Source organism: Trifolium pratense, linkage group LG2 (genome assembly GCF_020283565.1).
Source record: "Trifolium pratense cultivar HEN17-A07 linkage group LG2, ARS_RC_1.1, whole genome shotgun sequence".
Lineage (NCBI taxonomy): Eukaryota > Viridiplantae > Streptophyta > Magnoliopsida > Fabales > Fabaceae > Trifolium > Trifolium pratense.
In genome coordinates this window covers 13,202,820-13,272,216 of record NC_060060.1, presented here as the reverse complement: position 1 = coordinate 13,272,216, position 69,397 = coordinate 13,202,820, and the positions used below count along the sequence as shown (strand labels likewise).

The 69,397-nt window shown below is 33.3% G+C and overlaps 10 protein-coding genes and 1 non-coding gene across 14 annotated transcripts in view; 5 read left to right on the top strand and 6 right to left on the bottom strand.

The window, feature by feature from the left end:
• LOC123908563 (vacuolar protein sorting-associated protein 35A-like) overlaps positions 1-8,874 on the top strand; it is a 9,761-nt gene extending 887 nt beyond the window's left edge. Inside the window, exons 4-21 of one of the 2 annotated variants that reach the window (XM_045959236.1) lie at positions 825-1,010; positions 1,397-1,484; positions 1,682-1,738; positions 1,849-1,938; positions 2,043-2,165; positions 3,359-3,493; positions 4,056-4,172; positions 4,488-4,727; positions 4,801-4,866; positions 5,059-5,148; positions 5,827-5,916; positions 6,627-6,722; positions 6,882-6,950; positions 7,031-7,111; positions 7,275-7,382; positions 7,475-7,578; positions 8,048-8,161; positions 8,250-8,874. In XM_045959236.1, coding sequence (XP_045815192.1) covers positions 825-1,010; positions 1,397-1,484; positions 1,682-1,738; positions 1,849-1,938; positions 2,043-2,165; positions 3,359-3,493; positions 4,056-4,172; positions 4,488-4,727; positions 4,801-4,866; positions 5,059-5,148; positions 5,827-5,916; positions 6,627-6,722; positions 6,882-6,950; positions 7,031-7,111; positions 7,275-7,382; positions 7,475-7,578; positions 8,048-8,161; positions 8,250-8,460 — 2,065 coding nt within the window. In that variant the 3' untranslated portion in view covers positions 8,461-8,874. Of the gene's footprint in view, positions 1-824; positions 1,011-1,396; positions 1,485-1,681; positions 1,739-1,848; positions 1,939-2,042; positions 2,166-3,358; positions 3,494-4,055; positions 4,173-4,487; positions 4,728-4,800; positions 4,867-5,058; positions 5,149-5,826; positions 5,917-6,626; positions 6,723-6,881; positions 6,951-7,030; positions 7,112-7,274; positions 7,383-7,474; positions 7,685-7,716; positions 7,963-8,047; positions 8,162-8,249 lie in introns of those variants that run through there. The other variant, XR_006809643.1, reaches the window with a different exon arrangement.
• A 7,023-nt stretch (positions 8,875-15,897) lies between these two features.
• LOC123905652 (rac-like GTP-binding protein RHO1) lies at positions 15,898-19,067 on the bottom strand. Of its 2 annotated transcripts, none has more exons than XM_045955336.1 (8): positions 18,911-19,067; positions 18,447-18,653; positions 17,490-17,577; positions 17,294-17,403; positions 17,073-17,136; positions 16,485-16,549; positions 16,331-16,396; positions 15,898-16,246 (listed from the first exon to the last, which is right to left on the bottom strand). In XM_045955336.1, exons 2-8 carry the CDS (start codon positions 18,543-18,545, stop codon positions 16,142-16,144), a joined length of 597 nt encoding a protein of 198 aa, XP_045811292.1. In that variant the 5' UTR covers positions 18,546-18,653; positions 18,911-19,067; the 3' UTR covers positions 15,898-16,141. The 2 variants fall into 2 exon arrangements, with proteins under 2 accessions (XP_045811292.1, XP_045811293.1); XM_045955337.1 differs by having other exon boundaries at positions 18,763-18,911.
• Positions 19,068-25,865: 6,798 nt separating this feature from the next.
• On the bottom strand, positions 25,866-26,633 carry LOC123904222 (protein IQ-DOMAIN 22-like). The gene is made up of 2 exons (XM_045953909.1): positions 26,396-26,633; positions 25,866-26,269 (listed from the first exon to the last, which is right to left on the bottom strand). The coding sequence occupies exons 1-2, from the start codon at positions 26,631-26,633 to the stop codon at positions 25,866-25,868; spliced, it is 642 nt and encodes a 213-aa protein (XP_045809865.1).
• Positions 26,634-28,197: 1,564 nt separating this feature from the next.
• Positions 28,198-32,094, bottom strand: LOC123905649 (3-dehydroquinate synthase, chloroplastic). Its single transcript, XM_045955333.1, has 8 exons — positions 31,640-32,094; positions 30,918-31,068; positions 30,656-30,823; positions 30,289-30,515; positions 29,557-29,680; positions 28,888-28,950; positions 28,656-28,799; positions 28,198-28,569 (listed from the first exon to the last, which is right to left on the bottom strand). The coding sequence occupies exons 1-8, from the start codon at positions 31,951-31,953 to the stop codon at positions 28,438-28,440; spliced, it is 1,323 nt and encodes a 440-aa protein (XP_045811289.1). The 5' UTR covers positions 31,954-32,094; the 3' UTR covers positions 28,198-28,437.
• A 1,136-nt stretch (positions 32,095-33,230) lies between these two features.
• Positions 33,231-36,223, top strand: LOC123905651 (L10-interacting MYB domain-containing protein-like). The gene is made up of 3 exons (XM_045955335.1): positions 33,231-33,308; positions 34,429-34,782; positions 35,412-36,223. Exons 2-3 carry the CDS (start codon positions 34,429-34,431, stop codon positions 35,946-35,948), a joined length of 891 nt encoding a protein of 296 aa, XP_045811291.1. The 5' UTR covers positions 33,231-33,308; the 3' UTR covers positions 35,949-36,223.
• A 348-nt stretch (positions 36,224-36,571) lies between these two features.
• LOC123905650 (senescence-specific cysteine protease SAG39-like) lies at positions 36,572-37,970 on the bottom strand. Its single transcript, XM_045955334.1, has 2 exons — positions 37,437-37,970; positions 36,572-37,341 (listed from the first exon to the last, which is right to left on the bottom strand). The coding sequence occupies exons 1-2, from the start codon at positions 37,876-37,878 to the stop codon at positions 36,749-36,751; spliced, it is 1,035 nt and encodes a 344-aa protein (XP_045811290.1). The 5' UTR covers positions 37,879-37,970; the 3' UTR covers positions 36,572-36,748.
• Positions 37,971-42,390: 4,420 nt separating this feature from the next.
• LOC123905648 (protein ALTERED PHOSPHATE STARVATION RESPONSE 1) lies at positions 42,391-47,124 on the bottom strand. The gene is made up of 4 exons (XM_045955332.1): positions 45,873-47,124; positions 45,497-45,699; positions 44,760-44,983; positions 42,391-43,333 (listed from the first exon to the last, which is right to left on the bottom strand). Exons 1-4 carry the CDS (start codon positions 46,603-46,605, stop codon positions 42,547-42,549), a joined length of 1,947 nt encoding a protein of 648 aa, XP_045811288.1. The 5' UTR covers positions 46,606-47,124; the 3' UTR covers positions 42,391-42,546.
• A 3,928-nt stretch (positions 47,125-51,052) lies between these two features.
• Positions 51,053-58,366, top strand: LOC123908210 (L-ascorbate peroxidase 3-like). The gene is made up of 9 exons (XM_045958773.1): positions 51,053-51,287; positions 51,380-51,504; positions 51,602-51,651; positions 57,186-57,251; positions 57,371-57,419; positions 57,502-57,584; positions 57,674-57,753; positions 57,862-57,964; positions 58,062-58,366. The coding sequence occupies exons 1-9, from the start codon at positions 51,172-51,174 to the stop codon at positions 58,236-58,238; spliced, it is 849 nt and encodes a 282-aa protein (XP_045814729.1). The 5' UTR covers positions 51,053-51,171; the 3' UTR covers positions 58,239-58,366.
• A 681-nt stretch (positions 58,367-59,047) lies between these two features.
• TRNAI-AAU lies at positions 59,048-59,121 on the top strand. Its single transcript has one exon. It is a non-coding gene; the product is annotated as a tRNA-Ile (tRNA).
• A 1,122-nt stretch (positions 59,122-60,243) lies between these two features.
• LOC123904221 lies at positions 60,244-61,509 on the top strand. The gene is made up of 2 exons (XM_045953908.1): positions 60,244-60,877; positions 61,088-61,509. The coding sequence occupies exons 1-2, from the start codon at positions 60,244-60,246 to the stop codon at positions 61,507-61,509; spliced, it is 1,056 nt and encodes a 351-aa protein (XP_045809864.1).
• Positions 61,510-61,674: 165 nt separating this feature from the next.
• Positions 61,675-68,634, bottom strand: LOC123908061 (histidine kinase 1). 2 transcript variants are annotated; one of them, XM_045958569.1, is made up of 13 exons: positions 68,145-68,634; positions 67,503-67,745; positions 65,880-66,680; positions 65,554-65,801; positions 65,216-65,375; positions 65,003-65,129; positions 64,821-64,910; positions 64,519-64,713; positions 64,332-64,401; positions 63,924-63,966; positions 63,690-63,830; positions 62,550-63,557; positions 61,675-62,288 (listed from the first exon to the last, which is right to left on the bottom strand). In XM_045958569.1, exons 1-13 carry the CDS (start codon positions 68,328-68,330, stop codon positions 62,073-62,075), a joined length of 3,528 nt encoding a protein of 1,175 aa, XP_045814525.1. In that variant the 5' UTR covers positions 68,331-68,634; the 3' UTR covers positions 61,675-62,072. The 2 variants fall into 2 exon arrangements, with proteins under 2 accessions (XP_045814525.1, XP_045814524.1); XM_045958568.1 differs by having other exon boundaries at positions 61,689-62,288; positions 63,690-63,966; positions 68,145-68,516.
• Between the last annotated feature and the right edge of the window lie 763 nt (positions 68,635-69,397).

Below are 69,397 nucleotides of genomic sequence, written 5' to 3'. Positions count from 1 at the left end.
CCGATAGGAAATTATTTCAGAATGTTATATTTAGAGATATATTTACGGTCACAACGGGGGGAAAATTAGTTTTGTAGTCGTGTTGAGTAGGCAAGTATTTATAAGCTTCTAATTGTAGATTAATTTTTGAACATGGAGCCATGCACAATCCCGTGGGTAGTTGATAGTTGATACTTAATCATTAATCTTTAGATTGATATCACTTTGAGATTAGTGCTATATCTTTGTGATCAAAGAAGTTAAAAGTGTGATTTTACGCAAAATCAGGAAGGGGAAGTAAATGTGTAAATCTTGGAACGTAACTAATTGTAAGATTATACAAAATTCATAAAACTCATATATAGCTCGCATGTTAAGATCATTAAAACCTTATATCACACTTCAATTACTTAAGTAAATTTTAATTCATTCATAAGCGTATAATTGTAGAAACGTTTAAAAGACGTAGATTATACGATTCAACGATTAATAGCGGCGACTTCCCCCGGTCCCACCAAAACAGGATTCTGTGTATACTCTTAAGTCTTAACCACTGAGTGCAAGCATAATTGCAAATTTGTGGGATTTTATGATTCATATCGGGATTTTAACTACAATGATTGAGATTGATATTTCGTCATTGTTCATGGTGAAAATGAGTATACTTGCTTGCTTAGAAAATGATCTTGGTGCAACCAATATTACTGATGTCCTGACATATGTCCTTTTGGTTTTGAAGCTCTAATGCTAGTTTTTTATGGATGGTTTTCCAGCCGTGCGTTTTTATTCTTTCCTATTTAGTATGTTTCTTGCTTATGATATGTTGATGTTATGATTATGATCAGGTATCTCCTCTGTACAGTAGGATCTGTATACATCAAATCAAAGGAAGCTCCTGCTAAGGATGTTCTTAAGGATCTTGTGGAGATGTGTCGTGGCATTCAGAACCCTGTTCGTGGACTCTTTCTCAGAAGTTACCTTTCTCAAGTTAGTAAGGATAAATTGCCTGATATTGGTTCCGAGTACGAAGGGTAAGCACTAATCAAGCATTATTTTTGCCCTCCGCTCCTATCATGAGAACTCTTCGTGCTCTCTTAATTGAATTGGATTTGAAGTTTCAATGAACAGACTCAGTCAGCTGCACCCTTTAGGATCACCACTTCTATTATTTCACTGCAACTTTGCAATGTTGACCAACGATTTAACCTATCAGAGTCATTATAATATCGGAGCCCCCCATTTTGTTTCCTTTTTTTCAAAGTTTTACTTTTTATTGTTGTCTTTTATTTTCTTCTGTCTCTGTACTTCACACAGTGATTTCTACACTTGTCTTGATGATTGGGAAGTGACATTGATTTTAAACTGCAGCAATTTAAGATTGAACCTGATATGTGAATGTCTTTTCTGAAATCTGTAGGGATGCGGATACTGTATCAGATGCTGTAGAATTTGTACTCCAAAATTTCACAGAAATGAACAAACTTTGGGTGCGGATGCAACATCAGGTTGGTTGAACATTTTTGCACATTGTTAATGCTCTCATGTTTGGACATGCATGTCGTCAGAATAGTTGCATGTCATGAGAGTAAAATATATCATGAGGGCATGATTTCTGGTCATGCAGGTGTAGTAATGCATGTGATAAATTCATACTCTTAGCTGACCTGAGTTGAGGCTTGCTGTCGGGCTTTCTGGTCTGCAGGGGCCGTCCCGGGAGAAGGAGAAACGGGAAAAGGAAAGGAGTGAGCTGCGAGATCTTGTAATACCCGAAGCCTGTAACTCGTTTGCTTCACTGCGATGGCATTGTATACATGATCAAATGCTTATAGAAGGCTTCTCTTGCTTTTTTTATCCTTGTTACATTATTAGGTTGGGAAGAATCTTCATGTTCTCAGTCAGATAGAGGGTGTTGACCTTGATATGTACAAAGATGTTGTGCTACCTAGAGTACTGGAGCAGGTATAATATATATTTTTTTTAAAATATTCTATTTCTAATTGTCAAAGACATGTGTCAATCGCTAATCGGAGAAATGGTTCCTTTTCCTCAATTATATTCGACAGGTCGTGAATTGCAAAGATGAGTTGGCTCAATTCTACTTGATGGATTGCATAATTCAAGTCTTCCCGGATGAGTATCACTTGCAAACTCTTGATGTGTTGTTGGGTGCTTACCCTCAACTTCAGGTAAGAGAATTTGCATTTTTTAAATACTACTTCTGGAGAATGCCTTGATATGTATATGCCTTTTCTTCTTCCAAAACAATGAGATTTCATTCACCGAATTGAGGGTTCCGAAGAAACACCAATAAAATATGAGCAACATATTTACTGAACAATCTCGAAAATTAGAGAAAGTAAAGGAAACAACTACGTATTAATTAGCAGTCAGCACATCATCCGAGTTTTCAAACTATATTTTCCTCCTAAATAGGCGTGTGTCTGCGTTTGTGTATGTATATTGGCATTAATATATTTGTATATATATTATACGTTCTGTAAAATGTCACATAATATTTGGTGGCGTAGTGGTAAACTGTTGCACATTCCTTTCCAACAAAAAATACGAGGTTTGTCAAACATAGAGATAGTTGAGCCCCGCATCGGAAGTTTGGCAAGCATGGAGTGGCAAACTGACTATAAATAAGTAAGTAGTGTAGATAAAGGTCTCAGTATGCAACAAAGTGCAATGCACTAGTGGGCCCAGTGATCAAACGCTTTTTAAAAGTGATGAGCACTTTCCAATGTAGTTATTAAATTTTGTTTTAGTTGATATTTTGCTCTATTTAACCGAAGATGGTTTTGCCTCTCTTGTACGCGGTTTCCTCCTGTAAATTATTTGCGAATTTTCATAAACTAATTCGTAAAAGTACCATGACTGTTACTCAAACCAATTTGCAGTTCCCTGGGGACTGTAGCGAATTATGTGACTATTGCCCATCCATATGCGATGAAGCCAGCCTAACCAACCATATTTTGTTGCCCTTATTTGCATATGATTTTACAGTTAATGTTGTAGTATTGAGATTTCTGCTTTTAAGGTCTATTGATGGCACATCAATAGTTTGTCTAAATAAATTAGTGTCTGCATTCTTTTACTGCTAGTTGACACCTGTTGCTTTGGAAATTAAAGTAACCTTGCCTCTCAGTCTCATGGATCAGTCTATGTATAGTGCCAGCATATGGTTTTAATAGCTAAGCATGCTATTTGTTTTCCACTATGGATTAATTGATAAACACATGATTCACAGTAGGCTGTTGAATACTTTGTTCAGAACTATGAAGAATTGCATCCAAAATATCTATTGCAGTTTTATTCTCAAATCCAATAGGTATTGTCACTCAGTTGCTTTCTTTCTTTTTGTCTCTGTATTTTTCAGCCATCTGTTGACATCAAGACAGTACTATCCCAGTTAATGGAAAGGCTTTCAAATTATGCTGCTTCAAGTGCTGAGGTGTTGCCTGAGTTTTTGCAGGTGGAAGCATTTTCCAAATTAAGCAATGCAATCGGCAAGGTATTTTCTTTGGTTCGACAGAACTTGAATATTATAGGCATGTACTAAAAGCATATAATAATTCTAGGGCGTTTGGATCGCAGGATCATGCGATCCCATGAGTATACGTCCGATCTTACGAACACTGGTCCTAATACTGACTAATTATGGAAATGAATTTTATGAAACATAATGAAGTATGAAAATCTTTCCTAAGAGATCATGTGAGCTAATGCAAGTATATTATATGATGGTATAATGATATGATGAAATTTGTTTCGGATACTATTTTTGTCTATTCATATGCGTAGGTGATATTCCATTTTATGGGTAGTAAAATAGTATAGTTGATCTTGATTTTTCTTCTTTCCTATTATGTTCTGTTTATCTAAAAATATGTATTTCATAAGTCATCACTTCAATGTTTAATTGGAAAGCATGATTTTTTACATTCTCATTTTGTGTTTAAATATAAAAATTGTTCTGTTTTCTACTTCTGATTTGCATTTGTTTTTCTATGTTTAATTATTATTGTTGTTTTGATTACAAATTGTGAAATCTGGGGTCCACAATTGCTATACAGGTGATAGAGGCACAGCCTGACATGGCCACTGCTGGAGTTGTAACTTTATATTCATCTCTTCTTACCTTCACTCTTCATGTCCACCCCGATCGACTAGATTATGCTGATCAAGTCTTGGTATGTTTCATTTTAAATTCTTTGTGCACATTCATGTTAACGTATTGATTCATACGATTAATCTGATCAGCATGCAGCCTTTGACATTATTTTATTTTCTTAACAAATGTCAATACTTCCTTTGCTGTCAAAGAATGACAGACTTTTTTTTTTGGAATACAATGACAGACTATATTGATAGCATTTATTTATTAGAAAAGTTGTTGCATTTAATTAATCTGCATAGTGTTATTGGTTATTTTCAATTAAGGAAGCAGACTTACTAATGCATTTTCCAAAAGTCATGCCTGATGCCTGACTGTATATACTTGTTAGGGAGCATGTGTGAAAAATCTCTCTGGCAAAGGTAAAATTGAGGACAAGAAGGCAACGAAGCAGATTGTTGCTTTATTAAGTGCTCCACTAGAGAAATACAATGACATTATGACTGCCTTGAAGCTTTCAAACTATCCTCGTGTAATGGAATTCCTTGACATTCCAACTAATAAGGTCATGGCAACTGTTATTATTCAAAGCATTATGAAAAATGCAACACGCATTTCTACTTCAGACAAGGTATGTGTTAGTTTACTTTTTGGTCTGCTGTTTGTTGTGAGCTCTTATTTAACAAAATTTGGTTTATTTGTAGGTTGAAGCGTTGTTTGAACTGATAAAAGGGCTTATCAAGGATTCTGATGTGACTCCTAATGATGAGGTCATTTCAGTACCACGACTAATCATGTTTGGCTATTTATATTATGCCCATTATTTTGACTTCTCCCATAGTCCCTTTACACGACACCTCTTGCATAATCAAATTTGTACATTTCAATAAAAGTGACATTATTATATTTTCTTTATTTTTGTGATTCTTTCTCATTTTCTTATTTTTCCCCTGTCCTTTTAGCTGGACGAGGATGATTTCAAAGAGGAGCAGAATTCTGTTGCACGTCTGATCCAGATGCTTTATAATGAGGATCCAGAAGAGATGTTTAAGGTGAAATGCTGATTCGTGTGTTATGACAATAATGAAAATAAATCGGTGTTATTTTTTCTTGCTGGAATTTTCCTCTTTTGAGCCAAAGTTGATAGTTTCAGCTTACTCCATTTTTTACCACTTGTGCTTCTGTACTGATGCCGCTGGCTATGAGGAGCATACACATAGTGCACCCATGCTGTCATGGGCAGCACTTGATCACCATCACTTTAGTAGTTCTCTAACCTTTGCGCTAGTTAGGTTCTGTTAGGTTAGTTATTACCTTACAAATTTAGTGATTATTTGTAGAAGTGTTTACTATAAATACTTGTAACTACCGGGTACTAACTATATTTTTCATAATGTCATAATTAAGTTTTGTAGAAACTACTACTTCTCTTTTCTCTTTTAGCCTTATCAAATATTGAAAATAAATCTTTTACAAGCACTAAAATGGATTTGGTGTTAACTTAGGTTTAACCTCTTTTGATATTTTTACATAAATCATATCTGGTCACATTCTCCTATGAGTATGAATGCTTGTTTGTGTTTTTAATGTTCCTAATTTCAGTGGAATGATGTTTGATATGTTCCTCATGACTGTATATTTCATAGTTTACTCACTATTCAGGGAGGGGGTTTATGTTGTAGTTTATGAGTTCAATTTTTACTTAAAATTTGAATGGAAATGCATTGCAGATCATTGAAACTGTGAGGAAGCACATACTGACTGGAGGACCAAAGCGTCTGCCTTTCACCGTTCCACCTCTTATGTTTTCTTCTTTGAAGGTTTGGCTGACCATTTTGATTAAAATTCTGCTTCTATTATACACCGTTTTACCTTGCTGTTTTCATAATGATGAATTGATAATGCTGGCCGCAATAGCATAGGCAGGATACTGGACCAATTTTGCATTTTGGCCTAGTTTTTATGTTGAGGTTGAGTGTAACATTTCATTGACATTACAAGATAATAATTGATTTGGATTATAGTTTCAGTAACATGCTTCCAAAGCTTTGATTTCAAGCTGAAAGTTATAGATACTACTAGATAGTTACTAATTTACTAAATGAGGCAACTGGATTAGTAAGTTGCAAATTTTCATCATTAGATAGAGTTTATCTTTCTATTTCCAGATGAAAGGAGTCATATTGAGAGTTCCACTTCTCATTCAAATGAACTGGTACAATTCATTATATCTGAATGATGCCAAAATGCTACGACTATCTGTGGTTCCGTGTATCTTTTTTTTGTTTTTTTTATAGAAAATGTACATGACTGTCTACAATTCCGTTGCTTGTATTTTTTCTAGTAAAATAATTTATTATGTATGAGTTGTTTATTTGAAAATCGAATACAGACACCATATGTAACATCATATATGTTTTTCTCTATCTCTCAGATTATTTTCTTTTACAAGCGTATTTGACATCAAAATTTTGATGCTAAAATATAATTTCTCATTATTTATATACTGTATGTACTTTACTGTCTACAGTTGGTCAGACAGTTGCAAGGTCAAGGTCAAGAAGAAAATCCTTTTGGGGATGATTCGGCAACATCACCAAAGAAAATCTTTCAGCTTTTAAATCAGGTAAATATGCTTTGGTAAAATAAAAATACAGATAGTCTCTTCTTTGTTCCTCATTTGTGATAAATCAGGGTAGTTAGAAGATTATGTGTAGTTGGTCATTTGTGATAAATTTGTGATTGGTTAACTTGTTTGATAATATTTGTATCATTTCTATCTCAGACCATCGAGACTCTGTCAGGTGTTCTGGCACCAGAGTTAGCATTGCAGTTGTGCTTGCAATGTGCTGAGGTACTTGAAATATTTGGTTCTTAGCACATCAAAATGATTTTTCGTACTAGATTTTCTGATTTGTTTTTTCTTCCATTAAGGCTGCAAATGACTGTGAGTTGGAACCAGTTGCATATGAATTTTTTACGCAAGCTTATATTCTATACGAAGAAGAAATTTCTGTAAGTCCTACCATATAACCCCTACTAATTCCCCCCACCGGAGACGTTCACACACAAAATCCCCTTTCCTTTCATGGATTAAGGATAGTTTTGGAAGACTAATGTTCATAATAAAAATTTATGGCTCAGCTGGCTTAATTACACATTTGTGTTGTTATACCAGGATTCCAGAGCACAGGTCACAGCTATCCATTTAATAATAGGAACTCTTCAAAGGATGCATGTCTTTGGCGTTGAGAACAGGGATACTTTAACTCACAAGGCCACAGGGGTGATTATTGACTTCTTTTATTTATGCTGCTGTTAATGTATATTTTATTATTTTTATATTGAATCTCCTTTTTGGTCCTTTTCTTTGGATAGTATTCAGCGAAGCTTTTAAAGAAGCCAGATCAATGCAGAGCTGTGTATGCGTGCTCACATTTGTTTTGGGTTGATGATCATGATAACATGAAAGATGGAGAGAGGTTTGTTTCGGATTTTCTATGGATATAATGTCTAGTAGATCTCAGACTTCTGACCAATGCAAAGATTGTTTAGTGCTTTTCCTTGTTTCTCTTAAGTTGAAAATAAATTTCAATTGTTTGTAATTATCAAAAAAAAAAATTTCAATTGTTTGCATGTCTATATAATCCTATTTTTGTCTATACCATTTCCGGTACAACTAGAAGTCTAGAACTATGCAATATGTAACTAGAGGAGATAAGAATGAATTAATACAACTGCTATCCCTCATGGAAGTTAAGTAGTAAACATATTTGGTCAGTTACTGCAAAACCTGATCATAAGTTGGAAATGCAGGAAAAGAAATAAGAAAGAAAGGATGTAGGATCTGTGTCATAAAATTTGAAAAGGAAAATGGAATTTTTTCTTATTTTATCTTATTAAGATTCATATTGTTTTTGTTATATTCTTATACAAGTATTTTTGAACCAGAGTCCTATTATGCCTTAAGCGAGCTTTAAGGATTGCAAATGCTGCACAACAAATGGCAAATGCTGCACGGGGTAACACCGGATCAGTAATGCTTTTCATTGAGATTTTGAACAAGTAAGATTAACATCCATAATCCTGAGCTAGGGTTGTTTTTCTTTGCTTCTCAACAATAAACTGGAATTATATGTGTGTTTTTTGCAAGGTATCTTTACTTTTTTGAGAAGGGGAACCCACAGGTGACAGTTGCTGCTATCCAGGGCCTAATTGAGTTAATTATGAATGAAATGCAAAGTGACACTGCGACTTCAGATCCATCTGCAGATGCTTTCTTAGCCACTACTATGCGCTATATACAGTTCCAAAAACAAAAGGGTGGTACAGTTGGTGAGAAATATGAACCGATCAAGGTTTGACATGCAGACTGATATTGTTGCGTTTATGTTGCACTTTGGAGCAATTTGTTCATGTGATAATCCAACAACTGTTATGAATTGTCGTCTTTGGATTTTAACCAAGGAAACCACAAGTTTGTGTTCATCATATGAGCTGACAGCAAAAACATGTTGGACAGTTTGGATTTCGATTAATTAACTATGTAACTATTGAGACTAAGCAAATTTTAAGTTTGCTGGATCCTTTTCTCCCCAAAATTGACATTTAGTTTAGAGAAGTTATCGTAGTACAGTTACTAGATTTAAATTCTTCTAGTTGTGCACAAAGGTTTACATGGATTTATGGATTTCTATTGTGGAGTTTATAGGCCGATACTTTTTGTTTATATTTTGTAACGAACTTTTTGTACTTGCTACAGAGTGTTTCTTTGCGTAGTTTGCATTAGTATGGATAGGCTGAAATGAAATTCAGATATACTTGAGATTTTCTTTAGATAATGCCACCTTAACTCCACACATATATAAAGATTTGGGGAACTTTTTGTGAACAATTTGGTTTACCTTGCTGAAAGAAAACCAAAATCCAAGCCAATTCTACCTAAACCAAACTTTTACAACAACAATTCACACAAACCACATAGAAAATTCAATTCAGAGGTCAAACCAGACGCTAAATTCTCTTTTAAAAAGAAATTTTCAAGAAAAGCTTCGTCCCCAATAGTTTTGTTAAAGCTGTGGTAAGCCCGACCACTTAAGCAAATGTAGATCAAAGGGAAAACAAAAGTTCGAATCCTTGATTAACTATTTAAGAATATCTTGAGGAATTGAATCAAGTTTGAAAAATGATATGACTTATCTGAGGAAGATTATAGATCCTCTGCGGTCAAATTAATGTTTTAACAAAGGAACAAAATTCTGAGTCCACCAATGTTATTACTGACCTTGAGGAAATGAAAGTTTATCTTTAAAAATAAAATAAATTTGAAAATTGCTCTTTAGGTCCCAAAAATTCAAAACTACCCTCCATTTCCTAGTTTGGTTTGGAATGTACAATCTTATTTGGACTTATATTTCAGAAGACACGTTCCCAAAAGGTAGTGAGTTTGGAAGATATCTTCCGAAACACCTCTATATATATATGTAAATGCCTAATACATTTTTTTTTCTTTGCCCAAAACTGTTATATGAGTTGTCTATAAAAATAGTAAATCCAACTTTTGCAGAATCATAGCAAACCCAATTGATCAATTCATCTCGAACCTTATACTTTTTCTTTGTAAAAAAAATACTTGGCAGTGTGGGTTCAACAATGTGGACTTCAGCAATGTCAGGTTCAGCAATGATGAGTTTATTAATCTTTAGTTTCCAATCAATTGGAGGTTCAGCCATGTCTACAACACCTATATAAACCAATAAAAGCATTAAAAGTCAAGAAATTGCAACATTTTCACTATAAGTCGGTCATTTCGGAACGTATCTTCCAAAATAGATTTTGGAAGTTATCTTCCCATTGTATTTTAGAAGTTACAGTCCAAAGCGTAGCTATATAGAAATTAGCTATATAGAAATTCTTGAAAAAAAAATAAAAAAAATAAACGGTTTAAATCACACATTATCTATTCTTTGATGTCAAATGAGTGTAGAAAGTAGAAACCCTCCTCTATGAGTGAAGAGACAACACATTAACCAGCACATGATCAACTCATCATATAAATATGATCAAGCTTTTAATTAAATTGTGATTGTTGGTAGTATCCATACAATTGTGATGCATGACATCTTGATCTTTAATGTAAAATTAGTAAGTGAATGTGGCCACAATTGTTAGTATATCCATACAATTGTGATGCTTGCCAGTCAGTGATCAATTACATGAAACATTTTGCTCTGTCAAAAAAGTTACGTGAACATTTAACTCGTGGTCCTGTGTCCAATTAGTGAAAGAGACAACACAATATGCATGTGTGAAAACTAAGATCATTATTTGTTCTTTGATGTCAAATGAGCGTAGAAACCCTCTATGAGTGAAGATATGTTGTTTTCATGCATTCAAAACGTCAAAATGTTGTTTCCTTTTCATAACAATGGAGGTGGAGTGTGGGAGAGAAAATGAAAGTATAGTTTCCAATATTTGGCATAGAAAGCACCATTCAAAAGTTACATTCCAAAACACGGAGAGTTCAGAAGATAACTTCCAAAATGCAATAAAAATCCAAAAATAAAAATTCCACATGGGGCTGTTTCGGAAGATAGGATCCCATCAAGATTGGTTTCAAAACGTATCTTCCAAACCATTTATTTTTGAAACTTTGGAAGGCCTGGAGAAATTAAGGGTTGGATATTTTCGAAAATATATTTGAAAGGTTACAATGGTTAATTTGAAATTCAAATTTACATTTTTAAAATCTTTTCAAAGGTTGTGTCCCTTCATCATTTGGCATAAGTTTCTCTATAAATAGAGACATTTAGGAGGCATAAAACATATCAGAAAATCATGTTTCCATGAGTAAGAAATTATGCCTATAATATCTAAATCATTTCTTCATTTCTATAGTGCACTAGAGTATTTGAAGAAACTTTATTCTGTAAAATATCATTGATTGATATGCTTGATATGGGTATGCAATCCATGTCAAAGTTTCCAAAGTATCCTGAAGGGGATTCGCCGGTTAACCCTTTTGCATCCAGTTTATGGTGGGGGCGAATCGAACCTAAAGTTTAGTGTGATACACACGCTTTGGAATTTATGTGCACCATCATCATGTCCGTCTTCATCATCTTCTTGTTCGAGTATTTGCAGCAGTCCCCCAATACAAAATGTTCTAACAATCTTTAGGTTCGATTCGCCCCCATCATAAATTGGATGCAAAAGGGTTAACCGGCGAATCCCCTTCAGGATACTTTGGAAACCTTGACATGGATTGCATACACATATCAAGCATATCGATTAATGATATTTTACAGAATAAAGTTCCTTACAATTCCTCTCGTGCACTAGAGAAATGAAGAAATATTTAGAAATATTTTTTAGACAGAATCCTGACTCATGGAAACATGATTTTCTATTATATATTTTCTGTCTCCTAAGTGTCTCTATTTATAGAGAAACTTATGTCAAATGATGAAGGGGCATAACCTTTAAAAGGATTTCAAAAATGTAAATTTGAATTTCAAATTAACCATTGCAACCTTTCAAATATATTTTGGAAAATATCCAATCATTTATTTGTTGAAACGGTGTATAATTTGGTGAACAATTGCATTAGTTCGTGAAGGATTATGACTGAATTCATTCCAAAAGCAGTTTTACTGTTGATTTTAATAAGTATCATTGAAGTAGAAATGAACAAACATATATTTTTCACTATGGTGAAAGGTACACATTTAACTTGTATGAATATATGATTATGATATGCATGATTTAGAAAGTATGTGAATTTTGACAAGTTTGAATAAGTTTGGTTTATAGACATGGTTTTATATGATTTTCTTTTAATATAAAAGTAGGGTATATGAATTGTCAAAATATGAAATGCATATTTTGGTGTTATTATTATTTTGTGCAAGAAGTTATTAAATTTGGAAAGTGATGATCTCATATTATATGTGTATGATAATATGAAAGTTATTGTTAATTTCTTGCTTATCTTGATTATAAGATTGATTGAGTATTTTGAAATTATTGCAAGTTGGTAATTGTTCATGGAGGAAATTTTGTTATAGAAAATGTTAATGATTTTGAATCATTGTTTATCTTTCTATTATGATGATTATTTGAATTTTCATAGAACATCTATAATCTATAACATTAATAAAGGGAAAACACTTCTTTTGGTGTAGCCTTTTTTTAAAATACCATAAATACCCTTCCCTTAGTATTTTTTTCACACCATAACTTCCAAAACCAACTTTTTATTTTTTAAACTGTTTTTAACTTCCAAAACCAACTCTTTTTAACTTCCAAACCATCCATTTATTCCATTCATTTTATTTACACATCTTCATTCTTCCTATTTTTCTTCAAGATTATTAAAAATGATATGTCTACGTGCCCACTATTCGGAGAGGTTAGGGCGATGTTGGCAAATGATGAAAGACATATATGCACATGAAAGTTAATGCAAAGAATGGTGAAATGTTTATCATATGTATATGTATATATGTATGGCAACGACAATTGTAAATTGTGTAAACTTGATTATTAAAAAAAATTACATGAAGTATAACCACCACACCCACATTTGGTTATTCAAAAAGATAAAGGGGAAGAGGAATTGGTTATTTTGTAATGCTGTCATATCTATGAGAGAAATCTCACAATGATAGAAGAAATGTATGACTTCCAACTCTCATCATGACTAATTGCAAGGACTTTACTATTATTTTTTTCCTCACTCTCATTTCTTCTCTCTGTGTCTTCTTCTATCTTTGGTTTCTCCATATTTGTCTCTCATTTCATTTATTTATTTTTTGTTAATTCAATTCCTTTAAATGGCTAACAAAAGAAATATTTACTTCCACAAGGACATAGAAAATGTCATAATTGTAGACAGAAAAGATGTATGACATTATTTCTTTTTCTTTGTGATATTGTTGTTCTAATTCAATCATTTTCTTCATTAGAGTAAATTTCGAATTTAAATCTTCCACCATACTATTTCTCAACTTTCATATTTATATATGTCTATGAGTGGTGTTTATATTTATATCAGGTATACATTGGAATGGTGGGAAGAGAAATTGAAAATTATATTAAAATATAATTAGATATTTCAATTATAATGCAATCATTTCATTCATTTGTTTACTTTTAATTATAAAGAACTCCTTATATTGAACTATTCATTTGTTTTTCTCAACGTTGTTATTTTGTTTTTCTTACCATAATTTTTCTTTCTTTTGCAAAAAAATAAAAATCAGTAGTGTTCTTTTTATTCAAATTCTTTTCATTGAATTTTGATTTGAATCTTGATGTAAACCGTATTTGGGATGACATTTTTATTTTACTTTAAATGTTTTGGTGTGAACAAATTTTTTTCTCCCGAATTTAAAGTTTGAAAGTTGAGTATGTGGTATCAAACATTGAAATTTATATTAGATTACTATTGGTTAAGTTTTCATTTTTAATTTTCATGTTGAATTGATTGACATGTATATATTTTTTTCTTTAGTCAAACCTGACAGAACGTTAATTTCTTTTGATATTATAAAAGGAAATTTTGAGACTAATGGTGCATGAAAAACAAAGGTAATTAAAGATAAAAGTAATAATTAACTACCATAAAAGAGATGACTCAGGAGAGACAATTGAAGGATTGGAATGGAGACAACGGGTGGAGGCAACAAATACAAAGATATAGACAAAGAGCGAGAGTGGGAGATAAAAAAGTAGTCTTCTATAATGATGTGAAAGATGTACATGTTTTTCTTTGTATTTTTCGATTGGTTTAATGAGTTTCTTATGTTGTCTTATTGTTTGTCTTTCTTTTAGTACTACTCAATTTTTAGTTACTTTTCCTATTCAATAAATTTTTTTTTTGATTTTTTTTTGTTGAGTAAATCTAATGTTCAAAAAGTATAATATTTCTTGATTTCATAAAGTTTATCATGCATAGGAGGAATTTTTTTAGGTTGTGTACATGAAAGTTGATTACTTGATAAAATGTTAGCCATTTTCCTTTTAAATATTTTAACAATCCACTTTGGAATAATTTATCAAATCAATACTATAGGTTGTTGTTTTCTTTAAATATAAGTTCAATAGGAAATTGCAGTCTCAAATCACTCACAATGAAGATGGTGAAGAAAATAATGGTGTGAACAAACAAATGTTATGAGTAGCTGTGAGCATATTTTAAATTAACATGTGCATTTTTTTATAGGGTCAAACAAGTGCATTTTCTTAGTAGTATATTATTTGTAATTTTTTGCCTTTATGGCGTGTTAAATCATTCCTTTATGTCATGGTTGGATGAAAAATATAAGATTATTCATCTCTTGAATTACCTCATGATTAAAGTTGTATATAAGAATATCAAGTCCTTACATTTTAGTGATGTTTTGTTTCATTCAAGTATGAATAATGTGAATGTTTGTCTTCACAAATTAATGTATGATCATGGGATCAACAAACATATACGTGGAGCAAGTGCTTTCTATTGGAGTATTTGGGAAAAAGAATAGAATTGTTGTTTTCTTTTCTCTTTCAATTTATGCTAAAATGTTTATATTTTTCAAGTGGTTTAATAGCTTCTTCTTTGGTTTCTATTGCTAACATGTTTGTTTTTTAAGTTTTTTGTATTACTCATGGTGCTGAATTTTTTTGTCTTATTTCTACTACAATGTGTGTATTTTTCAAATGATTTTTTTCCACACATAATAGTCAAATATATACACGTTAGCAGAATAAAAAATAGGGATCACACAAACGGGCACTGGCCACTAGTTCTAATAATTAAAATATTTTATAAATAAAGTTTTATTGAATTTAAAAATAAATAATAATGACAAGGATATTAAATTTGTCCACATGAATGTTGCCACATCATTAGTTACAAGGTCACGTCAACAAAATTAACCCCAAAATGGGATGGGGGATCAAAACTAAAAAAAATGAAAATAGGGGGACTAAAAAACTGGTTTTTAAAATAGGGGGACCAAAACTTCATTTTTTTGAAAATAGGGGGACCAAAAGTGCATTTAAGCCAAAAAAAAAAAAAAATTGTTGCTGCATACTATATTTTATTTCCTATATTTTGTTTGTGTTTGGTCTTTTGTTAGCAAAATCCATTAATTGTTTAATGCGAAACCGATCAAAATCAAACCGAGTGATGACAATACAAACATTATTTTGTACAAGTTGGTTAACAATTATCAAGTCGATTCTCATTTGTAATTGCATTGCCTCCACAAAGACTATGACAGCACTTCAATATACTAGTAAAATGATGTTTCTTTGGGGACATCCGATAAAATCAAAATTATGTTCTAACTTCTAACGCAAAATTATGTTCCCACCATAAACTTCCAACTAATATTTAGATCATTTTACATGATGAGAGAGATTTCAACATTTCTAAACTAAATCTTATTAGTACTCTTTTAGAGTCTAGATGTAAAAGGAAAAGTTATAACAATCAAACTTGATTTAACTATGATGATCTTTGAGGTGACCTATAAACTTGTGGACACAAGTCTTTGTATGGTAAATTAAATTCATAATGCAAATCATTAATGGTCGCTTATTATTTTTTTTTTTTTTTGTCAAGTAGCTTAGTGACTAGAAATTTCACTCTTAAAGTGGATAAGTGGAGTGTCCGGGGTTCGAACCCCGGCTCCTGCATATGTAATGCGATGTCCCAACCAACTGAGCTAAACTCACGAGGACAATGGTCACTTATTCTAACCGGTTATTCCAGTTTAATACTACATAATAAATAAAAATATAAGTCATATATATGAGAAGAAAAAAAACATGGGAAGCATGAAATGCAAATTTGACTATTAGAGTTGACAAATAATAATTCAAAGAAAGCAAAGCATTAAAACCACCTTATGCTTCAAGGAGATCTAGAGTATTTGTCTGAAAGAACACCCACACAGACTCTCCAACTTCTTCAATAACAAAGAAATTATGAAAAAGAAAGAAGGGGAGGGGAATACAAGTAGAACAAAGGACAATCAAATGTTTACACCTAGTGAATTACAATATTGAACAGGCCTTTTGTGCTTTACCCCCCTTCTTTTTCTTCTGCTTTGGTGGTTGAAGGACAACTCTTATGGCCGCGTCAAACACTGCCTTCACGTTCTGCATTAAATATCATCGACAAACTTAAACTACGTATTAAATTATCCATTTCAAATTATAATATATAATCAGAAAACCATGTACCTCCTGTGATTTTGAGCTGCATTCAATGTAAGCTGGTGCATTAATCAGCTTCCTCAGCTCTTCTCCCTTTCATAGGACATGCATGTCAGAATTAATTTAATATAGCATTAAATAACTAAACAAGATCCCGGAGCAGCGCAGAGGCAAAAATCACCTGAGCTGTGGTAATGGGAACTGCACCAGGATGGTCTATGCAGAACTGCTTATCATCCCGAAGGTCTATCTCAATACAAATTACAAAATAATAACTCGTAAGTCGGGAAAAATGTACTCTGATCGGGAAACTATCACAACTATCGGTCTAACTGGAAGCTAACAAACACAACTCAATAGGAGATTATTTGAAAATATTTATACAAATCTGGAGACAGGGAAACCCTAACTAACTGCATAAAAATAAAACATACCAGAAACATCAAAAACATTGACCACAACTGATGTATCAAATACCATTGGATAGACAATGGTGACGAAAAACTAAAGAAAAAATAGAATAAAATGCACCAGAAATTCCACCCTCTCCTCTAGCAAACAAAAAGAACTGGTTCAGCAGCTAGCCAGTTTGACAAATGGAAACTTACAAAGATATTATATCTACAACATCGATATTTGTTGGTTATGAAATGCATGGAGCTATAAGATTTCATCATAACAAAAAAACCCTGATTAATAACATATATAAATAAGAGGGAAGATGGCACCAGCATATCAAAATGACATTATTATGCAGCAATAAACATACCAAGCTTTGTGCCAACCAGAACTATGGGGACACCAGGTGCATAATGCTTCAACTCTGGAATCCACTGAAAATGAAAGAAGCACATGTGATGTATCAGAAATTTCTCATAAACTAAACAATCTACTAACATATAACACAATCCATACATTGTTCATGACAGATAAACAGAAATACATCAAAAACATATGGGACACCATAGCAAAATGGGAACAAGCAAGCACCTTTTTAGAGACATTTTCATAACTGGCCTTGCTTATGAGAGAGAAAGCCAATATGAAAACATCGGCACCACGGTAACTCAAAGGTCTTAATCTGTTATAATCCTCTTGTCCTGTTCCACAAATAAAGACAATCAATCAAGAAAGAACCTCCCAAATCATAGCATCCACCAAAATAAATCAAAGTACGAAACATTACCAGCAGTATCCCACAAACCCAGATTGACAATGGCTCCATTAACAACCACATTTGCACTGAAATTGTCAAAAACTGTTGGCACATAATCCTGTTTCCAACCAAAAAAGAAAATTTAACAAAATAGATTGATAACCCATCAAATTTACACATCAATATCATCCACCGTCAACACAAACTCAACCCAACTTTAACCTCCAACAATTACACATAAACTCCTCAACCAAAATCTCACATTACATCAATTTTAACCTTTAAATTAACATCAAAGCAAGGTTTTAAAAAATGGCCCTTTATCACAAAAACAGCTGCAACTTTAATTTATTAGTGGTTAATTTTTTTTTTTTAAAAAAAATTCATTAAAATAATGAAATTATAAAGAAACAATGAAAAATTAAGTTAGCATACATTATTTGATAGTACAAATAATTATAATAAAGTTTGCACATTGTTGTGATTAATTCACACCGCGACAACTGCAATCACTCAGGCAACATATGTAATAGCCAAAATCGCGGAATCCTTAAGGAGACATACCTACTAGCCGAAATCGCGAAATCCAAAATCGCGAAATATTAACGGTAACATTCGTAATAGCCGAAATCGAGAAATCCTTAACGACTATGACTCGACCGCTACTCAAAACTTTGCATCGATCCAACCCATCATTTCAAAATCATAATGTACATACCCGGTCTCTTTGCAAAGCATTTTCCACACAAAAATTTCAAATTTACATGAATTTAAGTATAACCCAAACATACCCAAAAATCAAAACTTTCAATTCAAAATTGAAAAAAAAAAAAAATTAATATAACCCAAACACCCAAAAATCAAAATTTTCAATTCAAAATTGAAAAAAAAAAAAAAATTCAGGAATTTAAATATAATCCAAACACCCAAAAATCAAAATTTAAAATTTAAAATTGAAAAGAGAGAGATGAAGAAGAAGAAAGTTACCGTAGGGAAAGTATTGCTGGTGTAAGAAATAAGCAAACAAGTTTTGCCAACAGCTCCATCACCAACAGTGACACATTTAATAAACCTAGAAGCGCTCATCTTTACAACTTCCAAAAAAGGAAAACCTAAAAATGCCTCAGATCTTCACCTGAGGACTCTCAATCACTCTCGCCCCCTCCTCCAGTTGCTTCTGTTTCAATTACACATCTAATAAACAACAACAACAACACACAATTAACAAAAAAAATTCACCAAAAAAGGAAAACTTTAAAATTAAAGAAAGAATGAATATTAAGTAACTAAGTAAGTAACTAACCCTAATATCGAGAAAATGCAGAAAAAGAGAATAGTAGAATTTGGGAATTTAGGGGAAAAAAGAAGGAAATGAGGAAACCCTAACAATTTAGGAGGAGATGGCAATTAACGGAACGGAGATTGAAAAGAGAAAGAAAGAAAGAACGAACCTTTTTTGAGAGAGAGAGAGAGATTTTGTCGTTGAACCGTTCGTTTCGTTCACACAATCTTCCAAAAAATTCGTACCTCCTTGTAATTATTTTACTCTGTGTTTTTTTTATTTTGAAATTTGAAAATGTAGTTTTACGAATTTCTCGCAACGAAATTCGGATCATTGAATTAATAATAATTCATGGTCACGGACACTTTCTTTCTCGTTTTATTTTTACTGTTAATGTTAACTACTACACATGTTCATTGATGATGGAAAATAGGGGAAAAATACAGTAAAACAAGAGATGTGAAGAGGAGTTTGACTTTTACTCATTTACTGTATTTATACTCTATTTATTTGTTCATTTATGAGCCATCTAAATCATATTAAATATTTTGAGTTAATGGTTAGTGTTTATATTAGATAACATCAAAATATTGAGTTCGATCACTGATTTGAATATGCGATAATGTTAAAATTTTTAGGCAGAATTTATCATTCATTTAAGTTTCATAAGGTCTGAGTGATTTGTCTCTACGGTTGGACGCATAAATATCTGATTTATGTAAGAATTGTTTTTTTATTTATTTTAATTGGACGACATCAATGAGAGTTCAAGAGTTCGTTTGATAAATACTGGACAGAACAGTACAGGACAGTACAAGATAAAACATCACGGGACAAACGTTTAAGGTATTGAACAAACTTTGTGTTGTACGATTTTTGGTGGACAAAAGGTTATTTTGGTATTTTAGACAACTTGTGCTGAGGACAAAAAGTTGTCTCGTGATTCTGTGGGGGACAAAAAATTCAGTATTTGTCCCGTCCCTTGACCCCCCCAGTTTGTCCAGTACCAGCAACAATTTTAAAATCAAACACAGTACATCAGAAGTTGTCATGTCCAGTCCCTTATTTTTTAGCAGATCAAACGCACCTCAAATCCAACATTCTGGTGTATTCACTTCATCTTAAAGTAAGTGTCGTAGTGCACAGTCAATATATAATTTTGGTCATGTGAGCTTTGCAAAGATATTGCATTATATATGTAGGGGATCAGGGTTTGAACCCAGAACATCTCATTTATTCACCTTAAGGATGAAATTTCTAGCCGAGAAGCTACTTGACAAAAAATAAACTTATATACATATTAAAATTATAAAAATTGATATTTAGAAAATACTCATTGAAATAAATCTAATAAAATCTTATATGTTATTTATTTTAAGGCAAATCTTTTTTTTTTTTTGAACAAACCAAAATGAGATATATATATATATATATATATATTTAAAATGGACCAATCGTCCTCCCAGCACAAGATGTGCCAGAAAAGACTAAGTAAGGTTACAAAGAGTCAAGATACATGACCAAAAGAAACTAAACAAGGCCCAAACAAAGCATAGGACTAGACCACCAGCTATGACAGTTCAAAGCTAAAGTACTACTCGTCGCTTTCAACCACCTAAATGAAAAAGTCTTGATCTTGTCCAACATGTGATGCACTGTGTTTGATGAACCTCTAAACAATCTGTAGTTTCTTTCGGTCCACACAACCCACACAACCGCAAGCCATATGAGCTGCATGAAAGAACGTCGTGCTAGAGAACCGCCTGCTGAATCCGTGAACTGAACAAAATGATCGGAAGGAGTCTGAGCAATCACCAAAGAAGAGCCAATCCAGGAGCTAACAAGAGACCAAAGAGCGCCAAAAGTGCTGCAAGAGAGGAACAAGTGTTGAGCCGACTCAACCTCTCCGCAACCAGAGACACACTGATGATCCTCCGCAGATAAAATCCCTCTAGTAACCAGGTTTGCTTTGGTAGGTAACCTGTCCCGCAAGAGACGCCAAGCACAAATGGAAACCTTCAAAGGAACCTGTCGGTGCCAAATGAGACCTGACGCAGCATCCAAAGTAACCGCATCCTGTGTCGTCAAAAGCTGATATGCACCACGAACAGTATAAACATCGTCCAAATCTGACTGCCACTGCCACCTATCTAAAACATGATCCTGCAAGGAGACGATAAGAAGTAAAGACTGACACTCACCCAACATCTCCTCCTCCCAAGCCCACAACCGACGCCGCCACACTCACGCCTCCCCTCCAGCCCCCAACCCTGCATAAACATCTCGGCCACAGACGCCGATTTGTTTTCTGCCAAGTCAAACAACCGCCCAAACCGCTCCCGCAAAGAGGTCCCATCCACCCAGGGACCAGTCCAGAAAAAAGTGTCAGACCCATTCCCCACCTTTCTCAACACATGCTCTCTGAACCACCCTCCCTCTACCTCACCACCTTCACCCCGAATACGCGCCAACTCCCTCCACCATGTAGACCCACGCACTCCACCCTCACACAGTCTTCCTCTCTCAACCCCATAACGACCTGCCAACACTCGAAACCACAAACCCTCCCTATCCACCAGCATCCTCCAGCACCACTTACCTAACAGGGCTAAGTTAAACTCCCTCAACTGCCTAACCCCCAATCCCCCATACTCCTTTCGTAAGCAGATAGATTTCCAGTTAATCCAAGATATTTTCCTAATATCCTCACTTCCCCCCCAAAAAAAATTAATCAAAATAGATTCTATAGAAGAGATAGTACCTGAGGGAGCTTTAAAGAAGGAAAGAGCATAGACAGGCAGAGAGAGCAATACAGATTTAAGCAGAACTAGACGACCACCAAAAGAAAGAAAGCGACTCCTCCATCCTGATAGACGATTCTTTAAACGATCCAAAACCGGTTCCCAAAAACCTAAACGCCTCGGATCACCCCCTATAGGAAGGCCCAAATAAAGAAAAGGAATCTTTCCCACTTTACAACATAGAGCAGACGCCGCCTCACCTAACCAAGAATCAGGAATGTTAACCCCAACCAGCATACTTTTGTGAAAGTTAACCCGCAAACCCGACATAGACTCGAACAGCACAAGGACAGCCCGCAAAGCACGAACATTCGCCCAACTTTTAGTCCCCATCAACAACGTATCATCGGCAAACTGAAGGTGCGACACCGTCGTCGGTGATAGCTCACCAACACTGTACCCCGTAAACAGGTTGCTCACCACCATGGCCTCCATCAATACATTAAGACCCTCTGCTGCCAACAGGAAAAGAAAAGGGGATAACGGATCCCCCTGCCGCAATCCCCTTTCGAGAGGGAACTCATCAGTCGGACTACCATTGACTAAAACAGAAGCTGTTGCCGTACACACACATTCTTTAATCCACTTCCTCCAAAGGGTCGGAAAACCCATTCTCCCCATAACAGCGTCCAAATAACCCCAGTCAACCGAATCATAAGCCTTCTCAAATCTTATATGCTACTTATATATAAAGATTTTTGCAAAAATAAGTTATGTCAGCACTTTTAGGTTATATTTATCTTTATATATCCACGTAAGTTGATATTTAGAAATAAAGTTATATTTTAATAACATCTTATAAAATTTGATATTTAGAATCTATGTGAGTTTAGCTCAATTGGTAGGGACATCGCACTATTTATGCAGGAGCTCGAGTTCGAACCCTAGACATTCCACTTATTCACCTTTAAGATGGATTTTCTAATTAACCAGCAAGCTACTTGACCCAAAAGATTATTGCTAATATCTCTACAAAAGTTTGGGTCAATTTTTTATGGTAGAAGGTTATGGGTTGAATTAGTTTATCAAGTAAATATTATATTTTATAAAAAAATAAGTGAATATTATATAGGAAGTGTCCACATTTCTCTAATTAAGAACAAATCATCAAAATTAAAGTAAAACAGTGTATCTATTTTATGGTACAACATGCCCAGCATGTTGCGGAACTGGCCACGTACATAGATTTAGAGCAAACATCATTCTTTAATTATTAAGGATGTCGGGAGAATAAGAAATGTCAACCTACAAACTTTATCTGATTGATGATCATTGACAAAAAAACATATAAAACTTCTCCATACAAATTTTCATATAATATAATTTATTTTAGGGACAAATATTTATAACTAGTAAAACAACCATGGATTAGATAGTACGTGTAATCTTGAGTTTGAATTCAAGTGAGAAATATTAAAAAATTTGAAAAAGAGTTTTATTGTTTATGTGATTTTTGCTAAATTTATAAACTATTAGTCAATATAATGAGATACACTTGCGTGTGAAGAATGTTTAATTTATACTCTTTTCCTCCTATAAAAATTGTCATAGTTTGTCATTTAACAGAAATTAGACACAAATTAAGAAGAAATTATAAATGAAAGAAAGAAAATAACAATTTTACCATATATAACTTCTTTTTTTTTTTTTGTGCATTTACCATATATAACTTTATTAATTATCTGTTAATTCTCATTATGTGTTACATGTGCTGTGATACAGAAAATTCCCAACAATTTTCAAATTTATGTTGAGTGACCAAGTCAGATTCACAAACCAACCAACGTTCCTTCTTACCCTCTAACCAAATATAGCAAGTGTGAGTGAGACACAATAAGAGACATTAATTTTCCAAAGAATGAAAGAAAATCAGTGGAAGCATATTGTCAAACACAAACAATTAAAGCACCAAGCAATATACACCTCATTCTCATTCATGCACATGTTCACAGCTTGGATGCAACCAAATATTGAATTTTACAAACAAAATATCAAGGTTGTCAGAACCGGACCGGTCATCGAACCGGCGAGCTCACTGGTTCAAGGTTCAATTGGTCGGACCGGGTTCAATCGGGGTCGAACCGTTTTTATTTAAATATATATATATTTTAATTAATATATAAATAAATATATATGAATAATTGTTGAATATTTCATAATTTCACACATTAAAAAGATAAAATGTCACAAGTCAAAATAAAATAAAATTTATAATTCAAACCAAATTAAAAATAGATGAAAAACAAAAACATTTCCTATTCCTGCAACGTCGTTGTTTTGTTTCAGATTTTTTTTTTTTAAAAAAAAATTAAAACGACGTCGTTTTGCCCTTTTTTTAAAAAAAAAAAAACTGCAAAACCGCTTGAACCGTCCGGCCGGTTCGCCGGTTCAACCCGGTTCGACCCCTGTTCACGCGTTTTTTTGCCGGTCGGTTTCCTATCCGTTTTTTGCTCAAAACCGAACCGTTTTCATGACCGATTCACGGTCCGACCGGCCGGTCCGATCCGGTTTTGATAACCTTGCAAAATATCTGTGTGAATTTTTTAATCCATTTTTCTGTTTTGTCAACCAAAATTTATGATGTTGACTAAGTGCAAAGGCTTTTTGGTCACCACTCTTGTTTGTTGCACACTTGCACTAGTGTTAGCTCTTTTTGTCGATTGTGCAGAAAAGGGTGTGACTTATGATGGTATGGTAGGTCACTCATCATTGATGGTCAAAGGATGTTTCTCTTCTTTGGCTCTGATCATTATCCCCGTAGTCCTCCCGAGATACACATGTTTTTGTGCATCTGTATTTAAATTTAATAGATACGGTATATATTGACGGTATAAAATTTTGTATTTGTCTTGTGACATACGATTAATATTTATGTAATGTACTTGTTTATTAATAATGTTGGTGTATAGTTATTAAACTATACACCAAGGAAAGCCAAACAAGGAGTGCTCAATGTGATTCAAACTTATGTTTTTCGGAACATTCATGAACCTGTGCAAGGCCAAGTCATGTCTCCATATGTTTTATAACCAAATGTGAGTATCACTAGTATATATTTACTTAGATTATAATAAGCTATTGCTAACATATTAGTGTTTGTTATCAGTTCAATTTTGAAGGAAATTACGATTTAATAAAATTTATAAAGATGATTGGGAGACATGATATGTATAGAGTTGGACCATTCATTGAGGGAGAAGGGAAGGTAAGGCGATATTTTTTGTTGATTCAAAGTTCCTTCCAAATATTTGAGTTAAGCAGAAAGGTTATTCCACTACAGTGTGGCGAATCACCGTTTGAACCTTGTTGATAGAGACATTTACATTTAGCGTGTGACGAGTAATGAATCCCTAAACAAGATTGACTCCGTAGGAGAAGTCCAGTGGATTCAACCAAAAAAAAAAAATTTCATCGAAAAATTTCATCGATTTGAAATAAGACTTAAAAGAGTTGAAGGAGTTAAAGATTCATATAGTTCAAAAACTCTGGTGAAGAAGAAAAAAAATACTAATATGAGGGCTAATATGTTTACATTCTCATCATTGTTGTTTGTTGATTTGTCAGATTGAAAATGAATACAGAACTGTTCAACAGGCATACAAAGAGCACGGCACGTTCAATAGGCAGAAAACATGGCTGTTGGGCATGATACCGGAGTTCCGTGGATCATGTACAAGAAATTATATGCACCAGATGCAGTGGTAGGTTCATTCAATTCCTCTCGGATGGTTTTTTTCTTTCACTCTTATCAATGAAATTTGATAGGATGAACACAACAACTAAGCAGATAAATACTTGCAATGAAACGTACTGTGGAGATACTTCTGGCCCTAATAGACCAAACAAACCAACTTTATGGACTGAGAATTGGACAGCACAATAAGTTTTTTACGTCTCCGACTACAGTGCGGTTGCAGTACCTTTCCATTATTCAAGCATAGGTTTATAAGTACTACTTGTATTTATATACTACAGTTTAGTTTATAAGAGTATCCCTTCGAGTCCACTTATCACTTCGAGCCCACTCATCAGTAAACTACGAGTCATACCTAACACAAACTTAATTCAATTCACTTCAAACTCAATTTTAACTAAACCAGTTTAACAATTTCAAGTCGTGTTTGGTAAAATGATCATCTACACATAACCTGCTTCATGCTATTTGAAATTACTCGACTATTACAGATACCGAGCATTTGGAGATCCGCCATATGAAAGAACAGCCGAAGACATTGCATTTGCTAACTATTAGTACATGGTAAAAAACATGGCTGTCCAAACTTCAGTGTTACATTTTGTACAAAAATCCCAAATAACATCACTCTAATAACATGCTATCTGTTTTGAAGTATTATGGTGGAACAAATTATGGCAGAACATCATCTTCGTTTGAGGCCTTTGCTTTGGTGTACTCAAAGATCTATGTTTTGCCTTTGATGATTCTGTATGAGCCATGTAACTTGGGGAATGAGAATAGTCTCTAAGGTAGTTTCTTGAACCATCACTTCTAGGAGTAAAAGGGCTTCTAGATCTAACAGGACTTTCTTCAGATTTTACATTAGAGTGTGAGGTTTGGTGAGTCCGCGCTGCATTATATCGTGCCTGTGCCCGTAAAAGTGAATGCATTTTTTCGAGGCACTCTGCCATTCGTTTCCGCTGAATGTGACCTCTCTCACCAATGCCTGAAACTTCACCAGCCCTTTTAATGCTCAGAGCGCCTTTCTTGCCTAACAATTTCAATTTTAAAAAGTAAACAAACGTGCAACATCAATATCTCCAAGTGTAACTAACAAGGTTACATTCAAAGTTAAGTAATTAACTGAAGTAATGAAAATGTTGGTTACGAACCAAACTTCCTCGAAAAATGGATTGGATCTTAACGGCCGCCCATTGTTCGCGTATCCTGACGATTCCGTTACTGCTAACAACGGCAGCAGCAGCGACAGCGATGGCTTGTTTGTCGTCCAGGACGTGTACCTGGCTGCTGTGTTGTTGTTCTTCTTCTCTGTATGATTTGACGAAACTCCATCGATGTTTTTCCTTAGGTGGTTTGTGATCGCAAGAGTTTTTGAGACCGCGGCAAATATTCATTATATTAACCATGATTAGTGCTAAAGCAGTGACATCTGCTGCTGTAGGGTGAGAATTAAGAATGAGAAAAGTAGTGCACAAAATAAGAATGAGAAATGCTAATAATGGCTTCTGTTAAATATGCTCGGATCTCATCCCCAAAAGCTAGCTCAAAGGGTGAGGTTGTCCTCACATATTTATACACTTCACATCCCGGGAACCTAAGCAATGTGGGATTCAAACAAACTCCAACAACACAAACTACATATTCAACACCCACCCTCACACTTAGCGTGGTCCTGGGTCAAATGCCCACATTGCAGTCTTTAACCCGGCTCTGATACCATGTTAAATATGCTCGGATCTCATCCCCAAAAGCTAGCTCAAAGGGTGAGGTTGCCCTCACATATTTATACACTTCACATCCCGGGAACCTAAGCAATGTGAGACTTCAAACAAACTCCAACAACACAAACTACATATTCAACAGCTTCAACATTGTCATTGTCATTGTCCAAATGCGCTTACTTTTTGCATCTTTAATTGGGCCTCAAATTTTGCATTTTCCAATATAATCTATATTTAGTATAACCAGCATTTAAAATAAAGACTTGCTTAATTGGAGGAATTTTTAACATATTTATGTCAACAGCGTTAACGTTTTGGGAAAATATAGATTATGGATGAAGCCAAAATTATAATATCCCCAAATTACTTCCTTTGTTTCATTAAGAAAATAAATTACTTTCATATTCATTTCACCTCAAAAGTCCAAGTTCTTGAAACATACCTTTTTGGTTTTGCGGTGAAAGACCCATTGATTAGTGGATCCTACTTGGAGCACAGTGTCATAAGCACTATAGCTACTCTTTAACAACACTGGTATAAGAACTTCACAGTTATAATGATTACCAAGTGGATGATTTTGAGACATGTATTCAAGTTATGACTGCTGCAGGTAGGTTTAGATGGTGAAAAGTTTCAATGGACCAAGTTACATGCATGCAGTAAAGACATGTGTGTGTGTGTTAAACTGTGGACATTTCCTCAGAAAATGCAATGCACTAAATAGCCAAAACATTGTGGAACAGTTTAACACATTTTTTTCCCTTTTGTTTTTCTTTTCTCACACATAGGTATGAATATGATATATTACATGTCTGCATATTTTTACATGTAACTTCATTATTCTCATTGAGCAGTACTACTTGGGAAAGGCAAAGTATGCAATACCAGTAGACAAGAACATTTTCGATAAGCAAAGAAATAGTTGTCCAGAAAGTCCAAATACTCTAGCCATTCAAGATCACTGTGGTCGTAAGAATGTGCAGTCACATATGTCAACTTGAGAGGGTGTAGTTAGAATCTGAAGAAGCAAACTTACCTTGTGAAGATGATCAGACAGCATACCCTAGCTACTGAAGTCATTTTCAAATTCAATTTTCGGCACTTCAGTTTAGACTGTACCTTTGGCACTCTTTTAGATGTTTATGAATATTAATAGGCTTTAAATTGATTTGTTCAGACCACATTTTGTATTTTTCACAATTTCTTTTGTTCATCAGGAAATCTACAAGACTTAGAATCAGAGGAATAATCATTATTTTATTTTCAGTTGAGGAAACTCAATAATCATTATTGATCATGCCTCAACTTATAATAATACAACCTTTGCAATAGACTCTTTGCCTATATAATGGGAACCATGGGTGTCATCCCAAGTATACAAGAAAAATACACGTAAGGTTATCACAACATACAAAAATTCACTATAAATTACAAGAAGAATTGCGTAAAGCTGTGATAAAAACATTGAATTCCAAGATCAAGATTTACAGAATGCACGAAGTGTATCATCTAGAGCCTTCCTGTCATAATCCCCTGTGAAGACGCAATTTCCTAGAGGACCCTTTAGAAGGATAAGTCTCAGCAATCCATCTGCTACCTTCTTATCAACCTGATATACCAATAAAAATGAAGTTTAAGTCATGGTAAAAGCAAATTGAGCATTAAGAGTATTCAAATTGAAGCATTGTCTCTTACCGCCATGACAGATTTAAACATGTCCACGGTCATCATTTCAGGAGGCACAATAGGTAACTTAGCCTGTTTCAAAATGTCACTAACTCGCTTCACAATAGAATCATCAATCCAACCTAGGCGATATGACATATCAACAGCCATTACCTGTGCACATTGGCATACAGTTTCGCTCAGAATAGAAACAAATGTAGGTATAGGTCATGTTTTTATTGTAAAAATTATATATTTATACCGTGCCAGCTGCAACAGCCTCTCCATGAAGCCAATGGCCATAGCCAACGCTAGTTTCTATTGCCTAAAAAAGGAGCCATGAGAAAGAGCATTAAAATCAGAGGACATTTACTGATAAAGAAAATGCAGAAACAATATTTTTATCGCAAAAAAATATATACATATATTTTTGACTATTTTGATGAGAACAACTTGCACAGAAAACAAACACATTCTTAGATTTTTAACCATTATATTTTTAAAACTTATGTGCAAGTGGTCTGAGAAATTAAGGGGGCAGAAAGATTCATGAAGTCATTAGAATAACTCAAAGCAATATTCTATTTATTCTATCCTCTGTAGTAACGTAAATTCCATGTTTGATTAAACTGGCCTGTTAATTTCAATCATGTTAAAAGAAGGTTGTAATTATACACCATCTTAACTAATAAATTTTTCTCAAACAATCCATATCTCCCCCATATACACAAATTCTTTTTCATTATATTGACTAGTATATACTTCATAATGAAGACATACAAATTTATAGTTAAAAATTATTTCATACGTCACAGGAAAGCCAAGGTTTTTTTAATAAGCAAAGAACAAGAAAGCCAAGGTTGGTTTTCACAGCAAATATTTCAAAGTTTAGCATCCGAAAATAATGCAATAAACAGTAACAGCTACTCACATGACCAAATGTATGACCCAAGTTCAATGTTGCCCTGACTCCACCTTCTCTCTCATCCAAGGACACAACCTCGGCCTTGTTTTCACACGATCGCTTTATAGCATATGCCAATGCATTAGGATCTCTGCAGTGGACGCCAATAATTTGTAAGAACAGGACAAGTAGACGAGCATTACAAAGGCAACAAAAATGGTATCATGTTTGCAGCTTTGCATCCGATACTAAATAATACACCACCTATATTTATCCTTTCAATGCATCCTATTTTTCCGGATATCTGTCACCCTCAAAGTAATTATAAATTTATAAGCCTTAATTATTACATAAGGACTTGAGAGAGGGAGCACACATGGAAATTGAGCTATGACAGGACAATGATATCTAGATAATCTTAATTTTTACACATATAAATATGCAAATTTTATTTAATATATGTTGTCATACTCATATCCCCTATTTCAATTTTCTTTTAAAAACTATAGCAGTGGTATATAGTGTTGTACTGTCATATTAGATACTCATATTAGTACATGTGCAACATAGTTAACAAGTAATGAGAAATCAAAAAGTTCAAGCTAGAGATGCTTTTTCCAGCCAAAAGTACATTTTCTAGAATAAATGCTTTTATGAACTATGAGATGTTACACCTATTAATATAAGCTTCATAACAGAAATGGACGAAGGTAGTAGCAGGAACAAAAGCTTGTTACACTACTCAAATTAAGATTTTACCTAGCCATTAATGCGTGCATATTTTTCTCTTGCCACTCAAAAAATTCTGTATCCCTAATGAGCCCGTACTTAATAACCTCTGCAAACCCTGATGCTAGTTCCCTCTCTGGTAATGTATCTAATGTGTCTGTGTCGATAAGCACACATTGAGGTTGGTAAAAAGCACCAATCAGGTTCTTCCCAAGGGGATGGTTTATCCCAGTTTTGCCACCAACCGAAGAATCAACCTAAATACAAAATACACAGTCCAATAAAATATGGAAAAGGGATAATATAGGCAGTATAGACTAGAACAATCAACATTAGGCATAATAAAATCTAATTAACATAAATCGCAAAAAGAAATTTAAAAAGAGCAGCATAAAACCTGTGCCATAACAGTGGTTGGAATCTGAATAAAATTAACACCACGTAGGAATGCAGCGGCAGCAAAGCCACACATGTCACCAATTACACCACCTCCAAGGGCAACAAAAGTACACCGCCGGTCCAATCGAGACTCAATGGCCTTGTCAAACACTTTCATAAGAGTATCCTATCAGTTAAACACACAATCAATTTTCACACCATTACCAAGAATGTCATCAACAAACACAAAAATCAATTCAAACACTAAAAATAAGACTCACCATGTCCTTGTACTGCTCACCATCCGGTAAAATTACACTCTCAACAGAAACATTTGGGTTTCCACTTGTTAAAGCCTCAACAACCTTGTCTAGATACAAAGGTGCAATCGTAGTGTTAGTGACAATAAGAACCTTCTTCCCATGGACATGCCTATAATTATAAACATGAAATAAAATCAGTGCCTCATCATAAATTTTAATTCCCATAGATGTTTGTAAGTGAGTACGACACTATAAAATTAGGCGTGGCCAAACGACCCACTAGATAAATAAACTGTATACTAATACTACATTTGTCCCTAAATATCTAATCCTCTTGAGATTTCTTCTTGTCCTTCATTATAATACTCCTTTCCAATTTTCAAGTGCATCAATTATTTCTTTGCTAACATACTACCCCTAATCATGTTACATCTTTTTCTGCAACATGTAATATATATTATGCTGAAAACATAACTCAATTCACTCATAAACTTGTAAAGCAATATTGATGCCAATTGTCAATAAATTTAATATTACTATCATCTTTCTTAATTCTCATGATTTTGTAGAACATAGTCCATTACACAATTACTTGAAAATTGAAGTGAAAAATCTACAAAAACAAAATTGAAGTTGCATATACCAACAAAGCATATTGCCACTGTCACTAGTACTACTAACCATGAATTAGGTTAAAATTTCAAATTAAAATTAAAAAAATTTAATTTTGAACGAATTACCTTTGAAGAAGCTCTGGTTTATTGAGCAATCCGGATCCGATGTAAATAGGATAACTCCGATTACCCAAATCAACGTTGACAATGGTGGGAACCCCAGGTTCAATTTTTGCTGAAAAGGGGTCCATGAGTTGAGAAGAACTAGCACATATTGGTGACTTAAGAGGTGTAGAAAGAGATGAAATTTTAGGAAAATGGTTGGTGGGGTTGCAGAATAAGGAGTGAGGATGGAGAAATTTAGGATTTTGAAGGGAAGAGAGATGAATGGGTTGTTTGAGGGATGGGGATAAAGAGATGTTGGTTGATGTGGAAGCCATTAGAATTAGAATTGGAATGAAAGTGTATTTTGGTGGTTGGTGAGTGTAGAATGTGAGAATAAGAAGAAGAAGAAGAAAAACATGGTGGTGATTTTGTTGAACAAAGGGGTGATGAATGGGGGTGTTAGGTGAATCAACTTTTTAATTAATTAATATAATTATTTTTATTGCTTTTATTTTATTTCTATTTTTATGAATAGATTTATATATAATATTTTTTAATTACGTTGTAAGTTTTGTATTTTTCATTTGTAAAAAAAATTTAAAAAAAGAATATAAGATAAATACAATAAAAAAATGATACTTAAAAATAGGAACAAAACATATTAATACGAAGATACTTAAACAAGAAAAGAAACGCAAACAATATTAATATAAAGTTTACTATTACCAACTAATAATAATATAATAAAGTTAATTAGCATCAAACTTACTAAATTATCCTAAATATTCATAATAAAATTTCTAATTTTTTATTAAAAACCGTACACGTACCATTATTTGTCACTGAAATATAAAAAAATTGAATAAATAAGTTTACAAGAAAAAACACAATAATTCCACTTATATTTTAACAAGGGACAATATTATATAGGTGAATTCTTCTAACATAAATATCGAAGAAAAATCAATGAACCCATAGAAATTTAGTTTAGATTTATTGTTTTAGATTTATTGTATAATATTTGTTGTTAATTATTCAATAAATTTTAAAAAAATAAATTTTTACTTATAATAGTGGCCGGAGAGTAATCTATACCTATATAAAGATGATACAAAAAATATTAGTGTGAATTTTTCATAATACCAACAATACTCTTGACTTTTTTTAGCAGCAAAAAATGTTCTATTAACAAACTCACCATAACATAAGTTTTTCTTTTTTTGAACAGAAAATTTTTTTTATTAACAAACTCACTCTAACATAAGTCACTAGTTTATAATAAAATATTTTGAATTAAGTGTGAATAAATGTGGTCAATTAAGATAAAATCTAATTATTTCAATAAAAAATGTTAAAGTTCTTTTAAAAAAAACTGTTACCAATCGACATTGATAGTTGGTTCAGTTGTGATGACGCTGAATTTGGTATGGAGGACCACAGTTCGATCCTCGTAACTGTGATCGAGAGAGGTTAAAACCACTTGAACTAGATTAAACTAGTGGTGAAAATTTAAAAAAAATGTTTTAAGAGTTTTTTTTGACAAATGTTAAAAAGTTGATTTTTTTATAAAAGGCTAAAGACAATTTTTTTAAAGAATTTGCTTTTCTTTAATAAAGGAAAAAGTTAATTAATAAAATCACGAGTAGCAAAGAGGTAATCGGAGAGATTGGTGTTTCTCTCAGTCGAGCAGGTAAATTCACTTTCTTCTCTCTATTTTTATTAGGGTTTTCAAAAAGCTCACAAAATTGCTGATTCCACCAACGTAGAATGCTTGAGTTGACATGCATTTGATTCCCATTATTCTTAATTTCATAAAGTTTATTTCTTTGCCATTTCTTATTGTTTACTGCCACAGTGAATCAATTCCTCTCGCTGTGTTTTCTTTGATTTTTGAGGTTTTGATTCATCACTGTATGAATGTAGAATTGTCAATTGCATATGGGCTATGGCTAGCTTTAACATTAGGCTTATTTGCATTCATAATCCATTTGTCATATTTCCTTAGAAGATAATTGAGTTGAATTTGTTGCTTTTGATTTATGTGTGTTTGCTTTGTTGGAGCCAATAAATTTAGTTTATGTTTAAATTTGGTTTATGAATTACTGAATTAGTAGTAGTACCATATATTCCTATCCTACTGAATTCCTTCAGTTGGAAATTTGATTTTCGGTTTATATTGTATCACCTCCGATGTGGCAAATATGTTGACGATTTTTGAGTTTTGCCCAATGTTTTAAAAACCAAACCTGATTCAACTGCCTTAAATTGCTTGAACCCGGACGAAACCCTGATCTGAATTCCAAAATAATCGAACCATAGTAAAGGTTGGTTCAAGGTTCAACCAGTTTAATTGTCTGGTTTGGTTTTTAAAACACTGGTTTCTCATGACATTTCCCTTTTATTTTTTGCTCGTGCGAGCAAATATCTAGGCTATATTGTGAGTTATGAGTCACCCTAGCGTTTTCATTTTCTTTGTGTGTTTGTGTGTGTATGTGCGCGTGTGTCCTGCCGTGGCTGGATTTTTGTGTTCTTGTGTGGAAATTGATTTCTTTCCTTGACTGTTTATTATTTAAAGGGTGCCTTCACAGTCTAATTTCATTTACTTTTGCTGATTTTGTTGTTTTCTTACACTCTTTTAATTATTGCAAGCCACATTGAACTAGAATCTTATATCCAAGTACTCGAAATCAGTCTTGCTATGATCATCCTCTTATATTTGTTCATGCGTGTGTTTTTTAGTGCGTATATTGTAACTGACTGTATGTGTTTAAACTTGTCTTTATCAAGCACTTATGTTAGTTATAATATAGATGGCAGGCCATATTACAAGGTCAAGAAGGCTAGCAACGTTGCAGCTGGAACAATCAAGGGCTAAGTGGACAGCATCACTCACTAAGACACTTGCAGACCTGATGGTTGACCAAGTACACAAAGGGAATAAACAAAACAATTCATTCAATAAGAAAGCATGGAAATATATTTGTGATGGATTTTACAACAAAACAGGTCTGAAATGGGATAAGGAACAACTCAAAAATCGACATTCAGTGTTGAGGAGGCAGTATGCTACTGTGAAGTCCATTCTTGATCAAGGGGACTTTATTTGGGATGAAGTCACAGGATTTATAAGGGCGGATGATGAAATTTGGGAAGAATACATCAAGGTATATTCATCCTTCATGTGCTTTGTTGTTATTAATTGAACACCGAAAACTGGTCCTTCTTGAGGAGGAAACTTTTGAACACATGTTCATTGCTCAGTTTTGTTTTCCCCTAAAGATGAGGGTAAAAATTAATGGACGCTTTATATGAAAAATCAGTTTTCAAACCTTTTTCTTACCATGCTGGTCTAGATGCAACCAAGTAGCTAGTTAGTTAATCTGAGATTAATTTGAAGTTCACTAGAATTTTGGTTTACATTTTTTTCTTTCTTTCATTATAGTGATAAAATATTAGGTTTGGACTGATGGTAACAATGCAACTCTTGAGAATGGTGATATAACCCTCTTCTAAAGTAAGGACTTAAGAGGGAAAAGTGAGGAGTAAAGCCATTAATTGAAAAATCAACAGTTCAGATTATAATAATATGAAATGCACATTCATGAGTTACTTAAATCTCAACTGTTGATCTTCCAATAAATACAACAATCCCCAATTTTTCCTGCACTCCGGAGGAGCCAAATCATTTATGAAGTATGTTGTTTTGGGGTTGGAGTTTCATTGCACTTACGCATGAGCTGTTTTCTGTTCTGTATTAAATTATATACTTGATGTAACTCTTACAAAATTACAGAACCATCCGGATGCCGAGACTGTAAAAAGTGGCGGCTGCCCAATCTTTAATGAGCTATGTACAATATTCGCTGAGCCAGCAACCAATGGAAAGCATGAATATTTAGCTGCATCTGACGGGGAACATACACCTACCGCTCCTTGTCCAGAGTTCTTGAGCACACATCAGGAGGAGGAGTCATCTGAAACTGAGGACGATGAAGATGGAAATGACCCTCAAACAGTTCAACCTACAGCAACTTATAGCAGTCGGAAAAGAGGACGTAAAGGAGTTGATAATGCTATTGCAGACGCTATATTGGAGATGGCATCTGCTTCAAAGATGAGGGCAGCTGCCATAGAACAACTTAACTCTAAATACAGCGTAGCTGACTGTATTAAGTACTTAGATTTGATGCAAGATGTTGATCAACAACTATATTTTTCTGCTCTAGATCTTTTCAATAATCCCAATGCTAGGGAGGTATTTTTGTCTCTAAAAGAGGATAAACGATTAACTTGGTTGCACCGCAGGTGTGCTGTTGTATACAATAGATAGGTGAAAAATATATGAAAATATATTCTTTCAATTGTGATATCAAAGTTGAAGGATTTTTCAGTTTTCGGAAGATTTTAGCTATCTCTTCGTTAGCCGGAGAGGATTTGAAAGCTGAACAGTCTGCCAAATACACAGGCAAGTGTCATGAGTTTGGTAGTTACCATTCTCCATGGAAATGCTTGAATATTCTTCATTAAGGTGATGTTTGAAAGAGTTTATATATGTTTTGTATCAGTGTTTGAATATAGTCATAAAAAATAACTCGTGTCTATAAATTCCTTTTAATTTATTTCAATGTGCTCATTAGAATAACTTATAAATATCTAACAAGATTATCAAAACAGTTTGTTAAATAAGTGCTTAATTAAACTGTTCACAAAATGTGTTCTAAATTTGCATTCATTCAGCATTCTTCTTATATATGTTTGACTTGCATTATATTTCAAAAACCTAAAACCAATGTTACTTCATTGAAAGTTTTGAGTTTGTCAAAATCCTAGAGTTGTAGGAGAGAAACAAGAAACACTTTCGGAGAGCCATTTGTAAGTTATAAAAAAGATTTGTGCGATTTTAAAATTGGAAAAGAAAACAAAATCTAACTAAAGAAAAAGAAGACTGGACAGTAAGTTTTACTCTTAATATCTTCATTGTATTGATAAATGCACAAGTATAACATGTAGATGTATAGAATATACACAACTAGTTGTAGAAACCATGATGAATGTAGCTGATAAATGCACAATCAAACACAGTTTAGCTCGAATTACAAAGTTTAGTGGTATAAGTATTAAGTTTGACATTTAAGCAGTAGGGTAAGATGCTTCCATAGCAATGCCACAAAGTCCTTCAGCAGCTTCAACTCCCCTTTGCATCATAATGTATCCTTCTTCACCCCAATCAGTTCCCCATGAGTTCTTAACCAACCAATACTTAGTTCCATCATTACTGACACCATAACCTACGGCAGTGACACCGTGATCCAACTCAGTTCCGCATGAACCAGTAAAGACGCCACTTTTGTAAAATTGAAAGTCAGATCCACTAGCATCAATGGCTACGGATATTGGTTGATTTGCCACAGCTTTTTGCAGTGCCTGCTCACTGTTGGTTGGGACATCTTCATACCCGGTAATAGTAACTGCTTGGACAGATGCTTTGTTTGCATTGCATGTTCCGTCAACACCTTCATAGGGGTATTGAGCTTCGGTGCTCAATCCGTGATTTTGTATGATGAATTTGAAAGCATCATCCATAAGACCACCCTCACAACCTTGGTCCACACCTTTTGTGTCGCAATCAACTAGTTCTTGTTCTGATAAAGAGATCAACTTTCCAGTACTCAACTTATGAATTCCTTCGGTTGCTGCAACAGCAGAAAACGCCCAACAACATCCTACAAAATGTAAATTAAAATCAACTAGAGTTAGCTGATAATTCAACTTTTTATCACATAGAATTAAATGTCTTACTTATTAGATAAACACTTACCACATTGACCTTGGTTCTTCACAGGCGTCACCGCTCCTTTCTTCCTCCAATCCACTGCGGATGGGATTGCAGTTACATTTTCATACTTAAAAGTACTTGTCTTTGTGATTGAAGAACACATATGTCCCTTGAATTTGTTCCTAGATGCTGTGAACTCCTCATTGGTGAGGTCTGCAAATTGATTAATGCCGAGTTTGTATGATTTTGTATCATCAGCATTATTGAATGCTTCAATGTAATTCACGTTTTCTTTGAATATCTTGAAACGTGTCTCCCTTTCTTGATGATCCTTATAGATTTTTCCATACTGACCCATCCATTGTCCATGCCTCTCATACATGGAGTCATCTTGGAGAGTGCGAGAAGTGACTTGAATAGCAAACAATCCCAAGCAGAAAAGCAATGCTAATGAAATATGATATAATCGATTATTGGCAGCCATGGTAACAAATTTGCTTTGATGTTGGTTAATTAGCAGTTAAATGTTGAGAAAGATGTGTGATGCTTGTACTCAAGAATGTTGTGTATTTATAATAGGCAAAACAAATTTCAATTTCATTAACATTCTTGTATATTTTTTAATTTGAAGCTTAAAACAAAATTATCTTCTAATGACTATACGTGCCCGGGAGAATTTTGTGAATGAGACCCCTTGTGTTCAGATCTATGCTACAGTCAAATTTTCTGTCAAGGAATTTTAATTTCTGGACTCAATTATAAGACAAAGAAATGCATTTGTTAGATTCAAATGTAAGAAAAAGTAACTAATATTTTTTAGTAGATAGACGAAATCACAATAATTATTGTAAACTTACACACATAGGTGGGCTAAAAAAATAAAGGGTAAATAGGGTTTTACCCCCTGCAAAATAGGAGAATTTTGTATTACCCCCTGTAAAATAAAAAGTTGTGATTCCCCCTCGTAATATTAAGATTCTTTGTTTTACCCCCTGAATTGACAACATGGATTTGGAATCTTAATTTTGCTGACATGGCAACCATACGTGGTTTTTTTTTTTACACATGGTTTTTTTTACTGTTTTTATTTATTTAATTTTTATTTTGCCACATATTGAGCTATGTCATTTAAAAAAAATAAAAAATAAAAAACAAAAAAGGGGAAAAACAAACAGCAAGAAACATCAACAATCTTCACCACTCTCATGGGAAGAACAAACAACAACAACAACCCATTCTTTCATTCAATTAAAAAAAAATAAAATCAAAACAACAACAACAAACTTCATCTTCAATCTTAAATTTCATCTCATCAATTCAATCTCAAACCCATAAATCCAAAACCATAAAAAACTCATAAGTTTCTCAAAACATAAAATCTCACGGTTCATTCTCCACCACCAGCCACCACCACTGTCGTCGTCCATCTCTCTTTCCCACCAATTGCATCTCTCTTCCTTGCAGCATCACTCTCACTAATTTCCGCTGATTTTCAGATCTGAATTTTGTTGTTTGTTGATTTTCCAAAAAATTAAAATTAAATCAGAATTAATGATGTTTGGAGAACATGTGTTGTTGTTATTTTTCTTGAACTTGTAATTGCTAACCCAACCCATATCCTTCACCAAGATCAAAGGAATGAACACGTGAGAGGTAGAGACTAGGAAGGAGAGGGATGAAGGAGTTGATTATGTTAGGGTTGTTGTTGGTGGTGGTGGTTATGGAGGAGGTGCAGGAAGAGTTTGAATTGGAGGAACTGTGGAGATGATGATTTTATTTTATTTTTCGATTTAGGGATTTGAGATGAAAGTTGCTTCCTGAGATTTGATATGAAAGTTGTTTTTTGGAAAGAAAAAAAATTGTGGGATTTGAGATGAAGATTTTTTTATTTTTTATTTATTTTAAATAACAATGATTTGGAATAATTATAATAATAAAAATAAATAAAAATTCTAAGAAAATCCACATATGCATGCCACATCATAAAAAAAAAGATTTCATGTCTAGTTGGCGAATTAGGGGGTAATTGAATGAATCTTTATATTACAGGGGGTAATCACAAAAAAATTTTTTGCAGGGGGTAATGCAAAATTCGCCCATTTTGCAGGGGGTAAAACCCTATTTACCCAAAAATAAACTAGTTTATCTTCGTTTAATATTATTTTTTAAAAATATCTTCACATTAATTTCTCAATGTTGTAAAAAGATAACCATTAATAATGGGTAGTTTAGTAAATGAATTTCATTTTTACATGAAAATAAAAAAAATTAAATAACAGTCCACTTAAACTAATAAGCTTAATAAACGTGAAAGTAGATAATACTATTTTTACAATAAAGGAGGTATTTTTTTTTTCAAGTAATTTAAGGTTTATGATGCCGTGTGCGTTGGACAAGTTTTGGATAATAAAAGCGAAGGTTTGACGGTATAATAAACTCTATGTACGGTTAATTAGAGCATGACCTGGTTAAATTAAATCTTTCTAAATCAAATACTAGATTTTTTATGATACAACTTACAAGTCATTAATTTTTGTGTTAACCCTGGGAAGAAGGTGTATTATTATGGAGCTGTTAATCTCAAACTTGACCGAAAGATAAATAAATTCGGATTAATAATCATTCTAGATTTGAATTTAGATTTTTTTAAATAAAATGTTGAATTAAATCAATTGATTAAATATAAATTATACATGTCTATAAATTCTAGCTCAACTGACAAAAATACCGAAATTATTAGATCGAATGCTATGACCGGAGTTCAAACTCCGGTCTCTTCATTATATGAGTAATTTTTCAATAATTTGTCATTTCGTCTATCTAAAAAAAATATATATATAAATCATATACTTATTTGAGAAAAACTTTTGTCCGTAAATGTAAGTGTAACAGTTCGGAGTTCGAATCCAACTCTGTTAAGTATATATGTTTGGTTATGCGGTGTGCAAAATTGATTTTGACATAATTAAGTTTGACATAATTGATTTTGACAAAATTGAGTTTAACAAAATTGATTTATGTTTGGATACAATAATGCATAATTGATTGTTGTCGATCCATATTGTTTGGATAATTCTGAACAAAATTGCTTTTAAGTGTATAATTACCAAAATGGGCATATCTAAAAACAACACATTATTATAATACTTTTTTTTTATGAAAACACATTATTATAATACTTGTTAAAACATAAATTAAATTAGCATAATACTAAATCTGAAGTATTTAAATAAAAATTACAATTATAAGTGCAATATTATAGTACTAAAATAGGTAATTAATTCAGATTAAAATTGGTTCATCAAATATTAAATGCAAAGTAAAAATTAAGAGAAAAAAAAAGAAGTGATTGGTGATAAATATAAAGCAAAAAATCTGGATATGAGATTTGTTTGGTTCATAGCATTGATGAAAAAAATCAGTAGAGGGCAATGAAGGGAGTTCTCGATGGAAAAAAGAAAGCCAGGAGTATTGATGTTGATGAGATGAAAACATTAAGGGGGCAGTTAAAGAAATAATATGTAAGTTTGTATGTCATAAATGTGGAATTAATTCTCACCACCATAGAAGCTAGGAATTATGGCTTCAACTAGAATTGATTCTATTCACCCTAGAATTGGTTTTGAAGAAGAGCAATGCTATTCATTACGAATAGCAAGCAACACGAGAAACAAGAATACAAACGTGGTTATTAATCATTGGTTTATAATTAAATAAATAATATTTAAAAATGAGAATATATCAAATGGGGATGGCGGAAATCATCATCTCTTATTGTCGTGTGTTTCGTTTTCGTATAATTCAGCATTTCTCTTTGGAGAATAGTCAAACGCAAAAAAAAATCATTTTCATGGTAGAATTGATTCTAGGGTGTGTAGAATTGAAACCAAACACACACTAAATCTCTTGAGGAAGAACTTTGTCACCTATTATTACGATATTCAACTCAAAAGATTAATCTTTACGGTCATACATATTTTATATTTTTTATAACTAATATATAATATTTTATAACTAATATATAATAAAAAATATTTGTTTACTTTATTGTTATGTGTGTTTTTATCTATGAGATATCAACATAACGGTAAAAAAATTCTTTGTCGCTTCGATTCCTAAAAAATTAAAAAAAAAAAAAATTAATGGTAAAAATTGGATCAAGTAACTTCAAAAGTTACCGTTCAAATTCTCTAAAAAATAAGGAGAATGTTAACATGTGCACCAATGGCACATGTTAAGGAAACAGAAAATAGAAAGTATTAACTTTTTTCTATATATAGGATATAAGACTAAAGGCAAAATCATAACATGTGCACCAAGAGCACATGTTAAGGAAACAAAAAAAATAGAAAGTATTAACTTTTTTCTATATATAGGATATAAGACTAGAGGCAAAATCAAACGCACGCAAAGCCAAACAACTCCAACAGAACTTTTCAGACCGATCAGAGCATGCACAAACAAAACCAACTTTGATAAGATAAGTAGTCCTTGTAAGTTGTAACAAATAAATGATCCTTTCAAGAAAAAGTGTGAATGAGATGAGACAAGAGAACCAAGTTAAAAGTACTTCAATGTTTATCTACTTATTATATCAACTATGTGCACTGTGCAGTGCAGTGCAGTGCAGTTATATTAACACTAATAAAAATGTTTAAATGTTCCTTTGCCTAATCAAGTTGGCAGCTTCTACTTCCACTGCATGCATTTGGGAGTCACATTTTTTTTTTACAGTCACACCAGAAGTTTAGCATGGAGTTACTCATTGTGGACTGGTGTTTCGCCAAATGTAGAATGACTAGTGAAATGACGATTAAAAAAAGGAAATTAGATTTAAATCTTCTATTCGCCTACACTGAAGTTGGTTTGCACGAAAAGTATCAGGTATCACGATTCATGATATTACTAGGTGTAAACAAATAACTACAATCTACCTGTGAAACACTGATCCAGACACGGACATGACACCTAACACATTGACATTTGACACTGATGATAATTTGAAAAAGTGAAATATTTGAATGTGTTGGCGTCGTGTCAGTATTGGACATAAAACACGACTTCAATTTTAAGTATTAGTGCTACATTGCAATCTACAAGTCATATAAGCAAAAGGGTGATTGATCATCTATACAAGTCCATGTCAATTCTCCTACGGTAATATTCTCTTCACATCGCGCTCCTGTTCAGCAACTTTAGCTTTGTTGTACACAGACTCAAAAGCCTCCCTGCACACACTTGAAAACCCTACAATCCCTTGAAAAACTTGAGGACAACCCATTTGCAAGTTATTTAGTGTCATTGCCCTCGTTACACTCACTGCCTTTTCATGTTTCGTCTTCTCTTCTTCAGCCTTCGCTCTAAAGGCTTCCACCTTAGCTCGCTTCTCCACGACAGGGTCTTTCATTCTTCTCATCGAAACAGACTGTTCCGACATGGAGTATGGACCATACTTGCACTCCAAGGATCTAAGTTGAACCACCTTCTTCTCAAACTCTTTGAATGCATAATCCGACTTCTTCTTTTGTTTATGCTCTTCCATCTGTTGAACTACAATCGCATGAATAACCGTCAACAGACTTTTTATTCCTTCGGACGCTACCTTGTCAGGTATATGCTCGACAGCAAGGTGCCATTGTTCGCAGAGGGTGTACAATTTTGACTCTTCGGCGGTTCTGCTAAGAGGGTTTCGGCTAAACTGGTAAAGGCTGAGCCTTAACCAACCTGTGAGGGATTCAATGTAGTCACGGTGAGCTTTGAAGAGGTTGCAAAAGGATTGGTGCCATTGCTGTACTTCAAGCTCCAGCTGAAGTGTTGATTGTCTATGAATTTCAGATGTAGGGTTGTTTGATGGAATGGTATTAAGGTATTCAAGTTGTTGAACTATGTGTTTCTGAACTTGATGACACTCATACATGCTTCTCCACATGCACATCAACCTGTCGGCACAAGAAGCACAAAATGTTCATCGAGACTAATTTTATTAGATATCAAAATGAATTAGGCTCCTCACCTCTAAGTGAGTACAGAATAAAGTGAGAAAATAAAGAAGTAATATTTTTAACACTCATAATTAGTTATCATATCACTGTCAATTTTTGGTATGTTAGTTAAGTCAATGCCAATGAATAATCCAGCAGACAGAAATCAAGCTAGGGATGATACACATTCGGTTAGAAAATCAGAAGTAACAATAATTTAATTTAATTCAGGACAATCATTCAGTAGAATTGGTTACTGAAGAATATAAATATAATAAATTTTAGACCTTTGACAAAGGTCAAATTACCTGTCTCCAATAAGGTACCACTTTTTTCAACTTGTCTCTGAACAGTAGTATATTGTACAAGTGAGTTTCCAAAGTAATGGAAAAAGCATATCTTGGTTTATGAGCAGAAAAGAACTATCATGCAAGAACCTTGTAACATCCCATCTATAATCTATTGTTACAAAAAATCATATATATAGATAGTACTATCGTAAGTCCATTGGGAAAATATATGGTACAAAGCAACAATAAATCACCAAGATCAAGAAAAAGGGTTGGTTTTAGAGAGCCTTCATTCATCCCATCTCACTAGTTCAAAAAACAAGATTTTGGTCGTACAGATTGTACTTGTCAAGATAAGGGTATTCAGTATTTGTCTTCACCAAAATAAAGTGAGAAAAAATACAATGAAATCCAGCAAAAACAACAAAACAATTGTTTTCTACTGTTATTATGCTACGCATGTACTCTGAAGTAACCAATCCTTAGTACTTGATTCTCATTCTACTATTACATAGAGAAAACAGCTGTCACCACTCCTCCAAGCAAGCAATAATCCCAAAGGGATCCCATGATTATGTGTAGTCACAACACGTCGTAGTCAAATGCTTCTCGGCCGTCCAAATTTCAAGTTTGATATTTTGAATTTAAAAATAAAATAAAATCGGCTTTAAAATTGAGGCCGTCCAATCTTGACCAGACGGCTGAAATGTGTGTGACTCACTGCACCTAATCCAAATCCATCTCACAGGAGTCTCAATCAACCAAACAAAATTCAATCCCTAACTTCCTGACGAATTTGGATTTGGCGAATTTAATTACGTCGCGCAATTTTTGACCTCAACCGTTCAAATTTACATTAACTAACGGCGGAGATCATTTAAAGATGATTTAGTCTTTGTGTAGTGCATGCATGTAAACACTTGCTTTTTCTACAACAGGGAATCCGAACTCAGTTGCTAAGAGAGCACTTCCAAGGATATTTAGATTATAGGCCAATTGCTAGTGTTTTACTAATATTAATCTACTGTATTCTTCTACTATGCAAAGTGATGTATAAAATTGAAAAATGCAGTAGAGAAAAAGAGAAGACTAACCCTTTGACAAGCTCAATGAGTTGAGGGTAGAGCTCTATCTCCCTTAATTTGATGATTTCAGCTGATGTACTTTCTATGGCTTGGGAAGCAACCATCATTTGTGATTCTAATTTCTCCACTTCTTTCTTTGCCTTTTCCGTCTTCAAATAGTCAGCACTTCTCATCTCTAACTTCCTTACCATTGCCACTTTCTTCTCATGTTCCATCTTTATTGTTTTAGCATTCTTAAGACCAACCAAACAATATCACACAAGTTAAGAAACTATAAATGGAAATCATCAAATCTCCTAATGAATCTAATGATAAAAGTGTTAGGTTTCCTCTTTAAAATGATTAATATCTTTCTTCAACATTGCTTTGAAGACTTCAAAAAGATAAGTGAAAATAAAGTTACATGACTAATAATAGAAAATCATAGTCATCCAAAGAATGTTAGTTGAAAAGAACAAAATTTCTTCACTAGACCCACATCATGTTTATGCCCACAAAAGACAAAATCTTCAATAACCTTTATTTCTCTTTTTCCTTTTCCTTTTATTAGTACTATTATTATCCTCTAAGTATGATTTGGAGATTGTTTACTGCGTGAAAACAAGTGTTTTTCAAGGCATGTGGAACTAAAATATCATCTAATAAGTCGTTGGAACGAACTCAGATTAACGGCCGAGATTGTTTACCGAGTGAAAACAATTGTTTTTCAAGGCATGTAGAACTAAAAGAAGAAAAGAGCTACAAACCTTGACTTCTTGGTACAATTTCTTCTCCCATGCATATAGTCTCTCCAAAGTAGAGCAATGTCCACCATTTCCAACACCATTAGCCCTAAAGCTACCAACAGAAACCTCCTGAGTCAATTTCCCAAATCCATTCAGTTTAGGACTTGAAGAACCCCAAGCCCACATTGATGGACTCAAACTCCATCCATTTCCGTACATTTTACCTACCACCAATAAACAAGTACAAAACACAACAACATTCAAAATTCAAAAACAAAAAACACCAACTTGAATGTTCAACAAAACAAAAACAACCCAAAAATTCAAATCTCAAATAGATTAAGATTAACACTAAACAAAAACAACCCATAATTTGTTACATGCATGTGAAACTTACTTGCTTTACTATGATCAGAAAAACCAGAACTTGGAACTTGTAACAGATATGAAACATGAGAACCAGCATCAGCAGCTTTAAGAAAGTAATCATCAAGCTCTTTGATAACTTCAACCAGATCTTTACTATTTCTAGAAACCACCATTGCAAGTTCACTTGATGTTTCCTTAGAAAACCCTACCACCCCAGAAGCCGGAGTGGACATACTCGCCGCCGCACCACCAGCCATCACATTCACAACCACCTCAGAGCCAGTAGTAGTAGTAGCTTCCCACTCTTCCTCAGTCGCCGACCTCGACGAAGGAGGAGGAGGCGGTTGTTGCATGAAAGGATCCCAGAAATCCCAACCGGAGGACATCACCGGCGGCGGAGGTGGCGGCGGAGGCGGTGGAGGAAGAGGAGATGAACCTGTCCCAGAAGTCCAAGTATAAGAACTTAAACTAGGACTCATCGGTGGTGGTGGAGGCGGTGGCATTGACGACGGAGCACGCGGCGGCGGAGGTGGAAGAATGGGTTGTGGCTCAGGAGGAAGATGGTGGTTAAGATGAGTGGTTTTTTCAGCGTTTGCAAAGTGAAACAAAGCAGAACCAGTTGAACGAAGAGATCGAATGTACATAACATGTGCAGCTGAAAAAGCATGTCTTGCTTCAACCAACTGTTTCATGTAACGTTTTCTTGATTTGCAATGTGACACTGTTTCTTCCCTCTCTACTCTTGAATAACAACAACCCATTTTTCTTAACTAGATCAAAGAAAACACAGACACAAAATTGTTGTAGGTAGAAGAATAAAGGTAGTATTTTTATGGTTTGGTTTTTGTTGGGTCCATGTTGTGAGATCAGAAGTGAAGAAGGGTAGTGGAGGTTTCTGCAAAAAGTGAAATGTCTCGAACTTTGAATTTGGTTTGTAAGTGGAAAAGTTGATTTTTTTTTTTCTTTTTGTTTTTTTTTTTGGGTGTGGAAAAAAACAAGAACTTTAACCAGTGTAGTTGTCTGGTTTGTGATTGAAAATGTTCATATCATACTTGAATCTGAGAATGAATGAATGAATGAACTCACTCCTTGAACAATAATACAGTACAATGTAGTTTAGTTTAAGAATGGATTTCTATGTATGTAGTGGAGCAGGGCAAGAATGGAGAAAGAAAATAGGGATAGGTTAGGTACTTGTGTTTTTGAGACAAGGAGCTTTGGGAAGAGAGCCTGTAGGGAGGGGAGTGGAGTATTAAAAAGGACTGTTTTTTTTATGTTACAGTATTTTTTTAAATATTTGGATTTATATTGTGACGAAAATACCCCTATTCATGGGGGATAGTATAATTTTGCTATGGTTTTGGGGTAACTGTGATAAATGAAATTAGTTAATTTAATTAATTAATGGTCTTTACAGAAGGTGAAGGGATCATGATGCATAAGGTAAGGTGAAGACAAAGGGAAAAATAAAGGTGACAGTGCCAGATGGGATCCACGGATGGGTGTGTTGTGCAACAGAGAACTTTCCTGATAAAAGTAAGGTAAAATTACACTACAGGTCCTTTATCTTATTTTTTTATAACACTTTGGTCCTTTATCTTTTTTTTTGTAACAATTTGGTCTTTTATCTTTTTTTTTGTAACACTTTGGTCCTTATCTTATTTATTTATAAAAAATAAAGGATCAAAGTGTTACAAATAAAAAAAGATAAAGGACCAAATTGTTACAAAAAAGGGACTAAAGTGTTACAAATAAAAAAAATAAAGGACTAAAGTGTTACAAATAAAAGATAAAGGACCAAAGTGTTACAAAAAAAAAGATAAAGGACCAAAGTGTTACAAAAAAATAAGATAAAGGACCTGTAGTGTAATTTTGCATAAAACTAACTAGCAGTGTTTTAGTTGGAGAGGGCATTTTGGTACTTTGAGATAGACACAGCCACATAGGCGATTTTTTTTTTTCTGGGCCTCCCATGTATCTTTTTTACCCCCAAATATTCCAATTTTGCCCTTGCTAAAAACTTCGGTTTATAAACCGAAGATTTTTATAGTTCAAATTCAGGAAAAATTCGGTTAACAGAAACCGAATTTTTTATTGAGAAAAGTAAATTCCAGGGAAAAAAGAACTATGAGAGGCCTAAAGAAAAAACATCATTTTATCTCACGGACTCTCTAGTCTCTCCCCGTTGTAGCCTTGTAGGGACATGGGTTCTGCATTGGCGGGCCCCCTTGACTCCACCATGATAACTCACATCTATGTCGTCCGATCAAAATCTCACGGTTTAAATTTTAAGTTTTAATTGAAAATTTTTGAAAAAGAATTTGAAATTTATAAAATTGACACTTGAAATTTAAAATTACACTTTATGATTGTAATTGGACAATTTTATGTTTTGATCAATGGTGACAAAAGAAAATAAAACTGCATAAAAAACTGAGTTTTTCAACGATCAACTAAATAAACGTTTGATAAAGAAGGTGGATAATTTGGAAGATCTTAAGCTTCTGAGAAAGCGAAGCACCCAATTTAACGAGCCAATATGTAAAAGAGTTTCCTTCAGGTAAGGTATGTGTTCATACTACATTTCAATCTCTCCTAACAAATAAACATATATTGTTATAAGATGAGCATATGGATGAGTAGGTAGAACTCCGTCCTCGATAAAAGTCAACGTTGTTTGAGAATCTGATTCATATATGATGTTTCGAAAATCAAGATCTCAAGTTGTCTACAACCCATGGAAAATAATGGGCTTACGGCATATAGTCATATTGCATTGAATTCAAATCCCCGTTTTTTTTTGTCAAGTAGCTTAGTGGTTAAACTCTCACACTTTTAAATGTGGAGAAATGTGAAATCCGGAGTTCGAACCCCCGCCACTCCAATAATATCATTTAAATCCCCGTTTTAGTTGTATGCGGTAATGCCGTAATGGTATTGGAATTTGTTTCAAAAAATTTATTAGTCAAATATATTTGCTTTTTCAAAATGAAAATTAAAAACGTCCGGTAGTCGTTAACTGAATTAAAAAAAAGTTTCATAATCATCCACATTTTTATACATTTGTGACATTTGATTAATTACGTACAAAGATATTATTAAGAGCAACGTTATTGTTCGTCAAAAAAAAAGAGCAATGTTTTTTTTTTATCAAAAAAAAAAAAAGAGCAATGTTATTCACTTATTTGAACAACTTTTTTTAAACAACTTTTTGACAACTTATGAAAAAACTATAAATGAAGAAAATACTTATATTATGTGTTTTATGTGGATTAATTTGTCATTTTCTAGATTTTTTTTTTTGACAAAACATTTTCTAGAATGTTTTATATCTAATATAACTATTAATAGGCAAACTTATACAATTGTATTCAAAAGACTTCATCATAGTATTACTCTTTTTTTTGTAATAGGTTAATTAGTTACCTCTTGTCCCGTGCTACTAATCAATTTAACTATAACTCAGTTATAAATAACCCAATTTGAGAGCAATGCAATATATTCTTGCTTCAAGTCATCGCTATTCTTCTACTACCTTCGAAGGTCAACTATTCTTCTTTTGAGTCTCCTAGTCTGTTCTGCCATCTCATTCACGATAGTTAGGGTTGGGTTGCGACTACGGTTCATCTTGACTGTGACACATTACATGTTTCTGACCCCTGTATCGCCTTAATCAAGGAGTACAATGCATATGAAAAGTCTATGTGTCTTTCTTTGTGTCTCCTTTGTGGCGACTTTCTTAGACTGAGATTCCTTATCACTATTTGTTGGCTTGCCTTTTTTGTTCCCCCTGTTGTTTTGATAACTTGGATCGTTTTGGGATAACTCTAATTGTACTTGACTTCTAGTTTTCAATATGTCACTGAATTTTGAAGTTAAAATAAATTTTCAAAAGCCTATACTGGACTCCAATGTTATTATGTGAACTTGCACGATTTCTTAGTGGATAATCCATGAGATGACTATATTGAGTCTTTTAAGCCCCATAATGCACAATCTTAGTATTTTTGACATAAACTTCGCTATTGGATAATTTATGAGATAACTGGATTGAACCAACTCTATATTGTAGCGTTCTTAAATCCTAACTTTATTTATAGAGAGAGTATATTCTATATATGAGAGAGTATATTTTATATATGATTCAGGACCCCGGTCCACATCCATGTTCTGGGTGTGCGGTGGTATCAAGTCTCAAAATTTTAAGGTCTTATAATAATAATAATAATAATAATAATAATATATTTTTAATATTGATAAAATATCAAATGTATATCGATAAATAATGGTAAGCTCTAATATTTTTGGGTTCAAGGTCAATCGTTCAAATTCCTACAATATTTTCCTTTATTTTCTAGAATTTTGTATGAGCATAGACAAAATGTACGTGATGGATGTTGATCGAATGTTCTCGCTGTGAAGCAACATAAGAAGAAAACCAATTTCCTTTTCTTCTTTCCACAGCAAAGCAATAGTAAAAAGGAATGAAATCAATCCTTTACTTGCTGCATGTATGCATGCCATGCCAAAAGCATCTTCAGGGCGGCCCTGATTATTTGGATGTCTGATTTAAATATTAAAAACAAATTCGTAATAAAAAAGTTAAAAAATTAAAAGAATCAACCTCTATTTAAGTTATTTAAAAATAACGTAAAAAATATCAACAATGAATTGGTCCCAACGATAAAAGTTTTGGTCTCTTTAAACATGTGGTCAGAAGTTCGATTTCATGACTTATATTATGGAGAAAATTCTAATCAACAAACATGTAATTATTATTTTTGTACTTGATTAAGATTTTTTTTCTAACTAACCATATCATAGTTTATGATCGTTGGTAATACTTTCTCCGTCCCATTTTATAAGATTCACTTTGACTAAATGAACTATTTATATGTTTTGTTTTGCCCGTATTTTTTTTTAAAGTATATAAATGTAAATATTATCATATAAAATTTTGTTTGATTTGTTTCGATGAATATTTTCAAATTATCAAATTTTTATAATTTTTACTAATACACAATTAAAAATATTCGTAATCAAAATTATGTATTAGCATACATGCAATGGTCAAAGTGATCTTATATTTTGGAACGGAGGGAGTATATATATTCCATAAGGTCTCAAAATTAATCTATTGAATACATATTTTATAAATGCTAACCATATATAACTATTGTTATTGAGTCGAGGCCTCCAAACTTTTGAGGCCCGATGCCGTCGTTTACCCTGCACCTTTATGGGGCTGGGGTAGAGCATCTTCTTGCTCATAATTCTCTTCCTATAAATAAATTAATCAACCACAAGCAAAACCATATTTGTATAGAATGGCAGGTGAATATGGAGTTGATGCAGAGTATGTTAAGGAAATCGACAAGACTCGTCGTGACCTTCGTTCTCTTATCTCCAGCAAAAACTGCGCTCCTCTCATGCTTCGATTAGCGTATGTGAATTGGTTACATTTATTTAAACTTTACAAACATTCTGTTAACTTATACTATATAATCTCTTTTTATAATATTGAATTATATATAGGTGGCATGATGCTGGTACCTACGATGAAAAAACAAGAACAGGGGGTCCAAATGGTTCTATCAGAAATCAATTAGAGCTTAATCATGCTGCTAACAAGGGTTTGAAAACAGCAGTTGAATTATGTGGTGGGTGACAGAGAAAGTTGTCACATTAATTTGTTTAATTTAATTTAATTTCACTCAAATTAATTTTGTTGCTTAATTGTTATTGTTTGAGGAACAGAGGAAGTGAAGGTTAAACACCCCAAAATTTCATATGCGGATCTTTACCAGGTTATTTTAATTACTTTGTTTATTGTAATCTAAGATATTATATTAGTTAACTAAGAAATTAAATTCAGTTGATTAATGTGTAATAATTAATAATTTAGAGATTGACATATTATATGAAATTAGAACACACTTACTTGATAATCATAATCACAAACCATCGTTACCGGAATCGCACCAATATCGAAAACATCGATATACTAGACAAGGTCTTCCTTTGCCTATCACATGCTCCAGTCTTTGAGGTCTTTGATGGGGAAGACAACAAATGAGCGTTCGCTTGACAACGTCGTGATGGCAAAGGGGACCTAGCCTATCTATTTATAAGATAACAACCCTAGCCATACTGCCTATCATGTACACTAGAAGTTGGGCCTACACTTTGTTTCTACACAAATCAGAATTAGTGTTCAAGCCCATTATTACTGATCACAATTATCGAACTTAAGCATCATCAAATGGATCACAACAACATCAATCCGTTTTTATTAAAATCAAAAGCCACAATTGATTGCAGCCCACAAAATATCAGAAAATATTCTAACATTCTCCCACTTGGGCAAAATCAATTGTGTATATTTAATTTAAAGAAAACACTTTGAAAATGACTCTCGGGTTGATAACATATTTTAACGTGGCCACATTGATCCCAAGATGCAACATCTAATTAAGACTCCGTCCAACAAAAGTTAAATGATATCGAATCATAGCGGTAATTATATCATTATCGATACAACACCTTCCATGGTTACAAATACCACCAAACTCCGTCGACTAGTCATTTATGTAGAGTGTAGCGAGAAAATGATATGTTTGTGATCTCAACCATACTATCATTTTCTTCGTAAGTCCTCAATTTCTCTCAAATGCCTTAAAGCCAGAGAAATTCTATGGTCCATAAGATACCACAAGTCCAAGCTCCAAAACAATGTTGACTACCGCGGTATAATGATCTAATCAACATCGAGCTCCAATATTTTAGACATAATTTCTCTCAAATGCCTCAAAGCCAGAGAAATTACATGGTTCTTAAGATACCATAATGCCTCAGCTCCAAAATAGTGTTGATCACCGGCTAAGTGATCCCGACAACACTGAGCTTATTTATTTATGTTTTCACATAATGCCTCAGCTCCAAAATAGTGTTGATCACCGGCATAGTGATCCCAACAACACTGAGCTATAATATTTATTTATATAATGCCTCAGCTCCAAAATAGTGTTGATCACCGGCATAGTGATCCCAACAACACTGAGCTCAAATATTTTTATATTTCAAATAATTTCAAATTTATAAAAGGAGTTAATAAAATTCAAACTCCCACTAATCAAGCATATCAAAAGAATATGAGTTATCTCCCACTAATCAAGTGGTATATTAAAACTCCCACTTATCCAAACGTTCCTTCACAATTTTTAAAGAAAACTCCAATACTTGCTTCCATTTCTTATAATTTTTAAGATGTTCAACATTTCAATGGAAACATAATTATGAGCGGAGAAATCCATTTTGTAGTATTATCATAAGAGGCCAATATAATAGTACAGTCACCTTTGGGCAGAATGTACAAACTAAGGTCAAATCCTCAGTCAAAACCTCAGATAAGTTAATCAATGAGTATACATTGAACTTTGAAATTTGTCACCTTTAGGCAGACAAATTCCTCCGATCAATACATCCTCCAATAACTTCATCTAAAATTAATTTTTAATCGTAACATATAATAATCACCTTTGGGCAGAAAATTACATGTTATAATTAAAACCATTCCTCAAACTACAAAGAAAATTTCATCAATCAATATAAGCGGTCCCACTTTGGTGGTAACGGCCTATCAATGCATAAAATCTCTTGCATAGGAATCAATAATTAAAAACATATTCCTCAAACTACAAAGAAAAGTTTCATCAAATCAATAATATAAGCGGTTCCACTTTGGTGTTAACGGCCTATATTAATGCATGAAATCTCTTGCATAGGAATCATTATCTTTCGTCAGAACACGACTCAGTAAAAATATGCATTATTTAAATGCATCTAAACTGATCATTCATTATTTTAATTCGCATTCTCAACATATTTCTTTTAATGCAGAAAATTAGTATTTTAGGGGAGAGATCATTACTATTAAATAGTCAACTCATAAAAAATCATTACTGTGAAACAATCAACTCAATATAATAAATACATAATTTACGCAGCGGAAAAATAAGAGACTTCAATTTTAAATCAATTGAGGATATAAACCAAATAGTCCCGAACTTTTATGAATACCATAGGACGTTAAAATCCTCAATGTAAGTCTCTACAAATATTTATAAATAATTGACATGTAAAACTCTCCCACTTGATAGAGAATTATAGTTGAAATATAATTCAAAATTTTTAAAATATATTACCAAATATTCAACTATCTTCTCTATCACACAAAAGACATGTCAAGTAATGTCACACTAAATTTAAAATTGTATTTTATCCAGAATAGAACTCTCAAAATATTAAACTTAAAATACTCCCACTCAATAGAGTAAAGTTTTTAAAAATTGGAGTATATAACAAAAAATCAATCAATGATTAGAGGATTTCTAATTTTAGAATATTCTGGAAAATAACAATAAAATTTCATATATAATTGCACATTTATTATTTCAAAAGGAGTAGATAATATTGAAAATAAATTTCTCCTTATATGCAATTATAATAAGTCACAAGAGAATAATAATTGCACAACTAACCTCCAAAAGTGTGACATCCATCCTTGCAATTAGAGTCAATGAACTTTAATGATTTGAGAGTATAATGAAGTCTTTTACAGCGCCATCTCAAACAATTCACAAATCAACAACAAACCATTATATCATAATAATAACTTTTAATAATAATCAACTCAATTTATATAAATAAAAGATGCAAGGATGTTAATTGTAAAATTGCCATAATTGCTCAAAAGAATAATATTTCACATGTTTGCGGCAAAATAGAATTGAAAGAAATCAAGCACCAAACAATTTCAAATATCATTAGTCCCATATCCAAATATTGAGGATACAAAACCCACAAGGATGATAAGTATGATGGAGATATGATGGAGAGAATATAATATATAAACAACCATTGATTCCTTCTGCCTGCAATCCATTCAACGTAACTGATTTTGCTCTTATTTAGCCAATTATTTCCAAATATCAGATACTTTAAATTGGCAAATAAATAGATCGTAAGTTATTATTAAAATATGAATCATAGCAACATTCAAAATTTCAAAATTAATAGTCCAAAATCTGAATTTGAGCAAAACAGAAGAATTTGAGCACTTATATCATAACACTTTAAATTGAACGACCCGCAATCAGTGGTGGTACCAAAAATAAATAAAAATTTCTCACCAAATTTCTCTTAACATACTTCACATGGTTGCTGCTAAATAGAATTAGTGGCAATCCCACATAGAACAATTTAATTGGTCCCAATATTGAGAAAGAAGACTCACAACATAATTAGAGAGCAAAAGTATTATAGTACTCAACTTAAATCCAATTAAACGGTTGAGAAAAGAAATTATCGAATGAAGCACATGTGTATAAACCAAAAGGCTATTAGCATCACACTATACACATGAAGCTATATATAAACAAAATCTGAACCCCAGAAGCAATTTAAAATAGTAGTATTAATAGTCATTTGGCCAAACGAAAATTTAAGGTATGGGAACACCTTTGTTTGCCACTAACAGGCTCAATCATATTAACAAGCAAAACTACAAGAAATGTTTAAAGCAGATACTTTCCAGTTGAGTCTAAAATATAGATAACATTTGGTGTTACAAACTTACAATCAATAAAATTGAGTCTAAAATAATTTTCCACTTGTAACACCTTAACAAAATATTCAATGTTAGTGTTACAACTTTAAAAAAATAACAAGGAGTAACAATTTATATAGCTTAAATCCATTAAACATAGATCTCTCACGTATGAGTACAAGGATCGATTTGGAAATCATGATATATAAAGGTATTCATCACACGGAATCAAACAGAAACAACAAACCCTCAAAATAAAATTATTATTTCGACAAAATTTTATTCAAACAAAATATCCGTGTTTTATTTCTATCAATGGCGGCACGACATATAATCAAGAAGGGTTCTGCACCTTTTATTTAAGTATCTGGCTTTAACAAAATAATGGAGAAAAAAGGGGAAAGGTAAAGTATCACCCGATCACTATAATTCTCTATCAATTTGCATCGATTTCATGAGGTAGACTGTGGGTTTTGTTTTATAGATATTTACAAAGAATGAACCCACTGATTTAGTAAAATACTTTTACCGAAATCAAGAAGAACATCATCGAAACATATATATTGTTCATATGAATAATTGTGGACATTAATGAAAAATCCCAAAATTGAAATACGGGTTCTAAATCATATAATAAGGCTCTGATACCACATGTAATAATTAATAATTTAGAGATTGACATATTATATGAAATTAGAACACACTTACTTGATAATCATAATCACAAACCATCGTTACCGGAATCGCACCAATATCGAAAACATCGATATACTAGACAAGGTCTTCCTTTGCCTATCACATGCTCCAGTCTTTGAGGTCTTTGATGGGGAAGACAACAAATGAGCGTTCGCTTGACAACGTCGTGATGGCAAAGGGGACCTAGCCTATCTATTTATAAGATAACAACCCTAGCCATACTGCCTATCATGTACACTAGAAGTTGGGCCTACACTTTGTTTCTACACAAATCAGAATTAGTGTTCAAGCCCATTATTACTGATCACAATTATCGGGCTTAAGCATCATCAAATGGATCACAACAACATCAATCCGTTTTTATTAAAATCAAAAGCCACAATTGATTGCAGCCCACAAAATATCAGAAAATATTCTAACATAATGAACTTTCTCTGGGACGAATTGTTCGGACGAACAAAAGTTCGATTCCTAGTGGAAGCAATTTTGGCCAAATTTTACTTACATCGTCGCCGAACTCTGTATTATTGAGGTCCCTTTTCCTTGGGAGGTCTCATGTGTTCGAATCCTCTCAGTCTCGGTGTCACTTCCTATATTGGGCCCAGTCTGTCTAGAGAAAAACAAACTAGTATGTCTTTAAATAGACTCCTCCGCAAGTGGACGGAGGAATTGGTATCTCTCGGATTAGTCGTCCTTGGACCGAATACTGGCCGTTGGAGTGGAGTCATCATGTTATAGGGTGATTTTGATAATGGACCAAACAAGACATCTCTAGTTTTATTGTATTTGATTTCAAAATTATTTTTAGATTGAATAAATCGAAATAAGAAATTAGACAAAAATCGAAATGCACGTTCTTCACTAAACTATCAGATAACTTTTTATTTCAAATATAAGTTGCTTAAAATATTAAAATGACTTTTTTTTTCCTCTAAATTTATACAAGACAAAAAGTTGTTAATACCTTCAAAGTTTGTCTTGTTATATTCGGTATTTATCATTTGCAAAGCTTAACCTATGTATTTGTATGTATTTCAGCTAGCTGGTGTTGTAGCAGTAGAGATCACTGGTGGTCCAACTATTCACTTTGTTCCTGGCAGAAAGGTATATGATATCCATATTCATCATGCAATGCAATGCAATGCAAATCATGTTTTGTTTATACTTATAGCCTCATGATTTAACTAATACTACTAGTAAATTGGTGTTTTATTTTGAATTAGGATTCATTGGAATCTCCACAAGAAGGTCGACTTCCAGATGCCAAACAAGGTAAAAAAAATCATGTGGTTGGATCTTGAATCTGACACTAAATTACTTATAATGATTTAACTAATGTAAAATAAAAAATCAGGTGCATCACATTTAAGGGAAATCTTTTATCGCATGGGTCTCACTGATAAAGACATTGTAGCTCTCTCTGGAGGCCACACTTTGGTACATTCACAAACCCCTTTATATTTGTTGAAGGGTATATACAATTTTAATTTAATTTAAATTTAAATTAATTCATTTCGATTGATTAGGGTAAGGCACATAAAGATCGCTCTGACTTTGAAGGTCCATGGACAAGAGACCCTCTTAAATTTGATAACTCATATTTTGTGTAAGATTATTTGTTTTATGTTAATTTGTTTATTTAAAATTAATGTATAAAATTACTACCTAAAAAAAAATTAATGTATGAAAATTAACACAAGATTAACCTAATTAGGGAACTATTGAAATCGGAATCAGAAGACTTATTAAAGCTTCCCACGGATAAAGCTCTAGTTGAAGATCCCGAATTCGGCAAGTATGTTGAACTCTATGCTAAGGTATTGCCCTTAATTATCATTTTTTTTTTCTCTTTTTGTACTAATATAATATATATAATTTTGGGCTACTTATAATATGATATTTGAATTGTACTAGGATGAGGATGCATTTTTCAGAGATTATGCAACATCACACAAGAAACTCTCTGAACTAGGCTTCAAACCCAAATGCAATTTTCGTTCCAATTTGGCCAAGGGAGTTCTAGGATTTGTTATTGGCTCAACCGTTGTGATCCTTGGTTACTTACTTGAGCTCAACAAGAAAATTGATTGAAACATGCATTGTTACAAAAAAAAAATCTTTATTTGTTCCCCATAAAAACATATACTATCATTTATAAGTTGTGAATTTCAGAACCATTCATATAATATACTGCTACAAATGTAATTTACATTTTATTATATGCTCTCTTTTCAAAATTATTATTTGGGTAAAACTGCATGTTACTCACAACTTTTGGCCAAACATACATAGTATTGGAATTGAAGACATGCTAAATCAAATGAGAATTTCTTTTTGACTATCAATTTTCTTACCCTCCGCAAAATTACTAAAATACTCTTCTACGTTATTTAAGTAGCGGACGTGTAAAATCTTGAAAATTTTATGTTAGGGGTATTTATTTTCTTCTCATTTTTAAGTAGCAGAAAGGTAAAAATGAAAATGAAAAAGGCGCGCGAGAAGTACATATAAATGCCAAAAGAAGCTCTCAAATCAAAGAGATTTTCCTTTGCCGCCCTACATACTTCTTGCACGCCCTACGCGTTTCCATTTTTACCCTTCCGCTACTTATAATTTTTTTGTAGAGTGTCTTTCGGGTATCCGCTACCTAAGTAGTGGACAAAGATATTTTCATAAATTCATAGGATGCGCGAGAAAATGGTTAGGGTGGAAAAAAAAACTCAAATCAAATACCCATAAGTGGTGTTGAATGATAAAGCAATCCAGTCACAAAGTTCAACCGGGTGTACATTATTAGGCGAGTAAGCCATTTAAACAAGGAAGGGATAAAGCATTAAAATTTGGTAAGTGAACGTGCTACCTATGAGTTAAATAGCAAGCGTGTCTAAATTATTTCAACTGGCCCATTAGCTCAGTTGGTTAGAGCGTCGTGCTAATAACGCGAAGGTCGCAGGTTCGAGACCTGCATGGGCCAATTTTTTCCATTTTTTGCGAAATTAAACCTTCTGAACCAGCAATAATTACAACCGTAAGATTCATCTTATTTTTTGCAGATTTCACTAATCGCTTTATACCAAAAAAAAAAAAATGTCTGATAATTTTTCTCCCTTAATCTTTTTAAAAACTGTTTCTGTGAAGTTGCAAAAAGCATGCTATTGTTTGTTTCAACTTTCACACTGTCAGTGTCACCATGCATGTACCTTAAAAAAAAACATAAAAAATGAATACCCTAATACCCATGACTCATCAACAACCATTGGAAGATACCATCATGGAAGGGAAGGGAAGGAAAGTTTAATGCTTTCATCACATGGTGATAATGAACCAACTTTCAGAACTTCCCATTTTCTCAAACCAATTGTAAATTCCACTGATGAGCTTACTTTTCAGTTTAACCCGTCATTTTCTACTTCTTTTTTTTTTTTTTTTGATAAGCGTCATTTTCTACTTCTGAGTTTAAACCAAAAGAGTGGCCTTTGAAAATCCATTTCAATGGGTGGCGCTACCCAAACATGAAATGGGTTAGGTGGGTTGATGAACTTAAGCTCAAGTATGAACCACTGTGGAAAAAAGCGGGAATCTTTGAAGCTATAATGAGTACTAAGAGTCACATAATGAAAAACCAAGACTTGGTTTATGGGGTTGTTGAGAAATGGTGTTGTGAGACAAATACATTTGTGTTACCCTTTGGTGAGGTAGCAATAACTTTGGAGGATGTTATGGTTTTGGGGGGTTACTCACTTTTTGGTGATCCTGTTGTCAGTTTACTTGAAGATCAAGAAATGAGAGAGGTGGAAAAGAAATTGATCTTTGCAAGACAACAATTTTATAAGAGTAAACAAGGTAAGCCTAGAACATCAATATGGATGGATAGTTTTATTAATAAAAGTAGTGAAATTGAACATGAAGCATTTCTTGCTACTTGGTTAGCAATTTTTGTTTTTCCTCATAAAAGTATGGTGGTGAAAAGTTGTTTGTTTCCTATCGCTGTTCGTCTTGCTAGAGGGAATCCTATTGAATTAGCACCAGCAGTTTTGGCTATAGCTTATATAAGGATTTGAGTTTGTTCAAGAAAACAATTGATGATTTGAAAACAATGGTGAAATTTCCATTGGAGTTTGAGGTTAATGTACAATCACCCATTTACTTGGTTCAAGTTTGGGTGTGGGAGAGGTTCAAAAATTTGCAACCACAACCCAAGTTAATCAACAATGGAGATCATGTATTGTTGAGATGGCATAAGGTTAAGGCTTTGAAAATTGACAATGTGAGGTTTGCATTAGATTCAGCTGTTGATGATTTTCTTTGGCGTCCGTATGTTAGATCTGCTGATAAGTGTGGAGTGTTTTATCCAAATGATGAATTTTGGATATGTAAGAAAGATTTAGGTAAAGAGATGTTGTCATTTGTTATATGCTTAAGAGTTTGTGAGCTAGTTGGATTTGAATCTGTAGAGCAATATCTCCCGCATAGAGTTGCTATGCAATTTGGAATGGATCAAGATGTTCCAAGTTATGTGCCTAGATTCAATGCGACCAAAGCCATTGCTTGGAAAAACTACTGCAGACCCATATCTGATAAAAAACTATATTTTCCACCAAGATTTTTTGAGGCAGATGTTACCACGCGTTATCCAAAGTGGTGGAAGAAATCAGTATTAGGTCGCGACGATTTTGTCATGAACATTATGAAGCGGAAGAGGTGCAAGGTCAAGAAAACATCAACCTCATGTAGGAAAAACTAAAAGAAGTAGTAATGATGTTGGTAGTCCACCTGGTTTTCCTCCCAATCTTGTTGACACTCTTAATATAGGAACATTTTGTGATGATGGTTCAAACACTAAAACTAGGAAGGTTGTTGATTTATATGGTGATGTTCCGTATGAAAATACATTACCACGTAAAAGGCCAGTTTCAAAAGATAAACTGTACTTTCAATAGGGTGTTTGGAGAAAGATTTTAATGATGCAAATGGGAGCAAAGAAGCAAGGATGTCTAGTGACAGAGTCTATGTATCTGAGTCTCAAGGTGAAAGCTGTAGCTATGCTATCAGAAACAAGCCCTCTTCATCCAATAAACTAATTGTTGTGCAGCATGATCTCCAATTTCACTCTGATAAGGCTGCTCAAGCAGAAGCTAAAGAATCGGTTGAAGAAAGAGAAAGAAAAGAAAAAGATGATGAAGTTATGGTTTCGTTTGAAGAGCAATGCTTAAAGAATCAAGAGGAACTAGCGCGTCTAGCAAGGCGACAGGAAGAGATCTTATGGTTAATGGTTTTGAGGGAGAAGAGGGATGAAGAGTTGAGGCAATTCCTCATTAGTGTTCTAAGGAATCAACAACCACCGCCATCATCGTCTTCTTAAAACTCTATTGTAAGCTCTCTTTATCAAACTCGTGACAGTGATATTCTATTGTAAACTCTCTTTATTCTATTGCATCAGTTTCATAACAGTGTATGATAATGTATCTATTTGATATTCTATTTATTTATCTTGCATCTAATGAAATGGAAGGGAGAAAAAACTACGAATTCTAAGAAGATGAAATAAAAACTTCTCTATAAAAAAACACTTACATGAACAAAATCCAACTTATATGACACAGATTTATTGTAAAAGGACCCTTACTCCTTATAGATTTCTATACATTATTTTTACTAGGCAGCATATGAATATGAGTTTGTAATTATGTTGGATATATATACATAACATAATGCTTTTCCTTCAGCAAATTACAATCATATGCACACACAAAGAACACTGCAGCCGTTTACTGATACAAGTGAGCTCAGTAAGGAAAATTGATCTACATTTTAGAATACATATATCAAGCTGTAATTTATGATGTTAACATGTGGTAAAAGTCTATACATTTCTAGGTTGCTTAATCCAATCCTCATTTTGCTTGAGACAAAAGTGAAAAGAAGTCAAGATGTTGATTTAGTGAGTGAGAGAATGGTGGAGACCATTTTCTTGAAATCAATTGGCTTTGTTAAGTAAGCATCCATGCCAACTTTAAGGCATTTGGCTTCATCACAAGACATTGCATGTGCTGTGAGAGCAACAATTGGAATGTGTTTGCCTGTTCCTTCCTCTGATTTCCTTATTGCTTTTGTTGCCTCATATCCATCCATCTTTGGCATCTAATTTTCCACAAAGATAGATACAGAATCAGTTTATTTAAGCTGATATTCACTTATGAAAATAAGCTAAAAACAAGTTATGCACATGTCATAAGCCTGTTCCCATAAGCTCTATGAAACAGTCTCACAAATGCTTATCAGTTTATGTAAGTAGAAAAAATCAAATAAGTTAATTCAAACAAACTCTAAGTAAGATTGAGCTCATAAAGATATTAAAGTTAAGTCGACACCAGTATATAATTTTATTTTTATAGCTCATACCTGACAATCCATTAGGATCAAATCGTATGGACGACAAACCAAAATCTCAGTTTGTGATCTTGTATTTCTTTCCTTCTGAAGAGACTCTCTTCTACAATCTTCAGCACTGACCATGTAATTGAGAGCCTCTACTGCTTGTTGTCCATCACCTACAGCAACAACAACAGCTCCCATTTTTTCAAGCATTATAGTAGCAACCCTTTGAATTACCGGCGTATCTTCTGCAAGCAAAATTCTTAATCCCTCAAGAGATTTCTTATCATTCACTTCTTTTCTTGACCTTACCCTATCATGAGCCTCTATTGCAAAGGACAATGATTTAGTTTTGTTGTCATCAGAGGAACAAGATTCTTCTTTCCTCGTATTATTTTCTTCCGAATGTTCATTTTCATCGGTTACCTTTACAATTGGTTTTTCACTAATTTCAGATATATCAGAATCATCAGAGCTAGTAGCAGCATCAAACTGAGTAGAATCAATCTCAAGAAACTCATGTGAATCACCTTCTTTCATATTTTTCTTTTGTAGCTCAAGATTTCTCTCTTTTATAACAGCTTCCAAAATATGAATCATTTTACCTTTGTAAAGAGGTTTATTAACCATTAATAAATGCCCTTTCCGACGAAGCTCCATCTTTATGGTATTTGATGTGTCATGATTTAAAATCCACACAAATTTTGCTCTTCCGAAATACTTGTGAAGCAAGTTAAGTTGTTCTTTCCATATATCTGTGCTTAAGTCAAGTAAACCAATATCAACAACAATAACAAAAATTGGATTCCTCATGTCTTTGATGCTGAGAAGTTTAGACTTAAATCCTTCAAGATTTATTGGATAGTGTGCATCAAAGTTGTTATTATTATGGATTGAACTTCTTGCATGAAAGAGTTCCCTCAAAATTTGAGTTAGTCCATTCCATTCAGATGCTTCCATTGTGCACACCCCTTTTTTGGTTAACCACTTTGAAGTTATTAATCTACCCATGTTGCCTTGTAGTGCAAGCAATACCTGCATCGACACTTAGTATTTAATAGCCTGTTTCTTATCCTTAAATTCACTTGCTTTTAGTGAAATGTACATTTTTGGAGAAGAGTTATATGTTATTTTAAAGAATGATTCCAAGAAAAGTGATTTACTCACCACTAAGCCGTTGTCTGTCAAGTTTACATCGCAATGTTGTTCCGACGCATCCACGGGTGCACTGAGAAGCAAGCATAATCTCATCAATGTTCCTTGACCCTCCTTTTTGGTAACCTTGATTTCTCCACCCATCTTATTAACCTGACATCCCACAGTTATAATGAGATCAAAGGAACTTATATTCAAATCAGCAAACTTAGAAGAAAATCTAAATCGTGGTGACTGTGTCCTCACCAAGTTCCTAACAATACAAAGACCAAGACCAGTCCCTCCATGCCTGAAATAATTAAAGGATTCAGAAATCATTTAATCAAAACTTCTTAAACTTCGATTCTGAAATTTAATGATAATCTTATATAATAATATCAATATAACTTGCAAGCTAAAAAACTAACATATAGGAGGCTTATTGATGTAAACAAGTACTCATTACACTCAATAATTTCTGCAGTCACTGATGCAGTTGATCTAATTTGTTGGATAAAGATCGAATGACTCAAATCATGACTTCGACAAATTAGAAACTGAAAATCTCAATTGTCTGATCTTCATCAACTACTAAGATCATTAACTACATCGGCAACTAACTACATCAAATTCATTTTCTTTTGTGTCTATATCAAAAAAAATTAAATTTCTTACAGTCGAGTAGTCGATGGATCAGCTTGTTCAAAACTTTCAAACACAGAATCCCATTTGCTCGGATCAATACCTATATCACATACATAAGAACAAAGACATTGTGATTTATTCTTGAAATGGTTTTTTATTTCGACAAAAAGAGACAGTCCTCAATATAGTTTTTCCTAACAAATTTTACAATTCATACCACAGCCTGTGTCTTCAACTTCGAACCAAAGTATCACTTTGTTATCTCTCATAGATATTCTCTTTGCATGATTTGCATTTATCTTATCTTTGCTCTTATGTATAATCCTTGATTTCTTCTGATCAAGATAAAAATTCGGACTATCGTTGCAAGAATTCGGGTATTCACACCATCCTCGCAGAATAACATGACCAGCTGTTATACATTTACACAAGTGTTTAGAATTAGATTAGTCTCCTATAACACTCACTTTCAAAAATTAAATAAATATTGTGATATTTTTCATACACATTTTGACTTACATGTAGTAAACTTAATGGAATTGTTGATTAAATTTGCAAATACTTGAACCACCCTAGCAGAATCACCTCTAACAAGTTTCGGCATATCATCTGCATGGAAAATAGTTATCGGTAAAATTAAATGCATATCATAAACTTGTTAAACTCTAAGATGCAACTAAATAATTTAGAATCATACATACCAGAAAGGTCTAAAACAGTTTCCACATTGTGATTAATACACTGAACAGAAAACATATCTACAAGCCCTTCAAGTTCGCGTCCTAAGTCGAATTCTGCTTCTTCTAGTACAAGTTTTCCTGATTCCACCTAAATTGTTAAAATATTAGGAAGCTTTCTGGCAGAAGTGAATTTTTGTTTTGAATAAAAGGCTTAGCTTATCATATATGTATCACCTTGCTTAGATCTAATATGTTGTTAAGAAGACGAAGTAGAGCCGTTGAACATTTTCTTATTTGAGTAACTGTTGAATATTGTTCATTTGTGAGACAATCATCAGATATAAGAATGTCCAGCAATCCAATTACTGCTGCCATAGGTGTCCTTAGTTCATGACTGTAATACAACAAAAAAAAGCAAACCATGACGCTAATTTATGAACGAAACAACGACAGAAATTTGAAAATTATATGACATGCTAGAGTTATAATATAAGAAATACGATTAATATGCTTATGGATCAATGACATACAAACACCGACACCGGACATGACACTAACACGTAAAAACAAACCTCATGTTTGCAAGGAATTGACTTTTATAGTTGCTTGATGCTTCTGCTTTCCTTCTTGCTTCAAGTTGACTAATCAATTCTGCTCTAAGATTCATTTCCTTTGAAACTCCATTAGTCAATATCAAAATGCAAACACATCCAATGACTAAGATACATAAAGATGCAGATATCAGAATAACCAAAGTTTTGAAGGCTCTTTCATCCACTTGCCCCATTATATACTTTCTTGGTATGATGATTACACCTACCTGCACAAATTTAAGTCATAATTTGTACACACAAAAAACATAACAAAATCATCAGTGACTTAAAACTGAAACACTTACCAAAGGAAGTCTCTTCAAGTTTAGGTAAAATGAGTCAATATAATATTGCTGATGACCAAGCTTAGCATTCTCAACATGAACCTCATGAGTTGAATTAGGAAAATGATTCCCATAAGTTCTCTGCAACCACTCAGCTCCAAGTCTTATAATACCATCTTCACAATCCACAGCCATTTTAAGCTTAGGTGGCTTAGTTGAATTACTAAGTAAAGGTGCACTTGTAGAAGTTGCAAGTAAATAACCTTGTTGAGAAGTCAAATACATGTGACCACTATGCATTTCAACAAGTTCTCTCATTAACTGTCCAACACTATAAAAAGCAGTTGTTACACCAACAACAGCCATAATACTTTTATTTTCAGAATCCCAAACAGGTAATGCCGCCGAAAGTAACGGTGAATCTGTAAATTTACTAACTGCTACATGCCATGTAGCTACACCATCAGGAACTTGGGAAAGTCCTGCTATGTTGATTAAATCTTCTGGTGCTATTTTCATTGCTTTTCCGATTTTTTCGCCTGTGACCGGATCAAGTGGTTCTCTATACCAAATTGCTGAAAAATTTCCATGAATTGTTTTATCATCCCATGCTTGATGAGCTGAAAGAGTATTGACCATGTTAGAAGTGGTTGCAACCATTGAGTAATTTGAAAGATCTGAGTAGATGTAAAACGTGTTGTTATCTTTAAGATCTCTATGGAATGCTTGAACAAATCCATTCTTGTAATTGATTGTTATTGAGTTTAGAGCTTTTCTGCTAGCAAATAGTGACCATGTTACTGCTCTCATTGCTTCATATAACTGCTACAAATAAAAGCAAGACATATGTAATAATAATTGGTTAATAATATGGTAAGTTTATGATCTCAAATATAAGTAATTCTATGTTTGGTATCATGGTGGATCTATCAGAATCACCGTGACTCACTCTGATTTTACAGAAGCTACAACACTCCATAGCTTTTAGGAAATCATGTTAGGTCACCGTGATTCTGGCATATCCACCGTGATACCAAAGATACACTAAGAGTAATAAGTCGTCATATTTTTCTCTCCGAATTTCATCAATTCAACCTAACAAGATTAAAAAACTTCAAAATATTTTAATAGTTTATCTCAAAATTTTATTAAACATATTTTATTGAAGGTAAAGTTATATGCTTAGCTTGAGATAAACAGCATGGTCACTAAGATAGTGCTAAATGATTCAGCAATTAAATTTATATTTTTATAGAATGCTATAAAACTATATGATCACTAAGATAGTGTTATATGATTCAGCAATTAAATTTGTACTAGTATTTTATAAAATGTTAACAAACTGCATGCACTTCTTATGAATGAATTTATCAATTTTGTCTCTGAAATTATATTATTCAAACAATTTAAACACTGAAAAATGAAATAGTGAGATTCTAAAATAATTTCTAAAATTGAAAATTTCGATCGCAATAGTCCTTCTGAGATAATTTCAACGACTAAATCAACCAAATAATTAAGACTAGTGTAATAAATGATTTTAAATTTTGTTAAATATTTTTTGAAGACCAAATTATGCATACTTCACATGCTTTTTCATGATAAAACAGTAAAAATTGAATGAGTAATAAATTAAGATTCAACCTCAACTTGTTCTGCTTGAGATGCAGGATTGCTATGACGTCTGATAATATACTGAGACAATTTGACTTGAGCTGTTGTAATTTCAGAAGTCGAGTTCAAAATGTTCCACATCCTCAAAATCGGACGTTGTAGAAGTTCATATCGCAAACCATACGCCAAACTACTCAATGATTTCGCCGTATAAATCTTCGTAAAATGCCATGTTAATATGGTCAATAGTCCTATCAAGATGGCTAACATTACCTGTATAAAACAAAATATAACTTTTATCATATCAATAAATAATCCAATTTTAGTCTAAATTATCACCAGATATAGTTAGTTACTAACTTACTCTCTAACATCACACATCGTTTTAGTAGAGAGTAAGTATTAACTAACTAATAACAAACTACTAAGATGACGAGAAACAATTGTGTGAAATTTTAACATGTGTCATTAGAAAAGAATTTTCTTATGATATATGAACTATATATAGTGTTTTTTTTGGGACGAATCGAAGCGACAAGGACTGAATCTCAGTGGATCGTGGCAGAGCAAGGTCACTCTGTCACTTTCAATGCCCTGTCGTGTATATATATTATATAGTAATTGGAAGTTAATGAAAAATTTAGAGATAAGAAAAGAGTTTTAATTACTAACCATGATTGCTAATCTAACCACAAAAACACTGTAGTAGGATGAAAGACAATGACTACTAGCATATTGAAATTCTTCTTTTTCAACATCTCTGTTGAAAATTCTTCTACCTCTTGGTGTGTTACTTTTCTTCCATGAATTTGCAAACCTGAATAGTCTATTAAACATGTATCTATAATTATTACCCATTGTAGAGTTTGAAACTGATGAAGTTAAAGAAGTTTCAGAATCAGAACTTGTTTTGTATATGTTTTTTGTTATATGCCCATGTCTATGAGGTTTATAAAGTAACTAAATTCATATCAGAGAGGTTCCAATTTGATTTTGTTTATGCCTTCGTGTCAGACAGAGAGAAACCACTATGTTTTCAGTATTCTTATATATAGTGTGTGTGTGTTTTATTTTAGTGGAATAAAGTTTTGAAAAGATAAGCTATTTAAATGATTTTTAAGCATATATAAATGAGGAGTTGTAAGAATACTCTCTCTTCAACATTTTTTTTATAACACTGATTTTTTATTGGTTATAATTAAGGTCGGTATCTCACTTTGAAAGGGCAAAATTCGTGTGACTTTCACTCAATTAGAGAATGAGTGTTAAAAAGAGTGTTTCTAACATTCCTCTAAATAAATATAATTGACAATGTGAGAGATACTCTTCGCCTTAATTATAAGAGGGTTGTTATTTAGACACACAAAAGTATAGACAAAAGATGGACATATTTTTATTTACACATATTTTTGTCGGTATTTTGTGTTGAATTATCATTTCTCTAATTATAAGTCAAGTTTATAAAGATGGGTTTCACCCAATATAAAAAAAACAAACTAATATGATATCATAACTTATCAATCAGATAAAATTCAAATAGTCGCTGAATAAAGATAAAATTTTAAATGAGTTTATAAAGAGACATTCTTCACTATATACAAACCGATTTTGTATTAGATACAATATAAAAAATGTATAATATAAACAATAATCATCAAGGTGTAACACGAGTGATCGATATCTGGACCTTAATCCTTTGCATGAGAATATCACACTCACACATTCATTCTAGGCTGGGCTAAAGTCCATGCTCGCCGTCTCTATACGCCCCAATCTCAAATCCCCCCATACGCCCCAATCTCGGATCCCTTCGAGATCCGTAACACACCTCTCCCAATCAAGGCTTCAACAACCAAATATTCCATCATTGATGGGGTGTTGATCGTTATGATTGATCACCCATCAATGATCACCAACTCTCTCCC

Excerpts from the sequence above, each read along its gene's own strand:
- LOC123905650 (XM_045955334.1), bottom strand. The coding sequence starts at position 37,878 with ATGGCTGCCAATAATCGATTATATCATATTTCATTAGCATTGCTTTTC. Across the intron at positions 37,342-37,436 it reads GAAGAACCAAGGTCAATGTG|GATGTTGTTGGGCGTTTTCT; the intron begins GTAAGTGTTTAT and ends TACATTTTGTAG.
- LOC123904221 (XM_045953908.1), top strand. The coding sequence starts at position 60,244 with ATGGTGAAATTTCCATTGGAGTTTGAGGTTAATGTACAATCACCCATT. Across the intron at positions 60,878-61,087 it reads CAAGAAAACATCAACCTCAT|GGTGTTTGGAGAAAGATTTT; the intron begins GTAGGAAAAACT and ends TACTTTCAATAG.
- LOC123905652 (XM_045955336.1), bottom strand. The coding sequence starts at position 18,545 with ATGAGCGCTTCTAGGTTTATTAAATGTGTCACTGTTGGTGATGGAGCT. Across the intron at positions 17,578-18,446 it reads CCAGCAATACTTTCCCTACG|GATTATGTGCCAACAGTTTT; the intron begins GTAACTTTCTTC and ends GGTTGGAAACAG. Across the intron at positions 16,247-16,330 it reads GCAGCTCAAAATCACAGGAG|AACGTGAAGGCAGTGTTTGA; the intron begins GTACATGGTTTT and ends TATTTAATGCAG.
- LOC123905648 (XM_045955332.1), bottom strand. The coding sequence starts at position 46,605 with ATGGGTTGTTGTTATTCAAGAGTAGAGAGGGAAGAAACAGTGTCACAT. Across the intron at positions 44,984-45,496 it reads AATTGTACCAAGAAGTCAAG|AATGCTAAAACAATAAAGAT; the intron begins GTTTGTAGCTCT and ends GTTGGTCTTAAG. Across the intron at positions 43,334-44,759 it reads CTCATTGAGCTTGTCAAAGG|GTTGATGTGCATGTGGAGAA; the intron begins GTTAGTCTTCTC and ends TTGTGCCGACAG.
- LOC123908210 (XM_045958773.1), top strand. The coding sequence starts at position 51,172 with ATGGCAGGTGAATATGGAGTTGATGCAGAGTATGTTAAGGAAATCGAC. Across the intron at positions 51,652-57,185 it reads CATATGCGGATCTTTACCAG|CTAGCTGGTGTTGTAGCAGT; the intron begins GTTATTTTAATT and ends TATGTATTTCAG. Across the intron at positions 57,754-57,861 it reads TTTGATAACTCATATTTTGT|GGAACTATTGAAATCGGAAT; the intron begins GTAAGATTATTT and ends TAACCTAATTAG.
- LOC123905649 (XM_045955333.1), bottom strand. The coding sequence starts at position 31,953 with ATGGCTTCCACATCAACCAACATCTCTTTATCCCCATCCCTCAAACAA. Across the intron at positions 30,824-30,917 it reads GTGAGCAGTACAAGGACATG|GATACTCTTATGAAAGTGTT; the intron begins GTGAGTCTTATT and ends TTTAACTGATAG. Across the intron at positions 28,800-28,887 it reads AGGCTGTTGCAGCTGGCACG|GTAATGGCTGTTGATATGTC; the intron begins GTATAAATATAT and ends CAATGTGCACAG.
- LOC123904222 (XM_045953909.1), bottom strand. The coding sequence starts at position 26,633 with ATGAATATTTGCCGCGGTCTCAAAAACTCTTGCGATCACAAACCACCT. Across the intron at positions 26,270-26,395 it reads CCAATCCATTTTTCGAGGAA|GCAAGAAAGGCGCTCTGAGC; the intron begins GTTTGGTTCGTA and ends TGAAATTGTTAG.
- LOC123905651 (XM_045955335.1), top strand. The coding sequence starts at position 34,429 with ATGGCAGGCCATATTACAAGGTCAAGAAGGCTAGCAACGTTGCAGCTG. Across the intron at positions 34,783-35,411 it reads TTTGGGAAGAATACATCAAG|AACCATCCGGATGCCGAGAC; the intron begins GTATATTCATCC and ends ACAAAATTACAG.
- LOC123908061 (XM_045958568.1), bottom strand. The coding sequence starts at position 68,330 with ATGGGTAATAATTATAGATACATGTTTAATAGACTATTCAGGTTTGCA. Across the intron at positions 64,402-64,518 it reads AGTTGAAGACACAGGCTGTG|GTATTGATCCGAGCAAATGG; the intron begins GTATGAATTGTA and ends TATGTGATATAG. Across the intron at positions 63,967-64,331 it reads GATCCATCGACTACTCGACT|GCATGGAGGGACTGGTCTTG; the intron begins GTAAGAAATTTA and ends TAATTATTTCAG.